At 42.5% G+C, this 72,089-nt stretch overlaps 1 pseudogene; it reads left to right on the top strand.

Annotated features, from left to right (window-relative positions):
- The first annotated feature begins 30,349 nt into the window (after positions 1 to 30,349).
- On the top strand, positions 30,350 to 37,579 carry LOC147662974 (serine/threonine-protein kinase H1 pseudogene; annotated as a pseudogene).
- Positions 37,580 to 72,089: the final 34,510 nt, after the last annotated feature.

Genomic DNA, 72,089 nt, shown 5'->3' with positions numbered 1-72,089 from the left:
TTTGTTTTGGGGGCAGCACATGCAGGCTCAAGCCAGAGGTCAACCAAACATTGCCACTGGACACGTGTATACCCAATCAGGCAATGGCCAGGTCAGTTGGAGTGACAGCCTCTTATGTCCTCAATGAAGTGAACATTTATGAATGTCCATTGTTGTCCTTGTTGAGGTTGAATTGCTGTTGTCGCTGCTCTCACATAGGACTTGATTGCTACAGAGCAAGACGTGCATCGCCTCGTTGGCTCAGATGTGCAAGAAAATTCAGTCTGCACCAGTGACTCCATCAAATACTGTACTTTTTAGGCCCTTATTCCAAAGTAACCAGCCTTGCAGGCATTCATTCACCAACGAGGTGTAATAACTAAACGTTAACAAAGCCCAAAAAGAGACCATGTCAAATCCACACCATTACACAGTTTTTTTACTACAGATAAAAAGGATTAAAGTATTTATATCTATTTTTTGTATTCATTGAAAAAAAGATTGGTTTGCGGATGCATTTCTTACATGATTTGCCTAACATGAACTCTTTATCGAATGTAATCCTGCATAAAATCTTTTGGGGGGTTTAAAATATTTTCATTGCTCTAGTAGAAATATATTTTTGTTTATTCATTCACTTATTTATTTCTAATTGCATAAAATGCAAACATGTCACTCAAACAAGTAACATGACATTTTTGGAATTTACAATAAAACACAACAAGCCTTTGTGGCACTTGAGCTTTAGCTGTACATATCGCAAGCTAAAGTGCAGGTGCCATGATTGCTTAAATAGTAAAGAAATAGAAAAACATATTTTTTTCTAATTCTTTACTTTTCAAGCAATCACGGCACCCGCGCTTTAGCTTGCGATGTTTACAGCAAAAGCGCGAGTGCCGTGATGGTAACAGTAAGCAAATAGCAAATACTTAATTGCTTGCATTCCAACCCAGCCTGGGATCTGCCTTCGGGGAGAATACAAAAGAATGGCAGCCACATTAAAGGAACTGGGAAGGTGAATGCTGCAATAAAAGAAAACATAATAAAATAGTCACCCCACGAGCAGATCAACAGAAAAAAGCATAATGATATTGTACTAAGTCCCTGCTCCTTGGAGGAAAGAGAGGGACAAAAAGGCAATACTGGCCACTAGTAAGCAAGGATTTTTAAAGGACATTGAAACAAACAAATCGGAAGCAAGGAATGTCATTTGACCCACAGAGATAGATGTATACTAAACTATACAAGAAGTTGTATGCCTACGCTCAACCTAAAAAAGAATAACACTGACGTCACTTCGACGAAGGAGTTATTAGCAAATCGTAGACACTGTTTTTGACTGAAAACATCAGACTTTCTGCAAATATTTGTTTTAGTAAACTATAAATATTCATATGATTTCTCATAATCTTGTAATTGAAAGCACTGAGATAGATAAATCAACATGTTGAAACACCACGTCACGTGGTTTCTATCTGCTACAAGTTCAATAACATTTATTTTTGAGGTAAACATCATTTTTCCATAAAATGTATCTGGGTGCTGCCAGCAGTTATAAGTATTAAGTAAATGAAATATTGGCAATATACTAAACAGAGATGTCTCCACCCGAAATACCTTAAAAAAAGTGCTGATAAAGTCACCAAGGATACCGTCTCCCTCCCGAAAAGAACATTCAATAAACAAAATTTTGGAACATATCCGTAAATAAGTTTTAATCAATATTCATGTATATACAATTAATTGGTTTCTATAAATGCAATATCACAAAAGAAACATTTGAAGCGAAGATACACAACCCCACAACACGATTATTCAAACACTCACACCAACTCATATTCCTCATTCACTTAATCCCATTCGTCCTGATCCTAAGAGATCCAGTCATTCAGGTTCAATTAAAACACTTAAATCTACACAAGGCGAAGGATCACAATACTCAATGGTAGGCCTAGAGGACAAATGGCCTTCCTGGAAACACCTTGTTTTGTCTGGAAGTTGATACAAAATCAAAATTCAAAAAAATGTAGCAACATTTATATAATGAAATCAATGCAGTCCAACTGTCAAATAGAGACTTAAAAGGATAAGCGAGCAAAGACAATCAATTGCAAAGAAGGACAAAATGTGGTTAACTTTGCCAAGTTCTTTCTGTAGTGGTGCCAACGTACTTTTCGTTGTGTGACCTATGACAGGTCTCACCTTCCTCAGGGCAGGTGTCTTCGTAGAGACAGTAGTGGGGGGTATCTAGAAATAATAATAATCATGATAATAAATTGTGGGTATTTAGAGCTTCCAAGATTTGAAAAAGGATACTCAAAACAACTAAATACAACAAGTGATCAAAGCGCAGCACATTCGGGTGGGAGGGTATTTCAAGATACAGAATAATTACAATGATATAAATAGGACCAAAGTACAGGACAAGATACGAAGCATTACAAGAAATGAATATTGATAGAACCAAAAGACCCACAGAGGTGCAATGTAATTGAAAGAAACAAAAACAAAAACTATGAAATGTGCTCACAAAGAAAAAGAAAAAGGACATACCTCTAAGAGATAAAAGAATAAAGAGTGGAAAGGGTGCTTCAAAGTGCCTCAGAGTAAGATCAGTATAGGATAAGAGACAACAATAGACAATCACATAGAGTCCACGCGTTACCTGAATAAAAGATACTGGCTAACATAAAATGCGCATGGCCAAACACGGTAGATTTGTAGCACAATATATCTGTGAAGGTATAAATAGGATGTGTTAAACAGGGATATTAGGAAGAATATAAGCCTAATAAGAAGGACCCCGAAGTCATGAGCGACAAGCACGTCTTACCAAAAGAAGGCGTGCAGAAAACTACAAGGCGGGGGGTACACCTCTCTGAAGTAACTAGAACGTCCTGGGTTATCAGGCAAAGAATGTAGAATATCCAGGAAAAATAAACACAGAAAAATAGTCCCGAAGAATGATAATTGGCGTAGACTCGACTGGAGGCGGCTGGTCTCTAAAACGGACAAAAAGCATCAAAAGAATAACAATGACCCCAAAGAGTACATAAGGGGTAAATGTCTAGGTGATAAAACACACAGGGGGCAAAATGAGTATTTACCAGAGGACAGGTGGAAATCAGGTAGTAAGGGAACAATGGGCGAAAGCCGCGATCATGTAGAGTCCCACAGGTGAGGACATTAACATAGCGAGCAGCCGGAGGCTTACAAGGAGTCCTCTGGTTATGGGTGCTCGGAGGCATCCAATCTGAAGATGCAGAGGCAGATACAATATCTGTCAGTATACAGAATAGCAATAAGAAAGTAGGCAAAAACCGAAAAAGGGCGGAACGCTTTGCATCCCATGGGTGCTTACCGATGGCGGCAGCGTGTCCAACGGTTTCCGAACGTGAGGCAGCAAGGAAATCGCTCAGATGGAGGAGGCAATATAAGGGCCACCCTATTAGCGGAAATGAATCAGTGACAACGCCCCGTGCGTAAGCCGAAGGACGCATGGGGGTGTGACGTGGGTGGTGGGAAGGGATCCTCAGAAGTATCGGCGAATAAGAACAAAAGTAAAAGGTTAAGGGGTTCTTTAAAAAAAACAAAAATAGCAAGCAAGGAGGGGTTAGCCGGTAGATACAGGCCAGAGATAAAGATTCAAGAACCACAATCTTAGGAAAGAACCAAAACGATGTGGCTCGATAAGCAAATTCCAGGGAGAACTAACAGATCCCAGACGGGAGCAACAAAGGGCTAAAAAGTCAGGGCACAATAGGAGTCCAATCAAGTTTAAACCCAAAGAGGAGAGTAAGCAAACCTTAAAGGTAATGGCAAAATAAGGGGTTCTAAAATAGTGCTGAAGTAAGGGAAGGCCAGATGGAGCCCCATCAAGGCAAATAAAAGTTAGGGAAAGAGAGAGACAAATGGATCAAATGATGGAATTCTCCCAAGGGAGGTGTTCATTAAGGCCCTCATTCTTGGTGTTCAGAGTACAGATCCAAAAGACCTCTCTTTATCTCTGTATGGCTTGTATTTCAGTCCCCTTATGGCTATGGACTTTCTCAAGGACAATCCAGAGGAGATCAGATGTTATGTGTTATGTTATGAATTTGATTAAGCGCGAACAGCTGCCCCAGCAACGAGGCGTCCCGGCGCTAAAAACCATAAAACACCTGCTGAGGGGAATGGGGAGGGAGAGACGAGATGGCCTAAGACGGTGGGAACAGATGAGTTTTAATTGCCTTCCGGAAGGCGGACAAGTTACTCAGGGAGCGAATGTTCAGTGGCAGGGAGTTCCAAGGTGTGTTTTTTGTCTGACCAATGAGTGACCTGGGGGGCTGTTTGCTTGTCGGTTCTAATATTGGATTTGTGTTCACACATTCGGAACCTGACCTCTGGGCCAGTTTCCCCAATATATGCTAGACCACAGGGGCAGAAAATGGCATAGATGACATTGGCCATTCGACAGTTGGTCATTTGTTTGAGAACAACAGTATGGTTGTTAATGGAGATCAGGTCATTGACGATGGCATTAGGACATGCCTGACATGTCCCGCATCTGTGGTTTCCAGAGATGGGATTGGAGCCTGTGATGGGCTTTTGAGTAAGGCACTTTTCAGTCGGGTCTTAGCTCTGACCAAAACGTTTTTGAGATTTTTGTTCCTTTTAAAGGCAAGAATCAGTCTACCAATATTCTGTGCCTGGATTTCTAGATTGAGTAGGTGCCATTGAGAGTTGAATATTTGTCTGATCTTCTGGTCAAATGTGGAATGTTTGAGCACACAGACTAATTCCTAGGTCGAGGTTGGAACATGCTCTCACGGTTGTAATATTTGTCTCTCTTAAATGATTGTTTGATGATTCTCGGAGGATAACCTCTCAAAGAGAGTTTTTCTTCAGAGTCTCTGAGTGTGTGGTAAAATCTTTGACAGAGGTGCAGTTTCTGCACCATCGTAAAAATTGGCTGAAAGGAATTCCGTCTTTCTGGTGTCTGTTGTGGAAACTACTATAGTGTAGTAACGTGTTCCTTGCCGTGGGTTTAGTAAACAGGGACACTGAGAGTTTATGATCCTGATGTCCGATCCAGACATCTAAGAATTCCAATTTGAGATTACTGATGTGAGCAGTGAACTTTAAGTTGGAGTCTGCCAGATTAATCCACACGATGAATTCATTGAGGTTTTCAAGGTCACCCTTCCAGACTAGAAAAATGTTGTCCATGAAGCGTGACCATAGAGACACATTCTCACTGAATGGTGCCAGTTCATTATAGATGTTTAGAGATTTAAAGAGGCCCATATAAAGTCATGCCACACTTGGGGCGTATGCTGCCCCCATAATGACTCCATTGACTTGATTAAAGATTGTTCACCATATTCCACTCGTCTTGCTTAATGAAACGCATGATGGATATCTTTTTATACTAACTGTTTATGTTTTGGTTATTGATCGTATCACAAATTTCCCAAATAGCATTTTCAATTTAGATAAAACACCATTGCAAAATGAAGGTGCTCACCTATGGGAAGACAACCACACCTATTTAAGAAAATGTTCTGTCTCAGCAAATAACATTATAAGTTTGAGTGTTCATCTCGCAATGGGAACACAGAGAGTAAAGGGCACATGCCAATTCAAAATGATGCAAACATTTATTGCTAACTTTATTAAACAGAGGCGGGTAATTTTTTGTCCTCATTTCAAATGGGGTTTCCAGATAAAACAAGTAAATAAAACATTAAATACAACATACAGGGATCAATTTTCTTATAAAAAATGATTGAACCGGTTCTCAAAACCATTCATCTCAATGACATATGGTGGTGTGCTCCCCATTCTCATGCTAAAAACAGATTTAGGACTCGATTACGATGTCTTCTGGAAAGCATTCCAACCAAATCGGTTTAGGAATGCTTTCTCAATTACTCGGGTTCAGGGAGTCCAACCAGCCGATTACGATGTGTCCGAACACCGTTCGGTCGGACTCCCATTGACTTCAATAGGAGCCTGTGTTCTGAACCAAAGCACAGGCTCCCATTAAGAAAAAGGGGTGGTTGGGTAAACCTTGCACTCTCTGGCAGGCACCCCATGGTGCCTACCACACTGTGCACGCAGGTAAAGGGGGTACCCATGGGTACCCCCATAGGCCCAATTCGGAGTGTCCAGGTTGAATGGGGGCCCTGCTATGGGCCCCCAAAGTCAGAGTCCCGCTGCTGATCCATATTGGACTCGGAAAGGCTGTCCGACACCTACATCCTAATCTCTCATCCGAAAATGCAGCCCATAGACCTGTATGAGTTGGCTCCAAAGGACATCTAGTCGGACAGTTCAGATGCTTTCGGGACATCGTGATCGATTGTCCGGAAATGTGTCCGAGTCAGACAGAAACAAGGCTTCCGAATTGGATTCAACCAAATTGGATGCTGTTTGGAACCTTTCCGGACAGCATTGTATCCGACCCCTATATTGTGCTCCGACAGTAGTAAATTTAGAAATGTTTTCACAATAGTAAAGTTCTTGGAAATGTTGGTGAAAGATTTCAGTTTATTCACCTTGAACCTTTATAGGTGAACCAGTCCTGAACACCCATAAATCCATTCATACTAATATATTTATATACATTGGAATTCCACAATGCTAAGAAATTCTCATATGTGCTGTAGGCTTCCAGCCTGAAAATGCTGGCTGATTTACTCCTGCTAAAGTAAGAGTACCTATGTTTGACAGTGAGCATGGTGAGGAAACATTTCCGTAATTCATGGTCGTATAGAGGAAGTCGTTTATTAACAAGAAACATATACAATGAATAAAATAAGCTATACAATGAATGAAATAAGAACAACAGTTCTCTAGGGCAAGACAGTCATCTTGTACACTGCATAACATATGTGGAAAGGTACACATAAATCCATTCATACTAATATACGGTTCGGTTCAAAAACTTTATTCGATTCAAAAAAGAATCATAAAAGTCAAACATTTACATTTACAGACATGGTTTAGAATTCATTTTTAAAATACAGTTTTACAATTAAAACACTAAACAGACAGATAAAACACATTAATTAATATGATCACAGAAGGAACCCATAACATTTACTTTCAGTCAAATTATGATGGTTCATGAGTCATTCATACTAGGGCCTGCATCAAGGGGGCAAAGGAAGGAAAAAACACGATAGAGCAACATACATGGCAATGAAAAAGGTTCTTGGGGCCAAATTAACCATACCGTTTTCTTAACAAGACTGACACTCATATAAAATTTAACATCGCATAACAGACACCAGATGATGACAAAGATAACAAATAGTCATAACCCTCCTTATAATGACAGGGTTGCTTTTCCTTCAGAACGGGCTTAATAAACCTAGTTCTGGGGTCCTAATATAGGGGACAGAAGAGAACAACATGCATCATGCTTTGGCTATCTTTATTGTTACAGGGACAGGGGGGCAGTCTCTCACACCAACCCCCTTGTTTAGGAAACGCAAACAAAAAATGCAAGATGTTTAACCTAAACCTTGTCAGATAGAATCGCCATTGCACATGGTTTGTGAAGGTTAAATAAAACTGATGCTGTTGAGTAACCATAGGACCGTAAGGCATGGCCAGGGAATGTACAAGTGAGGATTTCCAATAACTTGATTTAATGACAGTCTTAAAGTCTCCCTGTATTTTTTCAGGGTTATTGAAAATGTCACCCAAGCCTATTTTGTGAAGCATTTCATTAACATAAGATAGCCAGGGGATCTGTTTCATATTTTCCAGTTTTAAACAATCCCGGAGGATATCTCTAGAAAGCTGTAAGTCCTCTGATAGCCATATTTTACCCCATAATAATAGGGGTGAAAGGCGAATGGTGTCACTCACGTAGCTCAGACCTATTTCATCGTGGGCGAATTTATTTGAAGAACCTGATGGAATAGCCAATACGCGCTTTATAAATTTATTCTCCATAATTTGTATCATGTCAGGGCTTTCAGTCCCCCAAACCCCTGCCCCATAAGTAGCTACCGACAAACATTTTGATTTGTACAGGGTTTTTAGATGTGTAACAGGTTTTTGACCTAATTTACCACAGAAGCGAAACAGACCTTCTATAGAGCGACTAACACTCTGGACTCGAGTCTTCATTAACGGGGCCCAGCTTAATTTGTTGTTAAAAAGGTTTCCCAGATAGTTAAAATTTTCAACCTTTTCAATGGTGGAATTATTTACTACAAACTTTCTGGATTTGGTCCCCTTTGGGCCACAGACCATAGCATAGGATTTAGTGAAGTTTACCTTCAGGTCTAGGTCCAACATGAAATTGTGAAAGGCATCAAGACAATGCTGCATGCTGTTTCCTGTGAATGTCATAAGTACCGTGTCGTCGGCATAAGAAAGCATTGGAATGCTTCTGCCGTTAACCTTTGGAAAGTCATGGCAATGATTCAACAGGTACTTTTCGAGGCCGTTTGTATACACAAGGAACAAAAAAGGGGCTAATATGCATCCTTGTCGAACGCCCTCAGTTGAGGGGATAGAATTGGTTTTTTCTCCCCCTAATATACACATACTAATATAGTTAAATACACGGGAATTCCACAATTCTAGGAAATTCTGATATGCACTGTAGGCTTCCAGCCTGAAAATGCCATCAGATGTACTCCTACTAAACTAAGGGTACATATGTTTGACAGTGAGCATGGTGAGGAAACGCTTACATAATTCATGATCACATAGAGGAGGTGGTTTATCAACATGAAACATATACAACGAATAAAATAAGAACAACGCTTTTCAAGGGCAAGGCATTCATCTTCTATACTGCATAGCGTAATGTGGAAAGGTGCACATTTGAGTAGTCATATATATTTAAGAAATCAATGAGGCTTTCCAGGTGTCTTTCCTGAATTCCCCAAAATGATTTAATTTATTCCAAACTTTGAAGTAACCCCCAGGAGAAAACTTTTAACTATCTTTGGAGCTTTTATAAAATAGCACCATGGTGCCCCAATCTTCCTGTCTTATTCACAGACTCTAAAATGCCATTAATGTGAATACAAAGACAGAAAATATTATTTTCTATTTCCATTTGCACATTTCTCTTGCTTCCGTTTACTATCCACAATGTGTTAGATGTAATTAGTTTTTAATACTTCATACAAAACTGTTGTTACATTATAAGTGCACCCTAGATATACCTTACATCATTGGCGTGGGTATCCCCTGTATTTTTGCCTTTGGCTCCTGTTACTTTGCTGTGTGTTGGACTTAGTTTTTGCTGTGCTGGTTTCGATGCTTTGGGCACTTTTGCACTGCTGTTCAGTGCCAAAGTGCAAGTGCTCCATGTAAATTGTTGTTATGGATTAGTGATTCCATGATTGGCGTATTTGATTTACTAGTCAGTCCCTAGTACAGTGCACTGTGTGTTCTTATGGCCGGTGTAAATCAAATGCTGCTAGTGGGCCTGCAGTACTGATTGTGCCACCCACATAAGCAAACTGTAAATATAACTCAGACTGGCACTGCAGAGTCTGTGCACAGTTTGGTACTGCCTAGTCGACTTGGCAAGTACAACCACTTGCCAGGCCCTAACCTTCCCTTTTCTTAAAGTGAGTCACCCCTAAGGTAGGCCCAAGGTACCTCTGTGGGCAGGGTCCAGTGTACATGAAAGGTAGGACATTTCCTGATGGGTGTGGCCTGTCTTGATAGTGAAATACTGCCAATTTAATTTTTCACCATTGTAAGGCTATCTGTCCTATAGGATACCATGGGGAGTTTGCTTATACCATCTTATAAGCACAACTGCCCAGGGGAGCAAGATGGGAAAATAAAGTTTAGTTTGGGTGATTTGTACATTCTGGGTTTGATAATACCACTTTTAGAAAGTAGGTGCAAAATGCATTCACTGAATATATCTTAGAGATTGGAAGACATCGTATAAAACAATACTTTGAACAAATTATGATTCCTATAATGTTTTCTTGAATTTTCAAATGACAAAACTCTAATTGCATATGTCTGCCTTGAACAGTTCCCTTAAAATAACATGGCATTTAAGGACCTGAAAGCAAATGTATACTGATCCAGACAGATTTCATGTGGAATTTGCTTAGCTATGTTAGAGAGCTATTAACACCAGCTTTATGACTTATATCAAAATATGAATAGAACACATACTTTTCTAGAAATCATAATTGTTTTATTTCTCAAACAGGACAGATATGTGGCCTTGGCTTCTAGTTATGACCAATATCTCTTAATGACAAATGTAAAACAGGTGAAAATCTTATGGTCATGCTTTGAAACAGCATATTTCTAACGTATCAATATTTAGGTTCATATAACATTTCATTTTGATGGGAAAGCAAGAAAAACAATTGTACCATGACTCTGTTTACCCAGATAAAGCTTTTGATCATCTTAAATTATCTTTTATATTCTAACCATGTGTTTTATATGATCAAAATAATATATTGGTCCCCATCAACATACAAGGTGTTAATGGGCAGAAAACAATAAGGTTACATTTACATTATGACACTCAATAGGCATGTTCTTTAGAAACTATTGTCTTTGCCCCTGTGGGGCATATTGTGTCTACATATACCTTTTATCCAGGTGATTTCCTTCTGGCTATATCAACTCAATTTCCTATAACAACTATTGGCAATATTCAAAATAAAATTCAACTTAGATAAAACAGAAATCCTATTATGTACATGGGTTTTGGCTTTTACAATTAAAATCCAATATATCAGCTATTTAGGTATTTACAGTGGGACATCAGTCAAAGAAACAATGTCCACACATTTTGAAAACAAATTAGGAAAAGTGAATCTATATTACAATGTTGATCTTCGTCACTTCTATCATGGCGGTGGCATCCTAACACAATGAGAATGATGGTCTTTCCATTAGCATTACACTACTTATCCAAGTTGTAAATTATACAATTAATTGAATATGTTTTTATGGACCAATACAAGCGTGGGTTTCTCTACACAGTATACATAACTCAAAGCAGTGTGGAGGCCTTGATTTTGCTGATATTTATTATTAAAATGAAACTTTTGTATTTAAATGTCCACATTTACATCTGTGTCACAAGAAGATTGCGAAGGAGGCATTGGCACAATATATTGACACAGAACCTCCAGTACTATGAGCTACTGGACTCCACATGAATTGGTCAGTGTATAAACATAAAAGCGGTGTCGCTTTTTTCTTTTAAATTAAGTGTTTTGAAAACCTGAACAATGTTGCAAAATCTCCCTTGATAAATGAAAGTACCAATCAACACCCATGTTTTTATTGGTAGCATTGAAGCAATTCAGACAGTTTGTATCTTCACCACATCACAATGTATGTTTTAGAGTAATGTGAATCTTAAAGTGGATATTGAATATATTTTCTCTGTGGAGAAATTGAACACTATGGGCCTGATTTGCAGGTCGGGCCGAAAGCTTAGGACAGTTTGTTGGAGGCTTTCCGCACGACATCGAGGGTTTCTCTCTGACTGCCGTATTAAGATGACAGCGGTTGGAGGGAAATTGGTGGGGGTATTCCGCTCTTCTTCTGACAGGCTCATGAATGACTGTGGACACAGCCTCAGCTCCACCGTTGGGATTACAATGTAGGTTTCCAACAGCCTTTCCAAGTCGAGCTTTTCGCCATGGAATTGTTGTCGGAAACTGCCCTTGGGGGTCCCTAGCAGAGCCCCCTTGTACATTGGCTCTCCGCTATGGGGTCTGTGGGGCACCAATGAGGCCCCCCCTAAACATCCCTCTACCATGTGGAAGGCACCGTGAGGTGCCTGCTACACAGTGCAGGGATATTTCCAAACATCCATTTTACTGTGACAGCTTGTGCTGGGGGCCTTTTCCACCCAACACACAGGCTGCCATAGTAAAAAGGATGTTTTCCCTTGCCCTATGGGCAGCCGCATCCTAATACTGAGGTCAGAACTGTGGACCCAAGGTCGGGAGGTTCTAGACCGCTAGGGTGTTTCCTCCCAACATTGTAATGAACCCTTATATAACCAGAGCTCGCTAGATGGTTCAGTATTGGGTGAAAAAAGATCAGATAACTGAGCCATTTACATAAGGCAATCATAGTTTACCTTTTCACTGCGGCCAAGTAGTGGATCTATCCTGATCATGTAAGTGAAATTTAATGCATTGACCAGATTTGGAAAATTGAAGCAATATAGACCTTGGGCTAAGGTTTTGTTATGGCAGTTTACAGATATAGAATGGCAGAGCATGACTTAGATAATTCATACATCTCCTGATAGTTTGAGCCAAAACTGGAATGATGACATTGCTTTTCAAATACATATTTTAAAAGTAGTATCAGGTGTCCTTTCTATGTCAGCAAATAGACTCCTGTAGCAAGGGAATATGCAGCGTTGAAACATGTTTGAACTGCTCCATTGGTGCAAATTGAAAGAATCTTTCTTGCATGGCTCTTCTGGGCCACTGTTATTATGTCAATAAAGTATGGGGAAAGAGGAGTTCAATCATTTTTGGTTACTACATACCATGGCTTTTAGTAGTACAGATAAGGTGCTAACCCAGGCAACCTTGGTGGAGCAATAGGCTTCTAAAATGAATTCCCTAAAAGCATGAAGCACTCTACTACAGCAGATTTGACTAATCCAGATATTTGAAAGAACCAGGAGTTATTTTGCTGAGTTTGGGTAACTCAGGTTCCTACTTACTTAACTGCACCCTTGTTAGACCTGGCATTATTGGCGTGGGTTTCCCATTATTTTTGCTTTCGCTTCCTGTTACTTTGATGTGTATTGGACTTCGTATTTGCTGGTCTAGATGCTTTGGGCACTTTGCCACTGCTGTTCAGTGCCAAAGTACAAGTGCTCCCTTTAATTGTTGTTATGGATTAGTGATTCCATGATTGGCATATTTGATTTACTAGTCAGTCCCTAGTACAGTGCACTGTGTGTTCCCAGGGCCTGTAAATCAAATGCTGCGAGTGGGCCTGCTGTACTGATTTTGCCACCCACATAAGCAGCCTGTAAATATAACTCAGACTTGCCACTGAAGAGTCTGTGCACAGTTTGGTACTGCCATGTCGACTTGGCAAGTTCAACTACTTGCCAGGCCTTAACCTTCCCTTTTCTTACATATGAGTCACCCCTACAATAGGCTAAAGATACCCCTGTGGGCAGGTTGCAGTGTATGTGAAAGATAGGACATTCGCCGATGTGCGTGGCATGTCTTGATAGTGAAATACCATCAATTTCATTTTTCCCTAGTGTAAGGCTGTCTGTCCCATAGGATAGCATGGGGAGTTTGCTTATAACATCGTAAAAGCACAACTGCCCAGGGGAACAAGATAAAAAAAGAATGTTTAGTACGCCTGAACTCCGAATGTTAAGATACATCCTTTAGTAAGAGTGATTTTTACATTCTGTGTTTGAAAATAGCACTTTTAGACAGTAGGTATTTTCTTGCTTAGCCATCCAGTGTGCCTCTGCTAGGATGTGTATTGACTGTCTGGCTTTGGGGTGACAGGGGCTGGGTATGTGCATTCTGTTAAGATAGACACTTGGGGTGTAGGTGTTTCCTGCCTTTCCAGGTTGAGTCATGGGCTGAATAGACCTGGGCTGCATTTACAGTAGGGAGAGGAGATTTCCTTTCTCCTGAATTGGCCTGATCTCCCTTACACAATGCTGTCTCGACCTCCTGGTAGGAAGCTGCACCAAAGAGAACAGAACTGGGTTTGACTTGAACACTGGGCTTCTCTGCCACCAGAGAACAAAGGATTTTGCTGTAGAAATAATTGGACCCAGACCCCCAAGTATTTTAGATCACTTTTGGACTTCAAGAGGAACCTCTGCCAAGGAGAAGAGCTGGAGAAACTGGTGAAGGAGTACTGCCCCTTTGCTGTGTGCTTTCTGGGGTTTGCCTGCAGTGGTTGGTTCTGCCAAGGAGAGGAACTGTGTGTGCATCCTGCTTGAGAAAATATCTCCAATGGCTTGAAGTGGAGCTTGCCCCCTGTTCAAGAGGTCTCAGGAACAGCAAAGATCCCACCATCCTTCTGGGCACCATCTCTGGTTCCGTTCGTTCCAGTCACTGCAGAAGAAAAGAGCAGCTGAGCCCATCGCAGACTCCGTGTCCTGAATGCACAGCGGAGAGCACGCCTCACTTTGCTATGCAACCATGGTTTCACAGACTCCGTCAATGAAGCACTGCTTGCACTTTGTCCTTTGGGCACCGCACTTTGCACCGCTTTGCTACACACTGCACAGACATCACGACTCCGTCGCTCCCCGACTCAAACATCAACTAGCTCCGTCCCCACATGGTGGCTTGCTAGCACCGCATCAAGCACGTCTCACCCTGCAATGCAAGCCTTGATCTTAACGACTCCATAAATGAGCAGCTGCCTGCACCGAGCAGCAAGGACACCGCACTCTGTAACACTTTCAGCTCACAATGCAACTGCAATGGTTTTCCCGACCCACTCGCATCAGCACATTGGCCGCAACAAGTAAGGTACTGTCTCTGAGTCTTTCAATGCTTTAGCAGACCCTTACCAACGGAGTTAGCTGAAATTGCTAAACTCTGTTTTGTTCATTATTGCGGTAGCCCCGAACAGAGCTACTAAGTCGGAGGAACTGTTTTATTCCTGCAATTTGAGGGCTATTTTGCACAGTAACTATTTTTACAGGATTGTATGTTGGATTCTTGTCATATTTGGTCTTGTTTAGTTTAGATGACGATTACTTATTTTCTAAATGGTGTGGAGCCCCTTTATTGTATTTTCACTGTATTACTGTATGTGTACAATAATGCTCTGTGAGATAAGCCTGCCTGCTCATGCCAAGCTACCAAGGGAGTAGGCAGTTGTTATTTTAGAAGTGTATCCCCTTACCCTGACTAGGAGTATGGTCTCTACATAAACAAAGGTTCAAACCATTGCCAACAAGAGACCCCCTTTTCTAACAACCCTACTGCATGATTCTTTGCAATGATAACTTCAACATGTGATACAATACTAGAACAACAGGGGTATAGGGCAAAGAATGACTGCACTTTGTCCAATATTTTATGGTCTATGCTTCGTATGAAGATTTTGAATAAAAGGAAAAAAAAGAAAACTTTAAGTCCTACTGAACTGATTCTTTTGTATTATCGTTTTGACTATTATTGTCACTGTGTACTGTGTGGGAGTGCTGAACCATTGTGTTTTATTGCAATAACTTCAACATTTGCCTGTAATCTTAATCATAGCCCTTCTATACCTCTTGAGATCATCATATATCTGCTGTGATGATATCACCTTATGCTTGATATCTATTTGGCATGTAATTGTATTTTGTTTTCCAAATTAAAAACAAATAAACACTGGGTTAAGGCTTGGTGCTGCCTGATAAACAGTTTGTGTCAGCAGTATTCAAATGCGTCAGCAGTACTCAGCTTATTATGCAAGTACATTTCTGTTAGTCATATTTTAATTAGTCATTGGCAAATCCTGGCATATATATTTGCTTAACTGTCAGCATTACATTGCAAAATGCAGGATATTAGCATCATATGGCAAGTGATATGTTTGGAATTGCTCCAGTGGCTTTTTTTTATAAATAACATTTCACACATAAAACTGAACTGCTGTTGACAGTTATTGTGGCTAACAAAGTCAAATACAGTTCAAATGATAGTATGATGTGGATTTAGTGTGATTGGGCCCATGTAAAGATGTTAAGCTGTATCAGTATGATTTTACCATCTTTGGTTAAAGTAGTTGTTTATGTGCACTGAACGTTTGTATAGTGTGCTCCTTCAGGCTAGAAATCTAGCAACATTTGTTCCAGTCACTAAAGAAAGCAACGAAGAACACAACAGACTAAAATCCCAACACAACAACACCATAAAAAAGTGTAACAGCACTACAGAGCAAGATAACACAATACAACAGCACAACAGCACAAAACAACCACAACAAAGCCCAACAAACCAAAATATAACCGAACAGCCATATAATGAAACACGGTAACAAAGGAACAACAACACAGTACAGTGACAGAACTAAATCAAACTACATAGCATACTATCAAAATAACACAGCGCAATGAAAAAATACATCTCAATAAACAGCAATAAACCAGACTAAAATCCAACACACTCAAAATAGTATAAAACAATTCCACAAAAGAACTACACAAAAGAACACACTGAAATGCAACACATGCAAACACATCAGAACATAAAACACAACATAATTGTATTATGTTTTTGTTTTTGTGTTCTGGCTGTCTTTTTTGTGTTCTTAAGTTGTGTTGTTATTTTCTTGTTTGTAATGTGCTGGCACTCTTTTGAAAGGTTATTTAGTGTTGGGCTGTTTTTCTTGTTATGAATTGGTGCATTGGGGTTCTTTGTAGTTGTGTGTGTTGGTGTGTTGTTTGTTGGTATGGTGCTGTCATATTTTATACATTTATCTTGTCCATGTGTTTTTGTGTGGTACTGCTCAATTGCATTTTCTGGCTTTGCATTGTTGGTTACATTCTTGTCAATAAATAAATTAATCAATATTTCTTAAGCATTACTACTCAGCTATGAGGGTCTCAAGGTACTGGGGGGGGGGCAACAGTTCCTATTGGGCACTGAGGTTCAGTCGGAGAGTCAGGTGTTGAGATCCTTCCTGAAGTGGGTCAGTGACTGAGGTGGATAGGCAGGGTGTTCCAGGTTTTGGTGAGAGGGTAGGAAAAAGATCTTCCTCCGGTCCTGGTCTTGCAGATCTGAGGGATAGTGGCAAGGGCCATATTGGTGGAGCGGAAGTGTCTCGTATGTATGCAGAATGAGAGGCATTGGTTCAGGTATGCAGGTCTGGCATCGTAGAGGGCTTGGTAGGCATGTGTGAGGAGCTTGATAGTGACTCTTCTGTTGACTAGGAGCCAGTGGAGTTCTCACAGGTGTTTGAAGATGTTCTCTCACTGGTGATGTTGACAACTAGTCTGGTAGTGGTGTTCTGAACATTCTGTAGTTTCCTGACGTGATTCTGGGTGGTGCCTGCTTAGAGTGCATTGCCGTAGTTGAGTCTGCTGCTGATAAGTGTGTGGGTGACCGTCTTTCAGGCCTCAGTGTAGATCCATCTGAAGGTCTTTCAAAGCAGGTGAAGAGTGTGAAAGCATGATGAAGAGACAGCGGTTCATCATTAGTGAGAGGTCCAGTATGATTTTGAGGTTTCGTACGTGGTCCATGGGTGTGGAGAGGGTTCCTAATATGGTGGACTGCCAAGAGTTTTCCCAAGTGGAGGTGTTGGGTCCCAGGGTGAGGACTTTGGTCTTGTCCGAGTAGAGCTTAAGGCACCTGTCTCTAATACGGGTATTGGCAGCCTTCATCCCATCGTGGAAGTTGTTTCTGGCGATTGTGGTTTCATTGGTGAGGGAGAAGATCAGCTGGGTGTCATCAGTGTAGGAGACAATGTTGAGTCTGTGGTTCCTGGCTTTGGCTGCGATCGGGCCATGTAGATGTTTAAGAGGATGGGGCTCAGGGAGAAGCCCTGGGAGACTCCGCAGCCGATCTCCATGGGTTCTGAGAGAAAGGGTGGTAGTTGGACTCGCTGTGTTCTACCGGTGAGGAAGGAATGGATCCAGTCCAGGGCTTTGTCACGGATACCGGAGTCATGTGCTTAGGGTGCAGTGGGAGAAGGTGTCGAAGGCAACCAAGAGGTCCAGGCGGATGAGGGCTGCTGTTTCTCTCCAGTCAAGGAGATAGGAGATGTCATTGGTGTCAGTGAGGAGGGCGTTCTCGGCACTGTGGTTGCTGCAGAAGCCAGATTGAGAGGAGTCCAGGGTGTGTTTGGCTTCAATAAACTTGGAGAGTTGGGCTTTGGCCGTCATAAAGACCTGGGTGGGAAGGCGAGCAGGGAGATTGGTCTGAAATTCTTGAGGTCTGTTGGGTAAGCAGATGGTTGCTTCAGCAGGAGGTTGATCTCTGCATGTTTCCTGTCATGTTTACAGGTGGCAGTCTTGATAGTGCAGTTGATGTTGCTACAGAATTCGGGGGCGATGGAGGTGGCAGCTCTGTTGAAGATGTAGTTCAGGCATGGGTCTGAGGTTGCTCTTCATGATCTTGAGAGTGTCATCCATGGTGAGAAGCTTCCAGTTGAGCAGTATCTTTTGGGGGTGTTGTTTTCACGTGTGGTGATGACGGGAGTGATGGGCGGGTCTTGGGTGTCGAAGCTGTTGTAGATCTGCTTGATCTTGTGGTGGAAGTAAGTGCTGAGTTTGTTGCTGAGTTCTTGGGAGGGTGGGACTTCTGTGGTCCTGCTGTTAGGTTTGTGAACTCCTTGACAATGGTGGAGAGTTCTTTGCGGTTGTGTGCATTGGCACTGATTCTGTTTTGGAGGGCTATTTTCTTTCCAGTTTTGAAAAGGAGGTGGTGTGCGGTGACAGTGGCTTTGAAGGCTGTGTGGGCTTCTGGGATTTTGTTGTTTTTCCATCTCTTCTCAAACCCTCTACAGATGCAACTGGACTCGTGGAGGGTGGCAGTGAAAGAACTGGCTTTCTTGGAGTGTTGCTTGCTGGGTGCTTTCTTGAGGGGCACCAGCGCGTCAGAATAGTTGAAGATCTTTTGGTGGAGGTTGGGTGCTGCAATATTGATATCTGTGGATGTTGTTGGTGTGGTTTTGATAAGGGAGGTGGTGAGATGTTTTTAGGCAACCTGGTTTTAGTTACATCGCTGGGGGCGGTGGGTGTGGTGGTGTATGTTGGGTTTTGGTGATGGTAAAATTAATGCAGTGGTGGTTGGTTCAGAGGAGTTCGGAGGTGTGGCTAAAAGTGATTCTTTGCTGGCAGAGAAGATGGGGTCAATCATGTTCCTGCTGCGTCGGCTGTTGTGCTGATGTGTTGTGATTCTTGTGTTGCTCTCTTAACATTTTCTGTTAGTGTGTTTTGTTGGTTTTTGTGGTATTGTAATTATTTTAATGTGTTGTTGTGTTATTGTTCCTCAACTGCAACCCCACTGCTTAAACATGTCACATAATATTGACAGAAATACACTTTAATGATGCAGTATTTAAAGGTGTTACCTCTAATGCTGTGTTCTTTACTTCTAAAGACATGCAATATCACAAAGCTAAAAACTGTTATCTGGATCATTGCTCCCTCTCCTGCATCAATGCAATTACTGTTCTTACCCCTGACCTTTTCAGTTGACACTCTCTGATGTAATATATTTCTTATCCGTGGTTTCCCTGTCGACCCTTGGGAGACAGTTGAGATTCCAGAGAGCCATACATGTTCTTTGACACCTTCATGTAGGCCTTGTAAAGCCTGTCAATGTGTCCCAGAATGCTCAGAGGGAGTCAGAGCCCAGCAGACCTCTTGTGTCTCTTGCCCCACCTCCATACCATTCCAGCGAGATAAAGTAAAGCAGACTGGTGCTGAAAGCCCCATGATCACCAAGTAGTCACAATGGCATCACTAACTGGGGTCTGCCATCCCCTGAACCATCCAGCAGACGCAGAACTTGTGAACTGATTGCTGGAAATGTCTGAACGTTTGTTAAATGTTAGTGAATTCCCTGCAAGGAAATTGCAGTTTCCCCTCCAAATGTAAGATTCTCCAATGGTAAGCAGCTTGGTTTAAATGTGCTGACTATCGTTTCTTTTTTTAATGACTGTGCTTCATCAATACCTTTGACTGGAATCTAGGACATATATTTAAAGCTGTTCTTTATATATCAGCACTTTTGCTTAATTGAACTCTGAATTAGATGGAAATTGTCAATTATTTTCATCTAGGGCTCAGATATACTAACATATTACGTCTTGGTTGCATCGCATTTTGAGGCATGTAGGAAGCTGGCTCTCTATTTTGTGTACCAAAATAAGGTGCACTGGGCAGAGAGCTCATGTATCCCTCATTAGTGTACACTGGCTTGCTCTAGCAATTCCAAAATCCTCTGTTTGTGGTAGTGTGGTTGAGCAGCCTTAGTCATTTTTTGTACACACAGAGTCAATTAATCAGACACACACTCAAGTAGGAAATTCGACACCAAATTTTGAAAAATAACATTGATTTTTATATTAATTTTAGACACCAAAATCTATGAGTTTAGTTAAGTACTTTGCAGTTTAGTGATTCTCAGGGAGGCAGAAAATACAGGCTTGAGGCAGGAGCCTCGAGGGCTGTAATGTTATCCTATGGGAGAATCATGCATTGCATAAGGGTACTTGCAATCGAGTTAGAGGATAGTTATTCTGGACTTGATAGGGCCAAGGTCCTTAGAACCCCCAGCAGTTTTGATTTACATACCTTGGTGTGTCCGGATGCAGAGGTACTGATCGCAAGGGTAGGCTTGAACGCTACGTCTGAAGTCTAAGGAGAAAACCTTAGCAGAACGATGCAGCAAGTAGGGACTTTGGTACAAGTCTGTTGGAACCTAAAGGGGGGGCTCAGTTCTTGAGGGTCTCTGGGGCAAGTTCCCTGCCTGCAGGCTTGTACTCGGGCTGTGGGGCTCAGGTGCAGAGGTGTTTTGTCCGATGGGTTGCTTGCATTGGAGGATCTCACTTTTGGGGTTCACCTGAAGAGGGCGGAAAAACAGTACAGCAGGGCCACTCTTGATGATGATGGTCTCTCTGGTACTAATGCCCCTCATTGGTAGGTCGGTATTGACAGTGTTGGTACCTGGGCTGGACACTGAATAAGCCTTTGCTGCTGCAAGGGGTCCGATACCATAGGTATTAGGGCAGGGTGGCTCCTGGGAGTCCTGGCATATCAGGCTTGGTGGGGAGATAGGGCTACCCACCTGGAGCATAGTGACCTCCTTCTGTGTGACTGCTGTGTTGGGCGACTCTGTGGGCTACAGTCAATCAATCAATCATCACTGCATTTCTAAAGTGCGCTACATACCTGTGAGGGTCTCAAGGCGCCAGGGGGGAGTTGCTACTGATCGAAGAGCCAGGTCTTGAGAAGTCTTCTAAAGGCCAGCAGGTCCTGGGTCTGTCGTAGGCTGATAGGGAGAGCGTTCCAGGTTTTGGCGGCAAGGTAGGAGAAGGATCTGCCGCCGGCAGTGGTTTTCCGGATACGAGGAACTGAGGCGAGGGCGAGGCTGGCAGAGCGGAGGCAGCGGTTGGGGGTGTGGAAGCTGAATCGGTCGTTGAGGTATGTAGGTCCGGTGTTGTGTAGCGCTTTGTGTGCGTGGATGAGAAGTTTGAAGGTGATCCTCTGGTTGACGGGGAGCCAGTGTAGGCTTCTCAGATGGGGTGTGATGTGGCTGCATCGAGGATGTTGAGAATCAGTCGTGCCGAGGTGTTCTGGATTCGTTGTAGTCGTCTCAGGAGCTTGGTTGTTGTTCCTGAGTAAAGGGCGCTCCCGTAGTTGAGTCTGCTGGTGACGAGGGTCTGGGTGACGGTTTTTCTTGTGTCGGTGGGGATCCATTTGAAGATCCTATAGAGCATTCGGAGGGTGTTGAAGCAGGACACGGAGACGGCGTTGACTTGCTTGGTCATGGAGAGGGCAGAGTTGAGGATGACCCCCAGGTTGCGTGTGTGGTCGCTGGGTTCCGGGGTGGTGCCTAGCAATGTGGGCCACCAGGAGTCATCCCAGGCTGATGGGGTGGGTCCGAGGATGAGGACCTCCGTTTTGTCTGAATTCAGCTTTAGTCTGCTGTCCTTCATCCAGTCGGCAACGGCCTTCATTCCTCTGTGGAGATTGGCTTTGGCGGGGGTCTTCGGTGAGGGAGATGATCAGTTGGGTGTTGTCAGCATAGGAGATTATGTTGAGGCTATGGGCGAGCGGTGCCATGTAGATATTGAACAGCGTCGGGCTGAGGGAGGATCCCTGAGGGACGCCGCAGATGATCTCGGTGGGTTTTGACCAGAAGGATGGGAGGCGGACGCTCTGGGTTCTGCCGGAGAGGAAGGATGTGGTCCAGGCCAGGGCCTTCTCTCGGATTCCGGCGTCATGGAGGCGTGCTGATAAGGTGCGGTGGCAGACCGTGTAGAAGGCTGCTGATAGGTCCAGGAGTATGAGGGCGGCTGTTTCTCCCTTGTTCATCAGGATCCTGATGTCGTCAGTGGCGGCGATGAGGGCGGTCTCGGTGCTGTGGTTGCTGCAAAAACCGGGTTGGGAAGGGTCCAGGATGTTGTTGTCTTCAAGGTAGCGGGTTAGCTGTTTGTTGACAATCTTCTCTGTCACTTTTGCCGGGAACAGAAGCAGGGAGATGGGCCGGAATTTCTGGAGGTCATTGGGGTCCGCCTTGGGTTTTTTCAGTAGGGCGTTGATCTCGGCGTGCTTCCAGCTTCCCGGGAAGGTTGCTGTTTCGAAGGAGATGTTGATTGTTTTCCGGAGGTGGGGCGCAATGGTAGTGCTGGCTTTGTTGAAAACGTGGTGAGGGCAGGGGTTGGAAGGGGATCCGGAGTGGATGGAGTTCATGGTTTTGATGGTGTCTTCGTCGCTGACGGTGGACCAGGCGGTCAGGCGGCTGGTGCGGGTGGAGGTCGCTGGGTTGGTGGTCTCGGTGGTGGGTGCGGGGGCGTCGGAGTTGAAGCTGTCGTGGATGTCGGTGATCTTGTGATGAAAGAAGGTGGCCAGGGAGTCGCATAGGTCCTGTGATGGTGGAATGCAGTTGGTGTTGGAGCTGGGGTTGGAGAGTTCTTTCAAGGGGCTGAAGAGCTCTTTGATGTTGTGTGCATTGTTGTCTAGGTGGTCCTTGAAGGCGGTCCTTTTGGTGGTCCTGATGAGTTGGTGGTGTCAGTGAACCGGATGTTGTGGTCGGTGCCTACAGGCTGCAGGGAAGTGGGTCCTCCACCTCAAAGGAGATGCTGATAGGTTGGCCAAGTTTTGGCAGCCCTCTGAGGCATTTGGAGGATGCACAGCTGCAGGACAATGTGGGTCTTTACAATTGTTGAGACAGGATCAGGCAGGCAGGTTTGGGTGCCAAGTCCACAGCCAGTCCACAGTTCTTGGTTTCTTCAGCTCTTCTTTGTTCTACTTCTTCTTTGGTCAGATGAATCTGTATTTGTGATGTTGGGAGCCACCTAAAGAATGGATTTATGGGTGTTAAGGGGAGTGAAGGTAGCCAATGGGCTACTTACCATTGCGGTCACTACACCCCTATATGACCACTTCCTGTAGGGAGTGGGCACAACCCTGTCCCAGAGTTCCTAATTCTGCCATAAAATAGGATGGCGGAATCCTTCTTTTGCGGAGCACATCAGGCAGCCACTTGCATAGCTAATTTCCCACCTGTCCTGGTGCAAATGGGCCTTTAGGACAGGGGATGGCATCTCCCAGGACCGACAGAAGCCAGGGTTTCATATCAAAGGTGGCAGGAGCATTGAAGTCACTGGCCTTCATTTGCTAAATAATTAGTCATCCTGCTGGAGGAGGTGTGAGCACCTTCCTCCAGAGCAGGCATTGTTTTTTGCCTCAGAGAGCGTGGGTCTTACTTTCAGGGGATCAAAGACATGTCTGTGGTGGCAGACTGGATGAGACCAGTCAGCCAGCATACTAGATAGTGGTAGGTTTTTCAGAGGGTACCTATATGTTGCCTTCTGAGTGCATGTCATAATACATCTTGTACTGGCAACAGTTTAGATTTATTAAGATAAGGTGTTTGATATCAAACACCATAGGTTTCAGTGAAGCCATCATGTAACTGGGGAACGCGTAATGACCATTACGCAGCAAATGCATTTAAAATGGCTTTCCTGTTCACTTGTACCATCTAGTACTTTAACTAGACAGCACATAGGCATATCAGCTCATGTAGATATGCCTTCACGTGTAATATAGTGCACCCTGTCTTAGGGCTACAAGGCCTGCTGTAGGGGTGACTTACATATATTCCATTGCAGGCTGCTTGCAATTTGTAAGGGGTCCCTTAGGGTAGTATAATACATGCTGCAGCCCTTAGGGACCCTCTTTGGTACCCATGCTCTAGGTACCAGGGGTATCACTTACTAGGGATTTACGGGAGTGCCAGTGTGTGTAAATTATGTGCCAATAAGACCATTGTATCAGATTTTTAGGGAAAGAGCACAGCAACAGGGCCTTGGTTAGCAGAGACCCAGTGCACATCAGTGAAAGAATATCAGTACTGGTGCCAAAAAGTGGGGATGACTATGACAAACAGGGGCCCTTTCCTACAATGCAGTCTGATCCAAAAGACACGCAAAGCCACATTTGAGTAGCTTTTGTGTGGTTTAGTAGAAAAAATTAACACTTGTGTTACCTTGGGTCGGAGAGGTGTTCTTTTGGTGGAACATAGCCATTCCCGTAATCCACCAAATTGATCTTGACACAGATTGAGATTTTTAAAAGTTTGTAATCCTAGGTTTGCACCAAAATGGCACGTCTAATCAAATTAATCTCAGCCAGTGGTAATTACTCAGGTTCGCACCTCAGTTCATTGTTTTTTTGCACCCCATTCCACTTCTGTTTGGAACCAGCCATATGCCAATCAACTTTGACCCTGCTGCATTGGGAACATTCAAGACCAATCTGCCACGCCAGGTCCCCCATGAATAGGAACACAAGCGGTCCATTAGTGGGTTTGCCCTAGTTAGGGCTCATCAGCCAGGTGTAGATTGGTTCCAGTGACACAGTGTGCATGGGAGCCATGTCTGGGCATACCTGTCTGACTTAGGGAGACACAAAAAAGTGGTGGATGGAAGGCTTGAATTAATCTCAGCCACTGGTAATTACTTGGGCTATATACAGGTCCATCGTTCTTTTGCCCACCATGCCATCTCAGTTTGGACCTGGTCATATGCAAATCAGTCTTGTCCCTGCTCCATTGGAAATAGTCCAGTCTGAACTGCCAGGCCAGTGTATACTTCAGATCAACGACGATGTGTGCATATGCAGTATTCATTCAATTTATACATCGGACCATTTAGACTTATTGTAAATATCCTTTTCAGGTGTCACCTACAGATTGCTCTGTACTTACATTGGGATTTGGGTCAACTCACTATTTAACATTGTTTGCCTTTCTTGTCAATCTCATTAGTAGGCCTGGGGGGGTGAACTCCGCTCCATTTGCGGTGTTTGCAGGGTTTTCTGAAATCTACAGACCACGCAGAGTTCCAAAAGAACTCTGCTCCACTCCATGTAGCAAAGTTTTGTCCTTGCTCCAATATCAAGCTGTCGAGTGTGAGCAAGGAAAATTCACCTCCTGACGATATTTCTCAATGCAGGCGGTCAGATTTCTCAACGTGGGCGGTCACGGATGGTGGTTACTGCTTGCGTTGAGAAACCTTCCATTTTTGCTGAGAAAACTGTGGCTCGTATACTTCGTGCTATTTGCGCTGTACAACCACCCAGTGCTAAAAATCAACTTGAAAGGCAAGACCAAATGCGCTCTGCCACTTAAGGTACTTTAAATAACGTGGTGGAGATTTTTGGAGGAGGAACTCTGTGTACTCTGTAAAGGCCTACTCATTTGCTTGACTCTTATTCAATGACTTTCTTTCTTTTTTGTGCATGTACCTCCCCTGGACCATAGCTTCCTTGTCATCCTTTTGATTGAAAGGCTTTTAGCTTTCCATTGCTTTGATTCGTGGGACTACTTTATTCTAGTTCCTCTCCCTCGTGATTTACTTCCGCACTCAAACCACTCCTGCCTCCAGCACTCTCTGCAATGCTCACTCTCCCTTTATTTATTTATAAAGCGCTACACTCATTCCGAGGGATATCGAGGCGCTAATAGTGAATATCCTGGTACGGCTGCGAGAGTGGGTATTAGTGCTTGGGGAACAGATGTGTTTTTAGTTTTTTTCTGAACAGTGCGTAGTTGGAAGTGAGCCGTAGGTCCAGGGGTAGCTCATTCAACTTCCTAGCTCCCAGAAAATAGAATGATTGCCCTCCGGTCCTCACTTTCTTAATGCACTTTGTTCTGGCCAAAGCTAGATGAAGTGACTGCAGGCTCCTTGTAGGGACATAAAACTTGATTTTCTCCTGGAGTATTTTAGGGCCAATTCGGTACAGAGCCTTATGTGTGTGACTGAGTAGCTTAAATGCTGCTCTTTGGCGCATGGGTAACCAGTGCAAGTTCTTATTGGACGTTGAGGCTGAACTTAACTTGCCCTTGTTGCAGACAAGTTTGGCGGCGGCTTTCTGAAGCACCTGTAGTCGCGTGAACAGGAGCTCGTTTATGCCTACAAATAGTTTATTCCCATAATCCATTTTACTAATCTGCAAGGCTTGCGTGACAAATCTTCTGCAGTCCAATGGTATCCAGGGGAAGAGCCTGGCCAAGAGTTTCATGGTAGCAAAACCTTTGCCACAAAGGGACCGTACATGGTCCTTCATGGACAGGGTGTCATCAATAATGATGCCCAGGATTTTTGCGCAATGTTTTGGAATTGGGGTGGTGCCAAGTGTGTGTGGCCATCATGTGGCGTCCCAAACTAATTTTGGCACCCCCGAAAAGTAAGATCTCGGATTTCCCTGCGTTCAGCTTTAAACAGTGCTCATGCATCCATTGAGCCATCTCCGTAAGGCAGTTATGTAGCTTTGATTTAGTGACCGCTGGACTTTCATCCAGGGCAACCATCAGCTGCGTGTCATCTGCATAGGAGCATATACCGATGCCCCACTTCCTGCTGATTTTAGCCAGTGAAGAAACATAGGCATTGAATAAAGTGGGGCTTAATGATGCTCCCTGCGGGACACCACAGCTGATGTGGTTAGATTTGGATTGAAATTGACCAAGGCAGACTTATTGTGTTTGGCTACTTTGAAAAAAGCTGAGCCAACTCAACACGTTGGAGTAGATTGATTTTTTTTAGAGGGTTTCCAGCAAACTGTTGTGAGTGACCAGGTCGAATGCCGCCGACAGGTCCAACAATATCAGAGCAACTGCCACTCCTTGGTCAGTACATGATCTAACATTGTCTGACACTGCCAGCAGTGTTGCCTCTGTGCTATTTTTTGTCCTATATACCATCTGTGATGGGTCTAGAAGATTGTAGTTGTCTATTGCTCTGCCACCCCTTCCAGTCCAGCTCAGTTTTCTGTCTTTGGTTTTACACACCCATCCACTTCCACTATTGATTCTCACTGCTGTTCCTGTCACTCGTCGGTGCTTACACCATCCAGCTGACCTGCTTTCTCCACCATTTTTCCTCAGTCTCTGTCTCAATCTTTTAAAAAAAAAATGTTAAGCATATGCAATTTGCTGCCAGGCCACTCCTTTAAAAAAGAAAACCTCTTGGTGCCCTTAACATTGTTTTAATGTAACTATCCAAGATAGGTATCTGCTGTCTTAAAAGGGTAAATTAAAGAAAATTACAAAATGGCTGCCATGTCATTATGCCTGCGTGAAGATGCATGATAATGCATGCATGATAATGCATGCATATGTATGCATGATGATCCTGATTCACCGGTGAGTGATGACACGTGCATGCTTTTGAACCATTGCATTTTTTTTCTCTTTTTGCTGATACAGTGTGGACAAAAGAAGGAGAAAACCTAAGAGGCCTGCGTTGGCAGCTAAAAGGCAAGACCTATTGGGTTTGAAAATGCCTATTATAGCTTCACGAAGGAGTGGCTAACATCTAATAATTCTTTGTTTGGTAATGATGTGATATCTTATTGTGTTACTGTATGAGGACATTTTGTAACCCTCCCATTGCCAGCATCCAAATCGCATGTAGCAGTGCTTAACGACCCTGAATCCAGTGGGCTCGATGGTGGTACAGTATTTACCTCACCTGATGTGGAATTTGGGGCCAGATGTAAAACCCACCAATTTGCGACTCGCAAATTGGGACTCATATGCGACTCACAAAGTGGGATGCATAAGAGTGTCTCAGACACTAGTCGCTTTTACCAATGGGGTTGCAAATTGCATGCCTCATGAATATTAATGAGGCAGGCACAATTTGCAACCCCATTAGGAATGGCTATCACTCCCAGGAATGGTGGCCTGCTGGGGTTAGCATACCACCATGTCTGGGGACTGCTTTTAAATAGAACGGGCTGCTTTTTAATGCAGCTCGTTTTCCTTAACCCCTTCAGCGCGGCTAAAGTTCTTGCGCTGTGCTGAACGTTCCATTGGGTCTATGGAACCATGATGGGATGGAACCGTCATAAGCACAGGCCAACCGATGCTCATGACGGGGAACCGTTCCGTCATGAGCATGGAAGAGGTTAAAGGAAAACAGGATGCATTTTAAAAAAAATTCTTTCCAGTTTCATTTTTTTAAGGGCAGGCAGTGCTCCCTGAGACTACTGCATGCTCTCAAAAATATTTTCTCACATACTCGCAAAGGGGAAGGGGTCCCCTGGGGAACCTCTTCCCGTGTGCAACTGGTTTACCACCTACTTGAAGTAGGTGGTAAGCTGCGAGTGTTCTGCGGCCGCAAATATGGTTGCAAAACAATTGTACATGGCATGGTGCCTCGCTATTAGGAAGGGACACCCCTTCCTAATAGAGGGAGTCGCAAATGCTATTTTGTGAGTTAGTGACTCGCAAAATAGCATTTGTAGATGCCATTACCCTTTTTTGCGATCGCAAACAATAAGATTTCCCTTTTGTGGCAGCAAAAAAAGGGTCATACATCTGGCCCAAATGCTTACCACAGAAAATTGAGCATCTGTAGGAATTTACTGGACATTTTCTCACAGGTAACTTTCAGGTTTTACTTGCAAAAATTAAACTAGAGAATATTGTAGGGGTAAAGTAATGACTGAACACCTTGGAATTCCCATCCCTGCACAAGTAGCTGTTTACAAATAAATTAGAAATCTACGGCCCACACCGAATCAGGACTTTGAAGTGCCGGATCTGTTTGGTAAAAGTAAAACACAATGCCTCACAGTAAAAGGCAGAAAACCACAGCAAATGGTCAACAAATAATTAATATTTTCTTTAATTAATTCAGAATGTTATAGTTAAGTGATAATAGTGCTGTTATTGTAGAGCACAGATAACCTTGTTGTTGTTAGCTTTTTCCTCCCAAGCTTTTTACACATAGTGAGGAAAGAATGGTGGGATGTAGCATAGCAGGAAGTACTGACAGAGAGAAGAAACGGTTCGCTGATGGGAGACCTGTTGTGAAAAGGTAGAGGAGGTGGCAAAGTTGATGGAGGATGAATGTGATTTGTGGTACACAGCAGTTTTTACTTGCCTCCTTCAATTATGTGTAATCCTTAATTGACTAAAGGAGACCACTGGAGATGTAGCAGATTTGGGTAGATGACAACATAATTAAAATGTTGGTTTCAGTCAGGAATGTATTTGAAGGAAATGTTAACTTTGCCATTGTTCCTCCTGTGAACAAGACATTTTTTAAATAATATTTGAGTCAGAAAAAGGAGGCACTGTAGGAAAATGACTAAAAATAATAGAAATTAATTTGCAATAACTTTCGTTTGATAGTGAAGGCACTTATATCTTTGTATGTTAGGATTCCAATTACTTTTTAATCTGTATTTCAATTTTAATTATATGATATGATTGTTTAGTATAAAATACCTGAGAAGTTATTTGAGGACATGCCTTTCTTTAAATTCTAACAGTTCATTTCTATTGTATGAACCATTTGAAATAGGTACATCGTGGGCTGCATCATGACACATAAATCAGGACTAATAGGAAAAGATACAAGGTCCTGAAAGCAAAGTATAATGGGAGTAATACAGAAAGATAATAGAATTTTGATATGTGTGTCAGAATCTTCATCCTGACAATTTGCTGCAAAGAACGCAATGTCAATAGGCTCCACTAGCAGAAGACTTCTATTGTTTCATTATCAGAAACAAGTCTAAAACCGTGTTAAAAAGTGAAGTCTCAGTAGGAATGGCATATAATGAAATGTATTGATGCATTCGGATTCTTGGTTGTCTCAGACTGCACTTGGTACTGAGACTAACTCTTGAAAAATAAATACAAATTAAAACAAAAACATTGGTGCTATTTACAAAAAAGTTAACAATATCTGCGTTTTGTGATGTTTATAGAAACAGTAAATAACAGCCCTATTCGTTAAACCCTTATTGTGATTGGCAACACGATTTCAAGCAAAATGTTCCCATATTAAGTCCTCACTTTTAAATGCTATAATCCCTATGTTAGGTGTTAAATCCACAGGCATAGGTTATCATGAAGGATTTATTTGAAACGGTAAAGGAGCAGACAGGTAAGCGTCCTCACAAGTCAATTGCCTTAGCACTCTCTCCAGGGCTCTACTCCTCCCCAACAATCTAGAATGGCACCACAGCCTGACCTAATATATACCAGCAAGTAAAGAATAGACATCCGTTAAATGATCAACATCGGATGATGGACATTATGCTCGACTCACGGGCTCCCTGTGTTACCAAAAGGGCATCGAAGCAGCTTTCCCAGAACCAGTGTCATGTTGGTGTTGCATGAGAGAAGGCTTTCATGGACAATTAGCATCCACAGCGATGGGCTGTGGGGCGAGCAAAATACTTGCAGAGTCACCAGAAGATGTTCATCTGGATCTCGTCAAAAGGGTTGAGTCCCATGAAAATGACATATACAAACACTTCATCACAGATGAGGGCAGTATCCCCCTCAAAAGCAAGTCACCTCCCCATCACACCAGCCTTACCACAGTGGGCATCCACCAAGCCAAATAGAACATGCTGATCCCCGCAGGAACAAGGTGGCTAAATATTGTGCAAAATTTGATCCTCGCGTGACTGCAAAGTATGACATTAAGGCCCTTATTGGCAGGGGCAGTTTCAGTCGGGTAGTCCATGTGGAACACAAAGCCTCTTAACAGTTTTCAGTTTTTAACGTCTTTATTGCGAATTGTTATTCATAAAAGACACACATACAAAACAAACAGTACAAAATAATTTAACAAAATCTTAAAATATCAAAGCAATACTAACAAGCAAATAAAGAGTAACAATAATTAGTTAGTTAAAAATTCCCAATTAAACATACGTTTATAGACGTCAAAAAGGAAAAATTACTAGAAATATAAAAAGAAAAACTTACAGATATACATTTGTATATGAAAGAAAACTGGACATCAATTCTGGACAGACCATAGTATAATGCAAAAGCATGCTATTCAAAATTATTCAAGACGATAAGTTTCGAACTGACTTGATCCTGATTAGCCAAGCCCATCCAAGAAATTTAGCCATTCCAATGGATAGCCATTCAGCAGTATTTGTTCTCAGAATGTACAAAGCTTCGCTACTCATTCGGGTATTAAGTCTGGAGCATACTGGTTTCAACCATTTACATCGTGGGTCACTGTAAGCAGTACATACAAATAAAAAGTGACCTAATGTTTCTCTGCAAACGGTACAACAGGGGCAAAAGGATGATTCTGTCTTCTGCCAACCATTAGTAAAAGCCCTCAATGGAAGTGTTCCTACACGGAACTGATGGTATAATTTTCTATCTAATGTTTTAGGAATAACATCCCAATAGTTCTCTATGTGAGGGACTATTTTATGAAGCAGAAACTGACCTGTCAAGTTCTGTTTCTCCGTTAGAACAACATGTTCTACTTTTACCGTTGACCAGAAAAGTAGCTTGAAGTCTTTTTTTGTAGGGAAAATATTTGAACCTGGCTCAGACCAGAGCAAAGGAAGACCCATTTTGATCAGAGCGGTCTTAATTTGCTTAAACCACGGTATATCACCGGCCCCCTGCTGCATTCTTACATCCTGTATTTCTCGGGCAAACATGGCAAGTTCTGGAGTAGACCATATGCGCCTCCATAGAGCTACCATCCTGTAGAGGGCTTGAAGTTTGATGGAATACAAGCCCATATCCATTAATAATGGTAGGACTGGTGTTGAAGGGGGCAGGCTGACAAGGTTACGAAGGAATTTGCTCTGAATCCTATCTAAGACAGACAGGTCCACATAGCCCCAAATATCGGCCCCATATAAAATAGCTGAACTAATTTTGGCACTATAGATTTTAAGAGCCGGTAAAACTCTTTTAGTGAGAGAGCATCGCTGCTCCTTCACTAAACAACCGGACAAGCGAGCAAATTTCAAACTGAGCGCAGCCACTTGTTCTTTCCATCTTAATCTATAGTCTATTGAAACACCAAGGTATGTCATAGCTTCAACCTGCTCCAAACTAGACCCATTCATGGTAACATACCCCCTCTTCGGTTTATTTTTTGTCAAGACCATGAACTTAGTTTTATTGATGTTAATTTCCAGGTCATTCTCATTACAGAAGTCCACAAATTTATTTATAGCCACTTGCAGACCCTTCTGTGTTTTAGCCAGTATAAGTGTGTCGTCAGCAAATATTAAAAGAGGGAATTTAGTCCCACCCAAAGAAGGGGCATCAGTCGGAGTGTCTGTGAGAAATTTCACCACCTGGTTAATGAAGAGTATAAACAGGGTAGGAGCCAGGACACAGCCCTGCCTCACTCCACGTGTCACGGGGAAGGTGTCTGTGACCTGACCCTGCCGCCCCCATCTAACTCTGGCAAAATTTCCCTCATGCATCCTGATTGTGAGATCAAGGAGTGCAGCAGGCACACCCATCCTTCTCAGGGCTGACCACATCTTTGCTCTTGGGACCAAATCAAATGCTGATTTGAGGTCCACAAATGCAGCATATATCGTGCCACCTCTCAGGAATACGGTTTTCCAGAAAATCATGACAAATCTTAATATCTGGTCAACTGTGCTAGTGTATTCCCTAAAACCCGCCTGCATAGGAGACAGAATGTCAACTTCAGACATCCATGAGTGAATTTTTCCTAACAACATTCGAGCTACAACCTTTTGAAGGGCATCAATAAGACTGATGGGTCTATAGTTCCCTGCATCAGTTCTGTCCCCTTTTTTATACACGGGCAGAATCTCTGCCCCTTTCCATGAGATGGGAATCTCAGTCCCTCTAGCTATTGCATTTGCCAAAAGTGTTATATACGGGACCCAATGCAATTGATCATACTTAAAAAGGTCCGCAGGGATACAGTCCATACCTGGGGCTTTACCGTTCTGCACTTGATTTAGGGCGGTGATCGCTTCTGATTTAGTAAAGACAATGTGATCATGAGATGGCACAGGAGACTGTACGCTGGCATCTTCCCTATTGTTAAGGGAGATCCGTTCCGCGACACTAAACTGTGCCTCAAAATGCTTGACCCATTGCTCAACTGGAACATAATTAACAGGAACATGCATATTACCCGTCCCACCCCATTTAACAACCTCCCAGAATTTTTGTTGGTTGGATGAGGTGCTTGCCTGGTATAAATCCAACCAACGCTGGTCATCCCATCTGGTTTTTGCCTCTTTAAGTACTTTCCTGTAGTTTGCCCTGGCCAACCTTATATCCCTGGCTATTTTTGATTTAATAGCAGATAACAAAGAGCTATGGGCGGCACGACAAGACTTGTCGTACCACTTAGACTTAGATTGCACTATTATCCTTCCTTTAACTGGTTCAATAAAAAAAGATTTAATTTTATTAAAAAGAGACTCGTGAATCATCCCAATTTGATCAGGTGAGATTCCTTCATCAAATAAGGGTACTATCAGGTTTGTTGCAGTTATGACCTCATCGGCAACTTTATTGATAATAGAGGGGTTATCTAGTAGCCTGGCCCATCTTACCCTTCTGCAATCATTCGTAAGACCAGCATCTGCAGTATAGATGCTGGTTGCAGGATCCAAAAACAAACCCTCCTGCAATAATAGCTTTACGGCCAGGGGATTGTGATCGCTTTCAGATCTCGTGACCACCGCCATATCCTCCAATAATTTCCAGTATTCTAATCTTAACAAGAAATAGTCAATGCGACTCGAGTGCAGGGAATTATCAAATGTAACCATTCCCATTGTATCTGATTTGGTCCTGCCATTTGCTGCACGCAAATTCCAATCAAGGCACAGACCTAACCACTGCATAGCAGCCTCAGTAACTTTTTTAACTGGTGGAATAGTTAAATGAGGGATATTCCATAACTGGTCAATCTCCCCATAACCCCCATCAACAAGGCTAGGAAAAGGTTCAAAAGAACAATTAAAATCACCGGCCACCATAACACATTTATCTCTACTAATACTATTCAATACAGAATCCAGTTCAGCTATCACACTCGCGGGCTTTCCTCCTGGTAGCCCTCTTGCATAAATATTAATAAGGAAAAAAACCTGTTTATTTACACCACATAATTTCAGGGCTAGAACATCATTACTCACAGTGGGGAGGTCTGTAATCGTAAAGGCTAAAGATTGTTTTATCCAGATGACCAGGCCACCCGACGGACGTCCCTTCAGTCCTTTGCAGGCTGGTTTATAATAGTTAAGATAGCCAGCTCGATAGATAGGCTCTGTTGACCAACTTTCCTGCAGAACAATTATATCGTGTAAATCTATAAAGGAACACCACTCAGCCTCTGACATTTTCCCCCTCAATCCCGCTACATTCCATGATAAAACTGTCAGAATGTGAGGTGGTTTCTCTCCCATAGATACCATTGGACTCATAGTTTCTACTATATTCAAAGGGCTAGGTGTACAGTTAGGGTGTGTATCCCTTTCTACCTCCCTCTGTATTACATTGATGGACCCTAAAGCAATCTCCAATTCAGGGGTTTTCAAATTAATTAGGGGCTGGGTTACTACAACTTCAGGTACCCCAATATCTAAAGATTCAGCATCTTGTCAATCTACACCTTCTAGCCCTGACAATGGTGCAAACCGATTTGCAAGGCGAGGATAAAACATTGGGTAGATCGGAGTTTCAGGTTGAAATCTGCCTCTAAACCTATCCCTTCTTTTGTGGTGGATTGGAGATTGGGGTCTAGTAGCGTATAAGGTAGGATAAAAATAATGCAGTGATAGTGTTTGCACATCTCCAACCCTTCCAAATCTTGCTTCCCTACTGATAAATTCAGTTACCCATGGTTCTCTAAAACTAATAACCACACAGTCACCCTCAAGGTCTTTCTTCTCAAAGCCTACCCAGTCCACCCTCCTTACATTAAGGATTTCAGGTTTTAAATCGGGGGGAAGCGGACGGTTTTTATTAAGCCAAAATATGACCTTATTGTAAAGATCCTTGTGTGTTTCTCTCGTGCCACTACTAAGGGGAGCCACACCAGTTAAAATAATAGTATACGGCACTGATTCCGGGGGGAGATTCACACACTGCTTCCTTGGGATAAATTTGGGGTGATGACTTAAAGCCTTATTCTGTGTAGAAGTTGGGTTTCTCTGATTCTGCGGGTTTACAGCAGACTTTAGCCCAGTTGAGTTCTCCATGGTTACTTTTTTGGGAACTGGTACTGTTTTATTTTGTGCTGATTTGGAAATAGATAACCCCGCTTTGGAGGTATTTTTGCTGTTATTACCATGATTATTATTGGCCCCTATATTATTATTGGCCATAGTAGTAGGCAAATTAGTGGGAGGGGCGAGGGGATTCAATCCTTTTGGTACTAAGCCAGCAAGGATTTTATTCGATGACACTATATTATCTTTAACCAATTTGTCTAAGGCATCCATTTTATCGTTTAACAATCTAGTCCTTTCGAAAAGTGGTAAAAGAAGTGATTTGAGTAGTAACTCAGTCCTGGCCAGGAAAATTTCTTCTGAGATACTAATTGTAGGATTACATTCCTCAGGATGGACAGTCAGATTAGTATTAGGTGGCTGTGAGGGAGATGAAATAAAGTTTCCCGCACCCTCAGTTTGTACATCTATGTCAGGTGAATCTACCCTTTTACGCTTCCCACGGTTATGGGAAGATGTATGTTGTGAACTAAAAGTGGAATCCATATGTTCAGTACTGACATTAAGATTAGGCGAATCTGAAAGGCCAGATTTCTCACTAACCAGGTCTAAAACAGTAGTCCCACCATTCGATAGGTTGCCTTGTGCAGTGTTAAATACACTTTCTTGGTTTGTCCCCACTACCTCCACAGAATAGTTATCGGGAGCAGTTAACAATAACGACTCCGCATTAATATCGTTACTATTTGTAGTTAACAATGTAAGTGGGACAGGGGGGACGTCCGCGCTAATTTTACCAAGAGAGGAACGTTTGCCCGTAATAATATCAAGCGAAAGACGCTTTTCAACCAAGGCTATCTCCTTTTCCAAAACGGCAGTAGAACGTGTGAAAAATTGATCAATAGTCCCTGTAAAAGTGCCATTTGAAGTGGAAACCTGAACCTGTCTTTCTTTACCCGACCTTAGGGGCATGTTTGTAAAGAGATTTACAAGAGTCTCAGATTTCACGGGTCTCAGTAAACAATTAATGAATATACATGATATATACCTCAAGATAAAAAAAAAAAAAAAAAAAAAAAAAAAAATACCAAATATTAAAACCAAATAGAAACCACAGTTTAGGAAAGAATAAATGTTAGATGGGTGGCCCTGCCCGGCCTCCTGCGGCCCCGGACGGCCACAGACGGTCCCGCCCTTGTCCCGGGCTTCTCCCGCGCGCTCTCGCGCGCTGCGGGAGTAGTATTGGATTAATGTAGAAAGAGGTGGAAGGGGTGGGAGGGGTCGGGGAGAGCGGCCCAGGTGTTGGTCCTCCGGGCTGGCAGGCGCTCCTGGGGGTTGAAGTCCCTCCTGAGCGCACGCCGCTCGCAGCCCCGTCAGTAAACTCCCCCAGCTGACCCTCCAATCTCCAAGCTGCAGAAGTTCACACAGCGCGATGCGGGGCCCGCGGAGCGGGTTCCGCGAGCTGTGGGATAACAGGCAAGACAAGTAAGTCCCCGGCAGAGTGCTCTCTAATCAGCAAAGCGTCCCACTCGCTCACAGGGAAATGCTGCTTAAAAACGGTCGGTGGAAGGGTGGGAGGGGTCGGGGAGAGCGGCCCAGGTGTTGGTCCTCCGGGCTGGCAGGCGCTCCTGGGAGTTGAAGTCCCTCCTGAGCGCACGCCGCTCGCAGCCCCGTCAGTAAACTCCCCCAGCTGACCCTCCAATCTCCAAGCTGCAGAAGTTCACACAGCGCGATGCGGGGCCCGCGGAGCGGGTTCCGCGAGCTGTGGGATAACAGGCAAGACAAGTAAGTCCCCGGCAGAGTGCTCTCTAATCAGCAAAGCCTCTTAACAGCCATATGCCATTAAAATGATTGAGACTAAGTACAGTGAAGGACGAGAAGAGTGTGAATCTGAGCTTAACGTCCTACGTCCGGTCCGTCACACCAACATTATCCAGCTCATTGAAGTGTTTGAAACGCAGGAGAGAGTGTACATGGTGATGGAACTGGCCACTGGCGGAATGTTGATTGATCAGATTACTGCCAGATTATTGCCAAAGGATCATTCACAGAGAGAGATGCTACACGGGTGCTCCAGATGGTCTTGGTGGGTGTGGAGTATTGCACAACTAGGAATCACGCACTGAGACTTAAAACCTGAGAACATCTTGTCTTATCATCTTGGGACAGATTAAAAAACTTATGATCACAGATTTTGGCCTGGCGAGCGCTCAGAAGAAGGGGGATGTCTGTTTGATGAAAACCACCTGTGGGACCCCTGAGGTCATTGCCCCTGAGATCTTAGTCCGCAAACCTCACACAAACTCTGTGAGCATGTGGGCTCTGGGAGTTATCTCTTATATTCTCCTCAGTGGAACTATGCCATTTGAGGATGATAATCGGACCAGGCTACAGCGACAAATCCTAAAAGGGATGTACAGCTGCTCTGGGGAGCTATAACACAGCAATACTCTACTCCTCGGGAGGCAAACGGACTCTGGCTCTGAACTCAAGCTGCTCCATTGTACAACAAACACCCTCCTATGAGCGCGGGGGTCACACAGCGTTCACCCAGTGAGAGCCTGCTTCTGCACCACCTCTGGCAATCTCTTCCTGCACCCTGGACCCTAAACGGAGGCTGAACAGGCATCAAAGAGGAGTCTCCTGCTGGGACAGCCCAGGAGACACTTGAAGAAGTGGCGCAAATACATTAGGGGCCCCTGAGAATATATAGGGGAATGAAAAAATGGGGACCGGCTGAATGGAACACCAAGGGCAGACTCCCTTTCCTAAACCCAAGATGGCTGCCACAGTGGTCCTTTATCACAATGTGCTACTACTCTGTTGTATGGCGTTTTGTGATCCGAGCGAATTTGCCTCAATTTATGCACTTAAATAGGTACAATTCACATTGCCCTAATATAGGCATAGAAATCTTACCCATATTTAGACATAGCCCATGCAGTCCAAATACAGGCATGGCTACTTCCACCCGTACCAAAACGTCACAACGATTTCTTGGAAAATCAGCTTAAGCAGTCAGGGACCTCCCCTCGCTTGAATATTGATTTGTCCAGAAACTCATGAACCTTGGGATTCTTTACTAAAATTATTATGCCCGACTAGGCACCTTCAAGGTATAAATATGCTTTCACTTGCTCTAGCAAGACACGGTGGTTCGAAGCAGTTTGACTATTTACTTGCCCGACGCAGCTCGCTACAGCAAGTGCCGAAGGAAGCCTACCCTCCAGCTGACACACTGATCGAGAAGCTGTCCTTTCTCTCTGCGAGAATCCAGCTCCAGTGTTTCCCAACTCCCCTTGCGGGGTGTTGGGAAATGGAGTCCCGAAACAGAGATACCAGACCTCCTTCATTTTAAACTAAGGTATGGAGCTGATAAGAACCTAAGAGAAATCTTGGATAGATTCTTGGCAAAGAAAACAAAACCTATGCTACACACAAACTTACTCCCTCCCACGTACATGACTTAGGTTAGGTACATTGGGGTAGGTGTATTTTAGAGAGCACTAGTTGAGTATTTTATCCTGTGTATTTATGTATGTGTTTGTATATGATTTAGAAACCATACAATGCTTCTACAGTATTATTTTACAATACTATTCTCACTGTACGCATTATACTTTGCAGCCTGCATTACGATTGCAGCAGTTCACTTTACTTGCATGAGAAAGAAGACTGTTCAATAAAAACCTTTTATTGAAAACGCCCGTCTCTCTAGATCTCTGCACCTCTGTTGAAATGAAGCATGCATGATTGACTGAATCAAATATTCATCTATTGTTTCCCCTACTCTAGAGATACAACTTTTATTCTTGGGAAACAAAGTTGTAATGTTTATGCGGTTGTCAGAAATGAATCCCTTCTTGTGTATTCGATAGAGACCTAGTTGACCTCAGTCCTACATCTAAATTATAGGATCTAATATTCCAATGTGCAGAGCCTATTGGGAATATAGGAACTACACTACATGGTGCCCAACGTTTGGTAAGGCACTAATTTAACGCTAGATACTAGAGTAACTCAGTCGTGCTTTTCACAGAGACCCCTTTTTGCCGTAAAATACTCCAAAAGACGTATGGAGTGGGTAAAAGGATAAAATATTGGCCATAACTGAGTAGGACGAAACTCCTATGTATTAGTTTTTGGTTTGTTCAACGTTGAAGGATACACTGTTCCAAAATATTGTGCACCTTATCTTTGTTTCCTTGAAACTTGCTCTGCAAACTTTCAGCCAACAAAATGACTGAAAACGGGACTGGTGGTGCTGCAGCTACTGCAACCCAACCGGGCCTAGACGTTACAGGTTTCCAACAAGACGACTCGGATGCTATAATCATCCCAGAAGACTTAGGGAAAACCATCACTATAAAGCTCATAACAAATGGCCTATCATCAAGAGGTGGTAGGGTAATTTTTGTCATAGAGGCACATGAATATCGTCAGACAGAGGTATTCTATTCATGGATTGTCTTCCCTAAAGCAAATTCAGTATCACATGTGTTTCACTTCTACAAAGTAGATGAACATCCAACGGAATACGTTCCTTTCGAGGACATTGAAATTCCACCAACTTACCAAGAGCATGCGCTCTGGTTTAAAGGCACCCTATAACATCAAAATCACATTACCAGCGCTTGGCTTTGCAGGCAAAGATGGCGGTCGTGGCTTAATCGCACTCCGACCAGCCTGGTAATATCCTGAACATTTATCCTGCCTCTGGACACTAGTTTTGTTGAGCCCAGTGCCGGGGAACCCTAGAGCATCTCGGCGGCTCTCCAATGAGTGCGGGGGCGCTGAAGGAGGCGCGGAGGCGGCGACTGTGGGGCTGCGGGCGGCAGCGGCCTAGCGGAGTGACGATCCAGGTGGAGCCGGGGGTTCCTGTGATTAGCTCGCCCAGATACGAGGCCTGGAGGATGGTGCAGCAGGAGGGAGAGCCGCAGGAGGATCGGAGCCCGGATTCCTGCTTTGGCAATTGCCCCACCCCCTCCCCCCCCTCCCCGGGACTGCAGCTCTGAGAGTGGCTGGGACAGGATGGCCGGCGGGGCACAGAGGTGAGCACTGGACAGAGGCTGCGGGGTCCCTGAGTGCTGGAGGTGAAGGAGTGACGGCGGCCATGTTGTGGAGCTGCTGGGCAGCTGCAGACAGCCTGGCAGACCCTGGGGTTTTGGCGCCTGCACCGGAGGCACCTGCATAACCCTGCTTGTGGCATTCTTGCCTGCCCCAGTGGATCTCCTGTATTCGGTGGCCGTGCCGGGCCCCGGCGGTGGTAGTGGGGGAGGGGCAGCACCCGAGGCCCTTGAATGCTCTGACTCCTTCCCTGGGATACCGGGAGTCCAGGGATCACCTGGTGACAGTGGTGCATGCTGCCCTCGAGTGAGCTGCCCAGTGGAGACTTTGAGGCAGTTGAGGATGATGCAGGGTGGGAATACACTTGGGCATAGCCTAGACAGTGGCTTTGGTGGCCCCCAGGGCATTGCTGCAGTCAGTGGGGCCGGTCGGTGGTCGGATCGGGCCATAGCTGCAAAACCCTTGGTGGTGGGGCGAGGGTGAACCGGCGGCCATCGAGTGCGGCCTAGTGGTGGTCACAACCTACCTAGGGGCCTAGAGAAAGCGACGATTGTCCAGTGGTCAAGATTCCTGGACATCAGGCTGGTATCACGATTTGCCCCCAGAGTGGCTGCTCTTGATTCCGTAGGAGAAGCACCGGATCTGTCATCATGACCCGCGATAAGGGCGGAGGGGGTCACACCAAGCAGGGCACCATCGACAAATTCACCGGGGCAGGTGCTGCGGCTTGGACTGCGGGTACTCAGGGCCAGATACCGGACAATGCAGCACTCCTGGCGGCCATTACCCAGTCCAGAGATATGCTTGGCGCTAAGATCGGGGCTGTGGGCTCGGATGTAATGCTTCTGAGGCAGGACCTGTGGAACGCAGTAGAGCGTATTATGGAGACCCAGACCCGCATATCGGAGGTGGAGGACGACGTCACGACCCTAAAGAAAAAAGTGACGGCTATGGAGAAGGTCCAGAAAGGTCTGGCGATGCGGGCTGAGGATGCTGTAGGACGGGCCTAGCGAAACAACCTTCGCTTCGTGGGATTTCCGGAGGGCTGCAAGGGAGATAGCGTGGAGCAATTTCTGACACGGTGGCTGGAGGGCTGGCTCCCCCCTGATGTCCTCTCACGCTGCTTCGTGGTGGAATGGGGTCATAGGGCCCTAATGCAGAAACCTCCACAGGGGGCTCATCTGCGGCCAATTATTGCCAAGCTCCTAAATTATGTGGACCTCAACACTATCCTGAAGCAAGCCAGGATTAAGGACTCCCTTACCTGTGATAACACACGCATCCTCATATTCCCAGACTACACGCGTCTGGTGCAGCAGCAGCGACAATCCTTCCTGATGGCCAAAGCTTGCCTCCGGAACCTTAAGCTCCAATACGCACTGCTGTTTCCGGCCCGCCTGAGAGTAATCTACCAATCCCGCATGCATTTCTTTGACTCTCCAGGGGAAGTCTTTAAATGGAACAATGAGACTGTGCGGGTGCGAGTCCACATGCCACCGTGCAGGGAATTGGACTCCTCGTGGAGCGAAGTGTCCCGGGTGGGGCCTCCGAGGTCAGTGGAGCGGCAATAGGAGATTGAGGTCCAGGCGTTGTTCGCTGTCCAGCACCGCCCTCAGGCAGAGGGATTTAACACCTGAGGGACAGGCCTTGGCAGACTGATCCGGAGATCTGGTGGGGGCTGAGGATCTGGAGAATGTGGTTGGATGTCCAGATAGGCACAAGGTTTTGGTCTGGGTGTCTGGTCACGCAGTGGTGGGCGGGACGGGGTGAGGCCCGAGGGCTATGGGTGGCCAGTTGGGGATCCATTGGGAAGTATGGCTTATGTCCCGCGGTTGGGGACTTGATTCCTTTCTGACTGCGACAGATACTTCCATGTTCGTGATGTATGGGGTGGGGATTGTTGGGGGGAGGGTTGTTTTACCTGTTTGATTGCGCGTCCAAATTGGTAGCTTGCAGCTCATCGCACGCACCAGGATACGCTTACACAGGCCACAAGAGTATGAGTCAATTGGAATGTCTGGCACACAGAAAGGAAGGCAGATAGTCCCTGCTTCTCTGCGTATAGTTAGCTGGAATGTTCGAGGGGCACTGGAGAAGGTAAAGCGGGGGGCTTTTCTTCATTATGCCAAACGAGCTAGGGCCTTTGTGCTCCTGTTACAGGAAACACACTTGTTGGGTACTAAAGCTCTATGTCTACAGCGGTACGGATACCACCATGTATTTCATTCAGGATTCACACAGGGCTAATAGGGAGTGGCGTTATTAATCCATCGTAGGGTCCCATATGCCCATGAGAGAAGTTGGTCGGACACAAAGGGAAGTTATGTCTTCATACAGGGTAGGATTGGAGATGATATTTGACGCTGGGCAGCGTGTATGTTCCACCTCCACCACAGTGGTCCTTAGTAGAACGAATTTGTATCTGGCATATCCCCCCTCTGTGGGGGATATGCCAGATACAAACCATAGAGACCATAGAGAAGGGGTTGGTCATTTCCATGGCACAAGTTTAGGGTGGGCACAGGAGCTCAGCACAGAGGAAGAAAGGTTCTGCCATATTGGTTTTGGGTAGAGAGGTGCACTGAGGGGTTGTTTGCAGTATGGCACACAGGTACAGCTGCAAAAGTGGTTATGGTTACCCCGGGAACATTTTCCCTATTCATAAAGAAGGGGACAGGAGTCACCCCACCCACATGCTAGTGACAAGCATAAACTTGACAGCCCTGTGTATCCTCTTTAGAACACTACTGGACAGAAGAAGACACCTACTGTTGAGACCTGTGATGAGGCCTGAAAGGCTGATATGTTCTCACATGTACCCAGGACAAAGAAGTGGACTCCAAGGGTCAGCTGGCTACAGGGACACTACAAGCTGTTAGAAGCCCTTTTCCTGAAGAATTAAGCTAACCAATTCCAACTTGACCTGTCCTTGGTCCTTGGTCCTTGGTGTCATCTGCTGGAATGAGCTATGACCCCAAAGCATTGTTCCTGAGGGTCTGGAACCCTTGCTTGTGTCAAAGTGTCCTCCTCCTAACTTCACCTGCTGGAAAACCTGGGACTTAGAAACCTGTCAAGTCAATCTGGCGCATGTGCATTGCCATTGGGCCTAAGACTCAGGTTGTAGCAGCATGTAGCTTTTCCCCAGCAGCAAATTAATTTTAGCAGGATGTTGCAAAGAAGGTATTCAGCCTCTTGGAGGCCTATTTGGCTACAAATTGTAGCCTTGCCCTGCTGAAGGAATCTTAGCTACAAAATAGTAACTGAATCTGAATGTAGAAATCTTCACAGGGAAAAGGTGCCAAAATATCTGGCCAGTGAGGCACCTTTCTTGGGTGCGAACTTCGAACTTCTCCTGCACTGAGACTTCCTGCCGAAAGTCAACAGCTTCACCTTGCTTCGTCCAGCATCTATCTGGCCTTGTGAAACCCTTCTGCTGCCTTGCCCTACTGAAGATTGTTGACTTCCATTTCAGAGACTTTCAGCCTGATTCATCAACGGGCCGTTTTGCGAGCCCCTAATAGCGAATCATAGCGATTCGCTATTAAGGACTCGCAAAACGGTAATCATGTAGGAATCGCATAATAAAATGCGATTCCTACTGATTCCTTATTTGCGATTAGCAAATTGCTAATCGCAAATAAGGAATAACTCGCCATTCATTCCTATGGGCCAAAGGGCCCATAGGAATGAATGGGGAGTATTCCTTATTTGCGATTAGCAATTAGCTAATCGCAAATAAGATTGCGATTTGAAGGGTGCCAGGGGTGTCCACAGGACACCCTGTAGCACCCCTCAAATGAAATTTCACACAGGTGTTGCACACACACATGTCCAAAGGACATGTGTGTATAACATGCAACTCAGAAAAATGCATTTAAATGCATTTTCTGAGTTTTCGCAATTTACCCCGAGGTCTGACCTCGCGGTAAATTGCGGCAAGAAATTGCGAATTCGCACATTTAAATTGGATGTTGAATTGCATTTAAGGAGTCTCTAATAGAGATTCCTTAAATGTAATTCCTCGCACATTTGCGACATCGCAATTAGCGATTTTTGCATTTGGGATGCTGAATCCCAAATGCAAAAATCGCTCTCGCAAAGGGCCGGATTCTCAGAATCCGGCCCCTTGCGAGCGCAATTTAGGTTAATGAATCGGGCGGTAAGTCAGAAGGTAAATGTTCAACAAGATCAGACCTGATTTCTATATCTGACCATTGTGGTCAGCCTTAAAAAGCGCATCAAGATGATCGTGTTTTGCTATTAGAGCTTTTTAGCGCTATTTTAATTTATAACTTTATTCAAAATCGTATTCATATCTCCAGTATTCCTTTTCAGATTTTTGTAATTTTGGAATCTTTTTTTTCATTATAAAAATTCTTTAGTTTTAGAAATTGGAATGGGATTTTATTGTATTGTGTTTTTTACTTTTTTAACTGTTTTGGTACTTCTAAATGCTTTACATATTTTCGTACGCTAAGCCTGTCTGCTGTGTGCCATAGAATATGGGGTTGAGCTCAGGTTTAAACTACTGAAACCTTTACTGGACCTATCAACAATATTGACAATATTACTTGTGATAGACTACCATCTACCCCCAAAAATAATCCACTTTCTCCCAGGTCTGATCTCACAAAAGATTCACACAAACTCACTCCACTGCCACCACAGGCTTGGACACTAGTCTTGTGTCCATTATGAGGTCACGATGTGTGTGCCTCTCCAAGTCACACAACAGGTTATGGATCTCACATTACCAGAGGCAGAGCTAGGCATCTGCACACACACTCTATTAGCATGATACCAGGGCCAAGAAAAAGACAGAATCACTTTTAAAGGCAGACGAGCATTCAGGGCAGAATTACACATCCTTTTTACAATTCTGCAGAAATTCCTTTCCAACAGTGGGATTTCCAATGTATATCTAACTTCGGCCGTCAGAGAGAAAGGTTTAAAAACTTTGCACATGACTTTCTGCACTATTCGCCGAAAAGGCTATAAACACCATTTCCTGCTAAATAAAGAGATAGTTCACATTGGGTAATGGGAATGCGTGAGCTCTTGGGAACACCCTAACATGATTGCATTGATTCATCATACTTGCCTCTGAAGTCATTTAGTCAGCTATGTCTGAATGTCAGCATACAATAAGTCACATGCGTCACAGAAATATGTTTTCAATAGGCCTAATGTATGAAGACAAGGGTCATGCCATTCTTTAAAACTTTTTAAAGGGGAAGGAAGGTTTTATTACAATGTGCAGATTGGTCAAACTGTGAAGGCACGGCACGACGGTGTTTTACAATTGCAAGGCATAGTCTCAACCTCACTGTCTAAAAAAAAAAAAAAAAAAACATTTTTTCAGATCTGGAAGCTGCGTTCCCTTTTCTCTGTACATTCTGTGCCTGCATCTTTGAGAACCATTTTGTAATACTTTCCTTTTGAGAATTCGCAATAAAGGTAGAGCTGCAATGAACAACCTTTGGAAATTCAAACACCGCTGAACTCTGATCTGGGGACTCCTATAAGCAAAGCTTTCATGTTTCCTCTGTTTGCTGCTGAAGCCTGCATGAATTCAAAGCAGCGGCTTGACATTTTAGTATTTACCTGGCGAGCGCAGTGGTAGCTCAAAGAACTTTTGTTATTTTGAATGTTGGATATGTGTACTGTACCCTGACTATTCTTCGACAGAGTGCGGGAGAGAAACGGCGCTCTGATATGAACTGTGAAGCGAAAGGAAAGCAGAGAGAACAATTATGAAGAGAGGAAACTAGGCCACTTTGAAAACGATACTTACGGTAAAGCTGGCAGAGAATAAGATTGGGAGCAGCACCGCGAAAGAGAAAATATATTTAACAGGAATTGAGCGCAACAGAGAGCCAGAGGAAAGAACTTGACATTTGTAGTTAGCAAGGCCATTTCTGACAGTGATAACGGGCTCGTTATGTGCTACTCCCACATCCTTTAAAATAGTCTTCCTTCTACTGGCCTCTATATCTTATTTGTACCAGTAGTTAGTTTACCGTATACCTAGTAATAGCTGGGTCCCAGGAGTTCTGGCTCTATCGAAATTAATCTGCATTATTCACTGCAACATTAGAGGTGTTCACGGGTAAGCTTTTATCCATGCTTTACTTTTTCCACTGAAAGTGACCACTAGAAATAGTTCCCCAAGCTCCCTGTATTCGACATTGCAGCTGTTTTCTGTGTGAGATTACCAACCACTAATTATTCTGTGACGCACACACAATTCATCACTACTATCACAGCACAAATATATTTAAGGGAGCTGCGACAGATATTCAGGAAAATTATATTTACATGCGCTTAATTTAATTAGGAGTGCAAATAATTCAAGTTAGAGCGTGGTGTAGCACGTGGTGCAATGCAGGATAATTTGGATTCAACTCGCCAAGTTTACCAGTGACTGGAACTGCGCAGAAAATGATGACGTTATTGTCCAGATTAAAAACCCTGCTACTGAGCGGACTGTAAATCTGAATTACTTCTATAGGTTATTATCCGTGAACGATTTGGGCACACTGTGGATTAAATTAAAAAATGACAAGATCTGAACTGAAAACGGCTACAATGCAACATCTGTCAGGTATGTACTCCTGTTTTTCAAGAAGCCGGCAACAATAAGCACGGCTGCTCGTGGTAATTCGGTGTGATTGCTTACTGCTTTGCCTCACTGAGTTCAGGGAATTATTTCTCCATCTTAAATCTTTCTTTCCAGATGTTACCAATTTCCAAACAGATCCATCACATGAATGGCTGTATCTCGGACTGAGGCCAAAACTGACTATTCGGAATTTCATTTAGTAGCCCAACAACATTTACTGTTCCTTGTTAGCTGTCCTGTTCACGGGCTCTAGTTTTAGTGATGGCCACCAATAACAAATAGTAGTGTGGTGGGTGAAGAGGGGGTGGTAGGGACCAGGGTGCGAGGGAAGGGGAGTGTGCGGCAGGAGGGTAGTTTTAATAATTAAAAAGTAAATAAAAGGAGACTTACATGGAGCTGCTGGCCTCCGCCAGTGTCACGCCTCGGTCTTCCTTGTCTCAGCAGGCACCGGGATAGCATCAGACACCCTGTGCAATCCCCGTGCTGGTCTCATACTATGAGAGCAGCGCAGGGATTGGCTTGAGCGGGCTGCTTTGGCGCTCTGCTCAGGACAGTGCTCTTTCACCTGTACGGCTGTGCACTGCAGCCGGGCTGGCGAAACCTAAGTGCGCAAGTGTGTTTGGCTGGCCTAAGACGGTCAGCCAAACACACATGCACACTTATAAGAGCGCAACCAGTCCTCGTATTTAATAGTATTCCTTCCTCTTTTAGTCTGTATTCGTCCTCTAGAGCAGAGATTCTTTATCATCCTGTCGACTGGATGGCGTGTCTCTTTCCACTGCTCACATTCATGGACCTACTTTTTACTTTTGCTTTCAGCATTCTTTGGGAATACTTGCGTTTTCTGGCTCTTGGCCACCACAACATGGCAGGCTGCTTTCCCTGCCTCCCGTGCGCTCTCTGTTTTGGTCTCCTACTCCCCATCTCTTCAGTTGCTTCTCCCACCCCTCCCTTTCCAGCTCATCATTTTTGGTTACCCTGGCCCCCTGGGCTCTTCTGCTGCTCCTTCACGCTAAACACCATCATCCGTAGCATGAACTTCTTAAAAACCACATCATAATAATGGAAACCCAGATCCTGGAATGGAGACAGGCAGCATTAGCATTTAGCAGGATGGTGCATAGGTTGCCACAGGAGCTGATATAAAATCCACTGAGGTCCTGCCAAGATGGGGAGCAGCACCACACTTTTGGATACAGAAGCCGAGCCCAAGCCAGACAGCTCAAATTGGAAGGAAATAGTAATGGTGTAGGCCATTTTGCTTCTCCCATCTGGGTCAGTTATTGAAAAATGATGCAAGAAATTCTTCTTCCTAGATTAAAGTGAAAGCTGAACTCTGACAATCTTGCAGAAGGACCCATGCCATACAATACATAATTTAATTTTTAATTTGGAACTTAAGATTGCTGGTAGTAATCGTTACCACATTTATATCCATATGTTAGTTAGTCTGTTAGATTAAATTTGCAATCAGATTTGGATTACTTACTTTAGTATTGCTACTTAATGAAATATGAAAAATGTAGAGCTGGAACTGGTTTAAATTAATTATTAAGGCATTCTCATTTGTTAACCGAGGACCTGACGCCTCTTAAATACCCTACCAAACCCATCTAACAACTCAGAGCTTCAAATGATAGCAAGGGCCACCCTGGGCTGAGGTTGCTCTTAAATTTGCATGTAAATAGCTCTGACTTCACCTGCCTATTTTTTGGATAGGAATCTTTTGTGTTCCAAGCTCAGTGGACATCTTGGAAAAGTTCTACCAGAAGTTGCTCAATGCATTAAAAAGGAACTGGGCTTATTTGGTTTGTGATAGATGTAGTTAGAGGGTAGATAAAGGGAGCCCTTTAGCCTCTAGAAATATAAGAAGCAACCGATAAACATTTCTGAAAAAGAGTGCTCAGCCCACAAGTCTCACTACAGACAGAACAATTGGTAGCAAATAACATAATACAATGTTTTTTATCAATTGTGCTTACCGACTCGCAAAATACGGTTTGCGAGTCGCTATTAGGAAGTAGCGTCTAAAGGGTGTCCCTTGATAACAGTGAGTCGCACTGGTATGTATACATTTTTTGCAACCGGAAATGCGATCGCAAAACATTTGCCGATTACCACCAATTTCTAATTAGTGGTAAGCCATTTGCAAACAGGAAGGGGTCCCTAAGGGGTACTTTCCCCTTCACGAATGAGGGTCCCAATAGTTTTCAGAGCATGCACCACTGCCCACTGTAAAAAAATTAAAAGAAAACTTTTCATGTTTATTTTTTAAATGCATACCATTTTCCTTTACAGAAAACGGGCTGCCTTTAAAAAAAAAATCTTTATTTACAAAGCAGTCACAGACATGGATGAGTGCCGGCCATTGCCAGTTGATCCCAAATTGTGACCTGTCTCATGAATAATAATGAGGCAGGTCTCTTGTGACACATTTGGGAATTGCAAACAGTGTCTGAGTCACTGTTGTACATCAGGTTTTGCGACTTGCAAATTGCAAGTCACTAACGGCCACATGCATCATTGCCCCCGTTTCAGATTCCTAAATTGCGAAAATTAAGGAATCGCAATTTAGAAATTGCAAATGGCAAAGCATGAACAAATCTCATTATTTTTTGCGATTCGGTATTTTTCCTTAATTGCGATTCACAATTTGCGAATCGCAAATAAGGAAAACCCTTCCCATTGATTCCTATGGGCCAAAAGGACCATAGGAATGAATGGGAAGGTATTCACATTTAGCGAATTTCAAATTGCGATTCGCAAAATGTGAATGCATTTTCAAGTGTGCAGGGGGGGTCCAAAGAACCCCTCCCTGCACCCCTGAAATGTAACTTTAAATACAATTTACACACATACATGCCCCAAGGGCATGTGTGTGTGTAAATTTAAACTTTCGAAAATGCAATTTGTGCATATTTGAAAGTTTTCAGTAAATTAGCATGAAGTTCAACTTCATGCTAATTTACCACTTCCAAATTGCGAATTCGCAATTACAAAATGATCATGCATTGCATTTAAGAAATCTGAAATTGCGATTTCTTAAATGCAATCGCAATTTTAGAAATCGCAACATGGTTGCGATTCCTAAAATTGCGAAATGCATGATGCATTCCAAATTAGTAAATTGCATTCGCAAACGGCCGAAAAATGCGATTCGCACCGTTTGCGAATGCAATTGACTTTGATGCATGTGGGCATAAAAATCGAAATTTGGAAGTCGCAAAACCTGCTGGTTGTAAATGTGTCCCTGTGCCTTTTGTTTTTATATTTAAAAATGAGTTATAGTTTTTTTACTTAAGTGCAGTGTTCTTTTCTTGCTCTACAAATATGTTAGATTCTAAGAATTTCCATTATATTCTTCACACAGTGTGCCAGACAGCACAAGGACACCGTCTTGTGGTTCTTCTGCCAAAACAATACAAATAGAATGCCATGAGCTCTCTGAGATAGAGTGGACCTCATTCCTTCACCAAGGATGTTTGTCTCTTAAACGACACTCTGACAGAGCCCAGTTTGGTTTCCATTGGGAGGCTCACTCCCAGCAAACAGGGGCATGACATTTTATTACACCTTTCCTTATGGCATAGGTTTTAAATGCAAATTTGTATCATTCACACTCATAACCCAAAAGCTTCAAATGCCTCAATACATGAGGCTTGAGTCTGGTTACATGAAATGGGAAGTAAAATTAATGCTATGAAAACCCGTTTCTTGAAGAAAATGTTTGTGGTATCACTGCATTTTAAATAGTTTACTTGATTGTGAGTTACTCCTAAAGTGTGTCTTGTAAGACCACAGGACTTGGTGGAAATAAATAAAAATAGGAGAGCACATGTTGGGGTGAGTGTTCTTCCACAGTGAAATGAAACTCCAAAACGATTTCAATGGATCCATGTGATGGTGTGATCCAGAGTGAACCCTTACAAGCGTTAGTAAATGAATCAACTCGGCTCCAGTATCCATTTCTAAACAAATAAAAATTACAGAGACTCACAGAACAACATGGGCAATCCAGAAAAGCCTGTCCTGCTCCTTTGATTTGGTGAATGAGTAAAAATTCCTAATAAGCCCGACAACTGATTAGTCGGAATCAAAACATTTTGTCATGCCCCCTAAGAATTCACCGAACCTCTGTCCTGAAGACAACCCCCAAAGAAAGTGAGGGTTTGAAACGCGTAGACCGGGATTAATAGGGGATTCTAGTTCAACCAATATAAATATGGACTTATAAATTAATTTGTCTAAAGAAAATATTGGAAGCCCATATTAGATACCTCTGGACCCTTTATACATTCCAGTACTAAGAGCACTTAATGTGAATGCAATGCTCTGGTCTTGTAAAATCTTGGATTGGTGAAGATGCAATTTTAACCTAGATTTGTGTTATTACAATGTATTTTTGATTTATCTTTTCATATTTCACACATGTTTTTTAAATATTTTCACTGTATATCCATTGAGTGAAATGTGGATTGTCCTTTCTTTTATGGCACCGAATGTGAAAGTTAAAAAAAGTTTATGTTCGATCATTACTCTAAAACACATTTGAGGTCATAATTATTGAGTAAAATGTACCTCATGCATAAGTAAAGATGTGATTAAATCTCACAACCACCTGATTTTGTTTTGTGTATACAACTATCCAAGTCCAAGGTGGTTGTAGGTAAGGGCCAAAGCCCCCAATTCACATAGCATAACTACATTAAAGCACAATAAAATAGGGCAACCCAATATTCCAAATTTAGACTGGGTATAAATATTAACAGCACAAAGAGCCTAATTACGATGTTGGTCGGAAAGCCTCCAACCTCTGGTCAGAGGCTTTCTGACCAACATGGTAGGTTTAAACTGTGACCGCCGCACTAGGATGACGTCGGTTGGAGTTTAAACTGGCGAGGGAATCCGACTCGGTTCCAACAGGCTCAAGGACCCACACAATATGAGTTCTCTGGATAAATAAAATTCATGTTGAGATAGAAGGAAATACGCCTGTCCATAGTAGTTGTACTATGTTGTGTAAATCATTGTTATTTTAAAACTCTATGTGCATTGGATCTAAAGGAGTGGATACGCGGCTACAATATTTCCTGAACAAATAACTGAGTTTAAAAATGTATCTCCTATGGGAGAGACTTTGTGGCATAAATACATTACACATAAATACATTACAGATTGCCTCCAAGTTAAGCTTGACTTCTCTTTGCCAAGCTACCAGAGGGTTAAGCACAGGTTAATTCAGCTTAGTCCAGTTCACCCTGACATGAATTATGATTGTTGCCTGAGGAGGGCTTCCACCACCCTTAACCAGTAGCCCAATTTCTTACAAATACATAAAAATAGGCTTTTCTTACATGGCAAAGGCTGCAATTTTTCACAACAGCAGATTTAAACTACAGTCTATCCAGAAAATAGTGGTGCTTCTATTACACATATTCTTTTGTCATATATGTGGGTGGTATAAATGCACACCGCAGGCTACATATGACATTTCTCTTCCATGCCACAGGTGCATTTTCTTTGTCATTAACAATGGTTTTATGGACAGTCAAATATACCAATTAGGTGAAACCAATTTTATCACTCCCACTTTAGGGCCAGTGTCCAATTAGTGCGGCAGAGATTAGCAGTCCTAATATTATCAAAAATAGTGTCCATGAAAAAGTGAAAAACATGAGGTGAAGATGCAGAAAAGGCAAATTTGCTTAAAATGACATGTATTTTCTAATTAATGGCACAAGGACAAATATTTTTGTTCTCTGGTGCAAGAACTTTTTGTGTGAAAAGTAGCTGAAGAGATAATTATGAAGGAGCTGGTCTTGTGCATTTTGTCCTGAAGGAAGAAGGAAGGAAAATAGCAGTAAGCTTTCACATACGCTTTTGAGCAAAATCAATTTTTAAAAAACAACATTTTATTGGGTTTTCAAGGAAAAGAACAAGAACATAACTGAAAAAAACAAGAAAATCACAAATTGCCATGAGTTGAAGTACAGTTACAAGAGTGATTAAAAATGATAATAACAGTAATATTAACAATTAATAACAATTATATTGATAATAGAAAGAAAGAATTACAAAAGAAGAAGGAAATGCCAAGAGTTTTCAATTTAAGTGGCAGTTGGGAGTTGGAATAGAGGTTAGGTTAGCGATACAGATGGACTTTGTATATGACATTCTTCTGTCGGTCTATCATAGAGTTATATTGTAAGCATATAGTTGAGGACATAACAGTTTTTATACAATGCACTATAAGGATATCATGTTAGAACATCAGTTACAGTAATATAGAATCATAGTCACATATCCTAAGGACAAACCTAATATCAAAACAGCAATTAACAAGAAACTGTCACATATCCACCCACATCGTGTTCAACGTTATAATATAAAGACATAATGGGGTAGCGTGAGGCTGATCCTGTGTGGAACGTTCCTTAGATGGAGGGACAGGCAAGAGGGCTCATGTTCGTGATAAAGACCCATAGGTAGGGTGGTTGTCCAGTGGTAGTCTTCAAGAGGCTCAGTAAAATGTATGTATTAGTTTATTGGAAGTTATGTGATTCAAGGAGGATCATATTTAAAGGAAAATGCATCAAGGGACCTCCATATCTTTCTATGTGGGGGATGCCAGGGTGAAGAGTGTAGAGAGTTATTATCAGCCCCTCTGAGAAAGGACAACCATTCTGGCTACTTTCTTTGTAGTTCTTCAATTTATTAAGCACTATTTTGCATGCAAGTGTAAGCACAAGGTCCAACAGAAAGCAGTCATCCTCATCCGCTTGCGTTGGATCTAGAAATCCCAGAAGGATGTAGGAGAATTTCCAGGGGTCGATAATGAATGTTTTTTGTTTATACACTTGTATATTTTATCCCAGTATGTTTGTAGGATGGGGCAGTGGAAGAGCATGTGTGCTAGATCACCAACATATTAATTGCAATTACAGCATGTAGGGCTCTGGCTGAGGTTAAGCTTAAAGATCCTTTCAGGGGTCCAATTTGTTCTGTTTGTTAGCATGAGTTTTGTTTGGGATAGTACTGGAGAGATGAATAAAATAACATTTTTGAGGGTCTGGCATAATGATACAAGAGGTGAGCTACAGTAACCACTAGGCCTAGAAAAGGTATCTAACTAACTGGAATAGGGGTAAAGTAACCCTGACAGACTAGTTGCTGAAAGGGATGCTGAACCATGGAGTTCCGACTTCAATTCTAAAGTCATCATACAATACGGAGGGAAGCACTGGATGCCTTGGGCCTTGTTTAGATATCAGCGGGCAGGTTACTCCATCACAATGGTGCCAGAGATCCTGTCTGTTTAAATATAAATCTCATATCAAAATATAAATCCCATAGGATATAATGGGATTAACATTTAGGCGGATGGGTTATCAGTTACTGTTGTGACAGAGTAACCTGTCTGCTGAGATCTAAATCAGGCCCATAGCATGTTAGCATGTTAATGACTAACTAAATACATACCCACCTAGGCTGTTAGAAATCTAGCTACAGTAAATTTAGGTACAATTAACAGGGAAAGAATGTCTCATCTACTATGATTGGAGCATTGTGGGGAGATGTACAGAAATAAGGCTTCAGAGGCTTTTCAGATCTGCAAATGATGTCTTGCTTTAATGGCAGGGATAAAAAAATCACAAAGTGTAATAGAAACATTTCATAAGGGAAACTTCCCCAGTGTGCAAAATGTAATGTCTCTTCTCTCAATCCACCCACTGGGTAGGATGGTGTCTACACCGGAGTTTTCTTATTCCTTTGTAGTCTAACGGGACGATAACACCAGGGCCCTCAGGAAAATAAACCATGAAGAAATCCCAGGTTTGTAAATCCACATATAATAACTCCTGTATCTCTCTCTGGAAAAGAGGATTCTGTTTCTGGCTATCATTATAGTTTGTCACCACTTTGTGAGCATTTTGTGATATAGGGTTAGTATGCCTGTACCCATTCCACCGTTTTAACATCCTGCAAATCAGGGGCAACTAAGTGGAAAAGGCAGATTTCCTACATTCACCATGTCTCTATAGTTACAAGACCCCCATACCTATTTTCACTGTAGAAGGCTCTTGCTGTCAAAGGAGGAAAACTAGCATACTGAATAAAATATGAAATCTGCTATCTTGGGTTTGGGTCAAGCTAGAGAAACGTTTCACCCACTATTTTTAATATTTCTAAAAACTCCAATCTACTGGTAAAGTTAGATTTGTAATCAATATTTAGGAAAAGTAACTTTTCCCTGTCTGGAGCACATGAAGGCTAATTTGCATTAGACACAACTAACATCATTGGGGTATATTGAAGCACATAAGTGTCCAATCAGTAAATCATCCAAATGAAAACTATCCTGTTAAAATCAAGAATCGTGAAGTAAGTTTGGAGACCCACTGGTTTCTTATGGGACTCAGGAGATTCCCTTTAAAGGACGAAAGCCCTGATTCATAGGGAGCTCTTGGAGGGTTAACTTTGCAGTCATATGGTGAAAGTAAAGCGTTGTGGTGGCTAAATAGCTAAGTGGTCCCTCATTAGTAAAAACAGAGTTACAAGGAAAGAAATGGTAAAAATACCTCTCAGGTGGACTCCTTCAACTTTATTCCTATCCCATGATTGAAATAGTAAAAGAAAAGAGGGGTAATTCAACCCCACGATTGGTCAACATTTTTCAGTCCAAATATGGCCCCTTTTATTGGGTGCAAGATGTTTTTTTCACCACTATTAAATGTGTGCTAAGGGCCCTTGCTGGGATATATTATTTGTTAAATACTTAATCCATATTTATTCAGAAAACACATGTGTTGTTTTTAGCACTCCTCTTGACAGGTCCTGTCGCATAAAGAAATGTTAGTTTCAATATGAAACTTCATATTAGTATACTTTAATTCTAAAGATGCACATGTAAGAGTGATATAACATAGCACAAAACCGTGATTCTTCGTGGGGATACCAATTTATTAGTTTGTGTATGCAAGACACAACGAGGAATTGTTTCACAGAAGTCATTTCCCTGATACCCTAAGCCACGTCTGGTCCTACGTGGTGCCTCTGCTCAAGGGCCTATTGTTTTACTTGTCACTTTTTAACTTTGTTGTCTACATTTCACGGAGCAAATTATAAGTTTGATAAACAACTTCATTTCATGTAGATCATATGAGATTAACATTGATCCTACTATATGGCATGCTGCCATTATTAGTTTAGTAGGCCATGCAGCCAATGCCATACTGCACATGCCCTTGGTCGTGTGCAGTGGGGGTAACTACCTGTCTAGAGCCACTGTCTAGACCCTGTGGGCAACCCCATGGCATGCACGGCCAAAAGCCATGCATGGCGGTGGTTGGCATAGTTACGTATTTTGATCAAATATTACTTTATGTAAAAAAAAAATCCCAGAAATTCACTGAAAAAAACTAAGGGTTTAAGAGACTTTAAAGTTAAGTATGGTAATATATTGCTTTGCATTAAAAATAAACCTCTGTGATTCACTGAAAAAAAATAAAGGTTAAAGTGAAGTTATAGTTATGTAAAAATGTCAATTTAAATATAACATCTGAAACTAAAAGAAAATAAAGAAATTCACCAGTTATAGTTATTTCATGTAACACTAACTCGCACCCTCACCATGCACTTCTTATGACTTCTTGTATTACATCTCTCTTGGCATGTTCTATGACACCATTGATAACATAACTTACGACATCTGAAATAACATCATTTATCACATCACTACTCATGATCGTAGAGTGAGTTGTTTAGTGTGCTTTGTTTAAAATAAGGTATCTTGCTTTTGAGTCTAGCTATAGTAGGTCGGGGTTGTTAGCAAAGAGTTTTACTTTGAATGCTAGGAGTTTATGCATTGGTTTAGTTTGTTTGCAGAGTTTTGGTTTGGCTTTGTTTAGAGATATTATCTTTATTAGCTCCTGACAGCACTGTTCTTTTTAATTAATTCAAGGATTTCTAAGAATTGGTAGACAGTTGTGTGACTTCTTCCAGGTGTTTCTTTGTGGGGATTGTGCTATACCTCCACTGCATTATTAGTCTTTGGTTCTTGGGTCATGGTGCTGTCATAAACATTCCACAATGGAATCTGATACTTGAGTGGGTATCAGTGGCCTGATCGATGCAGATGACCAACCCAAGTATCCTCGAAATAATCCATTAGTAGAGCTTGTTTTGTTTCATGTTGTTAGTAAAAGCAGGATTCAATTTTCATGTCATAATGTTGAGTGACTTCTGTTACAGTGTCCTATGCTAAAGTGATTAACTTTATTATTTCATTTGCAAATTCTAGGCTAATTACATATTCTATGCTAATGATGGATTTTTGTAGGTGCCTTCTTATGTTTTGGGTAAGGTAAAAAGGAGTACCCCTGAATTGTGAAGGTAGATTTTAAGTGATAATGAAATCATTGACTGTTCACAATCTATGATACACTTTGTTAGATAAAGTTGCCTATAGTAAGGGACGTTTGTGTTATGATATTGATCATGTATTGTGTAAATGTAATTGTGGAGGACACAATTTAAAAGTGCCAATCGCGGTATATGTGTTAGATGGATTAAGATTAGTAAATTGTTATTGGCGGCTTAAATGATCTTCTCCATTATTATCATGGTTTTCATAAAGTAGAACAGTGTTTTTTATGTACAATAAGAGTTGTGGTATGCTTCATGTTATGTCTATGTCTCCATATTTTTTTAGTGGCTTCTCGGGTATTCTTTGCTGTTCTACAGGTTCTGGCAATTAGGACCTTATTACAAGATTGGCCGTTCGGTGGACCTCCATATTGGCAGGGCAGTCCGAGTGCAGTGAACTCAGCGGTTTGTCGGATCGGCTTTGCGAAGTCCGCTGCTGGACTATCAGACTGCCGGATTTGTGGTCAGGGAAAATCAGCCGCCATATGGTGGGGCAGAGGAGCTGCACCGCTGTACGTATAACTAGCAGCCTGTTCCACGAGCTGACTGTAGTGGGTAGACCGCCTGCTAGAAGGAGGCGGTGACAAAGGAATTGGGGTGCGTACTCACCCCTTTCTTGTTCCTACGTGGATGCCTTTCTCCAGGTCCCCCCTTCACAGCAGGATCTTCATGCCGAGGATCACGACCCTGTTTGCAATGATCTTGTGGTGAGTCCTTTTCGAACCATAAACCCATTGCCAGGACTGCCCACATTTGGGCTGAACCCCTGTAATAGGTATATGGTATTTTTCTACATATATCATTCACATGTGTGGATCAAACACATCTGCAGTCTAATTGCACACGCAAGCATTGATATATGTGTGAAAAATACTCACCATCACTGCAAAATGCCTGCCTCCCACCGTCAGCCCTGTGGTCAACTCGTAATACAGTGGTTTTTAGACCCCCACCCTGTGCCGTGGGCTGCTGGTGGACGTGGTCCTTTGGTGGTCAAACCACCAAACTCATAATAAGGCCCTAATTTTTTTAGGGTTGGTATGCCAGAGAGTTGCCCTGTTGCTTATTTAAAATTGTTTGGTATAATGCTTTTAAGCATCACTCCTGTTGGCTCTTATGAGCTGGAACTGGCCTCTTTCAGGCTTCTGACTTTTATTACACTAAGATTAGGGGTATAGTTATGTTACCTAGTGCTTTTGACTATTTCATTTTTAGTTGCAGCCCTACTATAGCATGCATATGAATACTATTTGATGAATTTCTAGTGTGTTTTCAATGGTGGTGTTCTCCCTACTCTATGTATATCCTCTATTACTCAATAACAGCTTTCTTTTTTCAATTTGATGTATTTTACTGTTTCTGAAATATTTTCTATGTATTTTAGAGCATAGAAAATATTTAATGGTTTATTAATTTTAATATATTTATATTTTGCGGTGCACATTGTAATTTAGATTCTCGATGATGCTCTCACTTCACTTTAATTGCTGAATTTTGTTTAGCATTTCTGTTTGTTCCTATTTTTGGCACCGATTTCCAATAAAAAGACTGCGGCCCATATATATCAAAATGTTGTTTTGTGATTTTCAAAGTGCGATTTCAGCGAATCGAAATTTGAGAATCGCAAAATGCTATGTATGTGGGATTTGCTAATAATTTTCAGAATCCCACATATTCCTTATTTGCGAGCCGCAAATTGAGATTTGCAAATAAGGAATACCTTCCTATTCATTTTATGGGCAAGGAGGCTCATAGGAATGAATGGGAAGGCATTCTCAATTTGCGATTAGCAATTAGAGAATCGCAAATTGAGAATGCAATTTCAAGAGTGCTAGGGGGTCAAAAGGACACCCTGTTGCACCCCTGAAATAGGTATGTGTGCACATGTGGTACACTTATATACTCTAAGGGCATGTATGTGCGCCACATGACACTTTGAAAAATGCAAAAAAAGTGAATTTTTCACAAATTACCACCAACTTGAAGTTGGTGGTAATTTGCGATTACTTACGGCTAAATCACACTTTTTCTGTGCTTCCTACATTGCATTTAAAGCAATCAAAAAATAGGGAATCGCAAATTTTGCGATTCCTTATTTTGCATGGCAGTTTTTCATTAATACATACCACTAAGCCCAAATGCAAACTCAAAGTTTGCGATCGCAAATTGGAATGATACATATGGCCCAAAGAGCTTCTTGTATATATTGGCAGATGGGGGCCACAAATATGATGGATATTTCGTCCACCGTGTTACAATTACATTATATCCTGAGGCATTTGTAAAAGGTGGACAGGATATCCGTCACATCTGCAAAGGAGTACCCCAACCAACAAAGTCTAAATCAGGCCCTAAGTCCTAATGAAAAAAAGTTGGTCCAGAGGAGGTGTTAAAAGAGCAGACTTTTGTGGTCACAAAATATCAACTTTTCCCTCTGTGAATTTTTCCTGTCAAAATCAGCAGATGTAGTCTAATTTCTATTTGGCTTCAAGAGGACAGCCTCAGATGTGGTCTAAAACTTTTCTCCACTGACGTATTTTGACTTTCATTTCAGAGACTAATTCCTAAGTGAAAAACTTTAACCAGGATGACCCTCGTTGGCATATCTGACCCGTTTTCAATTGTGGTTGGCCTAAAATTTTGCCTAGGTTTCGGTCACTTGTGAAAGTGACTACTGCTTGGCGCTTTCCTTTTGGGGTGCTTTTTCTCCTAAATATTTAAAATCCATATATCTGGTACACCTTATTTGATTTTTGCCATTTTGTTGTATTTTTGCCTATTACATTTTCCTCTTGTTCTAGAAATTGGAGTATTGCGTTTCTGTTTTTTTAACAGTTTTGTTACTTTTAAATGTTTTGCACATTTTTTCTACCTTATGCATGGCTGCTCTTTGCCATAGCTACCAGGGGGTGAACTCAGGTTTACCTGGACTTAACAGTTCAGTGACTTTATAACTGGTGTGTGGAATTTCATCCACCCCAAATGATAATTAGCTTTTTTAGAATAGTATGATGTGGGATTCTAGACTCTCACCTGTGAGGTTCTCTGACAGTTTATCTAACTGTGGACATACCTTCCTACTCAACCTTAACTCAGTGAGGGCAAATTAAGAAGCATCTGCTACTTTTCCTTTTCTCTGAAAATTCTGTAATTACATCTTGTGGATCACAGGATCTAAAGGGTGTGACCCCTATGAAATGAGGGTAACATAACACATGTTAGCCCCGCCCCTGTAATAAATCACGTTAACGCTCAGGGCCTGATTTAGACTTTGGCGGTGTAGCACCGGGTCCACCTTCCTGTCACACCGCCAAAACCATGGCCAGGCCCCCGCCAGATCAGGAATTTCCTCCTGTCTGGTGGGCTATTTTTGGCGTTTCCATGGCGGTGCCTCTAAAAATGGGCAACGCATTGGGGACCCTAAAAACAGTTCCTGCATGGTACGGAGTTAAAAGTCCATGCCTTGCAAGAACTGGGGTGCATGCACACAAGGGGCACATGTTGTGCCCCCTGGCATGAACCCAGGACGCAGAGGCACTAAGGGGCCCGTTTCCTCTCCCCCAGGGTACTAATGGAGGAGGAACCACCTCCTGACTGCCACAACACTGGCAGGTAGGCTGCGGCAGGCAATGGCAGTCCAACTGCCCTAATAGTAATAGGGTGGTTGGGAGAACACCACACCCTATGAGTCTGGCGGTCCACGAAATCAGCCTCTCAATGATCACTAGAATCATCATTGGAATGTTGGCTGTATTGTGTGTTAGTGCCTGTTTTTTCTAGGAAGCCAACCATAAAGAAATGCTTTTGCAAAATCAAGTACAAATATACAAATGTTCATTTTTACCTCGTAAGTTTTCAGCACCATGTTAATGCACATGATCTCTGCTATTTTTTAGACTATAGTAAAGATGGTGCATGTTTATTGCTTGCTTTTGGTAGTTGATATTTTTACATGCAATAATATTTCAGAGTTATTTCCAATTATGGTATATTTCCAAATTGCCAAATAGGCCAAATGAATCAATTACAGTGTGGACAGACACTAAGACATTCACCTAATTAATTTCTTATATCATTGAATCTCTTAAAAATGTGTTAATCATAACATACAAAAAATAGCATGATCAATTACGTTTCCTTTAAATCCCAAAACTACTGCAGCCATTTATTTCTGTTTACCAAATTATGCCATGTATCACCCTCATCAACATGTTACATACCATTAAGGGCATAGCTCAACTAAGGCACATAAAGAAAATTGCACATTTATTTCATAGGATCATTTGTACATTTCAAGTCTTTTTTTTTACCTTTGTGGAACTCAGAAAGAACCCAGATTACTCCTGGAACAAGCAGAATTTTCTGCAGGTGTAACTTTCTGCTTACACAAATGTGATGTTAATATTAATTAGAGCATCCATTTTTTAAAATTTCTCATTGGGGAAATATTTAATTTTCTGTGGTGATACCCTTAAACTATATCCCTCACAGCGCAGTTTGTGGGCTGTTTCCACTCAATTCATTCCGAAGGCATGTATCTAAAACTGTTGTTGATGAAAATAACATTTGGCGAATTGCCTGCCAGTTATTGGCCAATACCTTCAAACCCTACAGGTTTATGAATGTCAAACAACTTTTTCAGGTATAAAAACCAAGGTACATCCACAAGCTAATATCTGCTACTAAATTTACTTTTCTAGAAATTACATTGAGGCATTTGCAAATAGACATTGTGTGCAGAAGGACTGCAAATCCTAACAGTTTCTGTTATAAATAGGAATTTCGATGTGTTAAACAAAAATGTGCACAACAAAGTCATCGCAAAGAAAGTGTTTTCTCCACCACTGCATGAGGTAGAGGAACTGATAACTGGGTGGATGGGGCATTTTAAAATTTCGTACAGATATCTCATTTTCACCGAGGTTATTGGGGTATTGGGACTAACTTTCCCTAATGAGAGCATTAGTCTGTGTCCAAGAGAAGCTTGTGAATTAGATTTATTGCAATGTTCATGTATCAACGAGCAAACAGTGGCAGAACGGGGGTAATGAAAAGTTTTGAAGTGTTTTTAATTACTTGATGCCTCTAACAAGTAAGACTTTGGAACTCTTTGTATATCATAAATAAAAATAAGACCGTATATATGTCTTCACATTAGCAGAAGAATGGCCCAAATAACATTAAACATTAAACTAAAACAATTTTGACTAAAAACTACTATATCCTTATAGCTAATAGAGACAACATGGTCTGCAAATGAAGTGTGTTTCTAATAGCAAAGAAAAACATAAATGCAAAACCTTTCAATCATCCAGAAATCACACCTTTGAAGTAATTATCTGTGAATATCATGTTCCTTTGTGGTTTGCTATCTGATTTGACTCCCTCTATTGACTTTTGGGTAATGATAAAGGTTTTGAAGACAAGTGCTGGAACTCTTTAATTAATTTTTATTTTTTTATTTAGAGTTCCTGGTACAAAAATATACAATTAATTACTCCGTAAAACATTATCATTAAAGAATAATAAAAACATGATATATAAAACCCGGATCAAGTGATAAACAAGTACATAGCATAAAACCAGTTCTTTACATGGGGATTAAAAAAAACCTGACATATATACAAAATGTAATTACATTTTTAGCACAGCCGCAGATATAAATGCCACTCCAAGTCTTAGATCAATACACGAGCAACAGCACAGTTCACATTTTATAATCTGTAATCCCTCCAGCTTTTTAGTGGTGCCCAGATACTCATACCCATTTCCCGAGTTTTTTTGCCCTTATAATTATATAAACAGGATTCTATATTATGCATTCCCAACAATCTGGAAAGCCACATTTGAAGGGAAGGAGCTGTAGTGTCCTTCCAGCCAGCGGAGATAAGAATCTGGAGCACCGCTACCAAGATAAAAACCAGAGCTTCCTCTTCTTTTGCCAGCCCCAGCTCGCAATCAATGCCTAATAACATCAGGATAGGGGATAGATTGAGCTTAACATCTAGCAGCCCCTCCCAAGATTGCATAATTTCCCAGCGGATTGAGTTTAGTTTCTCACAATGATAAAACATGTGCAGTAAATCCGCGGGACCACCGTTACACCTAGGGCATCTATCATCTTCTCTTACGTCCCACTCAAAAAACTATAATATAGATGAAACAGTGTTTTATAATGCTGTGCCCGCAGGTTAGAGGAGAAAAATATTTTCTTATTTAAAAGTAGGGCTTTGTCAAGGTCGACATCTGGATCCCCTAATTTCGCTTGCCAGGAAGTCTCTGTTTTCTCCAGATCATCCTGGGTGCCTAACAGCAAACAGTTATATACTAATTTGATCATTTTACCCCCCTCTTAGTAGGTATTCCATCATAGTATTGCCAGTTCCCAGGGAGATACGGGGTCTAATGGCCAACAGCGTTTGAGAAATCTGACCATATTTAAACCATTGATTAGAGGGAATACCATACTTCAGCTGGATAGCTTCAAACCCCAAGATGGAATCCCCTTCCATAACGTCCCCTAAAGTCATAACTCCCAGCTCCTCCCAAATCCGACTATTCCTATCAATACTAAGCTGAGGAAAACGGCTAGAATTCCATAAAGGGAGGTAGGGGTTAATTTTTGGGATATCCAGAATATTTTTCACCAATTTCCAAACCCCCCAAGCCCCTTCCAGAACCTTATACCGCATCATCCTGTAGTACCAGCGCTCAGCTTCCTGCAACAGAAGTCCCACAGCCTTACTCCCCAATAACAGCTCATATATGGAGGGTGGACACAGGTTACCACCAGATAAATTAACCGTGTTAGTAACAGGTTGAAAGAGTATGGCCCTTTGAGTCAGCAGGCATGTCCAATGATAGATCCTAAGATTCGGCATTGCCAGCCCTCCCCTTTCCCAGGGAAGTGAATTATACTTTATTGAGCGCCTGACTTTACCATACTGCCAAATAAACCTGATGAATATTGATTCTAAATTTGTAATCACCCCCTCATCTAAAAGAAGTGGTATTGCACGAAATACGTACAAAACCTTGGGGAACATCGTAATTTTTAAAACATTCACCATGCCTATCATGGACAGATGCAGCACATCAATTCTTTTCAATTCTGCCTCTATGCTCTTCACAAGTGGGATATAATTATCTGCGATGATCCTATCTACTGAAGCATTCACTCTCACCCCAAGATATACTGCCAAATCCACGTATCTTATATCTGCCTTAATGATGTCTTTAGTACAAATAATCAGGGTTTTACCCTCATTAATAGATACCCGGAGCGGCTGCCGTACTCTTTCGCTATTTGGGCCAGAATTGGCATCATCTGCTCAGGGTCAGGTGTTATTACCGCCAGATCATCCGCGTATGCCAACAGTTTATTTTCAAAGCCATTGAGCACAACTGGTCTAATCTGTGCACATCCGAGAATCCTCTGAATCAGGGGATCGATATACAATGAAAAAAGAATCGACGAGCAGGGGCACCCTTGACAAGTCCCCCTCTTAATTAGGTTCTTATCGGAGCATTCCCCCATTACTTGGACTCGAGCAACGGGATCCTGATACATTGCCATAAGAGCTCTCATAACTTTGGGGCCAAAGCCTCTGCCTGCCAGTATACCCCATATATATTTCCATGCCACGCGGTCAAAGGCTTTTTGCGCATTGAGGAGGATCATGGCCATCCCTCCCGGGGCAGCCTGGGCGTCAAACAGCGAAATAGCACGCCTAATGTGGTCAGTCGTGCCGTGCCCGGAACAAATCCATGCTGCACGGAAAGACCAGACCGCCAATGACCCCCCCAATCTCTTAGCCGAGATCTTTGAGTACAACTTTGTATCCGTGTTGATAAGTGATATCCGGCGGTATGACCCGGGGCTCTCCTTTGCTTTCCACTTTTTATGAAGCACAATTATGCTGGTTTCTTTCCAGGAATCTGGTATTATACCTGGACACAATATCCAGTTGAAGAGCTCCAACAACAGTGGGGCAATCTCTTTTTCAATACTTTTGCAGACCTCCAGAGGAATTCCGTCAGGACCTCCGGCTTTACCCTTGGCTAGCTCCTGTAATGCAGCACTGATCTCACTAACTGTCAGGCCTTTATCTAACTCTTCTCTACCTAGCTCATCTAACATAGGGCCTCCGTCACCGAAGTCACCACTGAATATACTAGTGTCGCCCTCCTCGTTATATAAACTCTGATAGAAATTTTTGAACACCGGACAAATATCTTTAGGTTCAGATATACATTTTTGAACACCCGACAAATATTTTTAGGTTCAGTATAATCCTTACCACCCCCTGTATACTGGCAATTGCATTCTTAACCTTATCTTGCCTTATCTGTAATGCCAACGCTCTGCCTGCCTGCTCCCCCGTTTCATAGAGCTTTGCCCTAGAAGCTTGATAATCACTGATTGCTTTCTGGGTTACCAATTTCTGAATTTCTGCTTTTATAGTCATCAGCTTTTGCTGGCTCTCCACACCTTCCTTTCCTCATCCAATATCTCTAGCATGCTGTTCTTCTGCTTCAGCTCTCTGCCCTGTAAGTCTCTCACCCTCTGCTCTATCCTCTTTCCTGATCCTTGTGGAAAAGCTAATTGTCTCCCCTCTCAGGGCGGTTTTGAATGCATCCCATAGGCCGTTCCTGGATGCACTATAATGGTTTGCATTAAAATACTCCCCAGTCCATTTCCTAAAATGTTCTACATATCTGTTATCGGCTAACAACTTTCTTTCAAATGTCAATCTAGACTTTTTCCTAACTGCCGTATCCAGCTCAGAGCACAATGGATTATGATCCGATATTACATTCGGGAGTTTCCTAATGCTGGTCTTTTTAAGTTCTGATGAGGAAATTAAAAAGTAGTCTAATATTTCTGAAAGGGATTTGAAAAATAAGTAAAACCTGGGTTATTGAGCTCCTTTTCCCCCCAGACATCAACCAGCCCATGTGATCTCATAAGAGAACTAAGTGCCCGAAATACTCCATGCTTTCGCCCTACATATGGAGACTTGCAGATCGGCAGATACATTTAAGTCACCGCACACTATAATTGGGGTGGGCCAGCTGGCTAGATCTCCTTCCAAGACATCGAACACCTCAGGGTCATCCTGGTTAGACCCTTAGATCACACACAATGTGCATCCCATAGATAGCTCAGCTACCGCCCTTCTCCCCAAGCAATCGGCTTTAAACCGCTTGGCTTCCCCCAAAGATGATCCTGCTAAAATTGCAACACCCCTAACTGAGGAGGTTTGCGAGGAGCAAGCCAGCCTCTTGAAGCCTCTTATATTCATCAAATGCCTCTTTGCCCAGAGTAGATGGGTCTCCTGGAGACATAGTACATCAATACCATTTAAGTTAGCAAAATAGGCTAACCTTTGCCTCCTCCTCAAGTCATTCAACCCCCCAATATTAATTGTACAGATTTTATTGTTAACCATACTGTTGTTTTAAATTACCATAATCCATCCTTTGAATCAATTGAATCAATTAAATCCGATACTCGGCTGAACCTTGACCGGGCCTTACCAACAAACATTCCTAGACTATAGAGCACCAGGATATCTCCTTTTTCATGTTTCCCCCTTCTCTCTTCTACCCCCTGCCTCCAACCCACACCCAACCCCTCACCCCCACCCAACCGCCCCTTCCCCCCACCCTACACCCAGAACCCTTGTGAAGCACTCAGACCTAAGTCTGTGCATGTGATGAATACAGCATGATGGTCTGAACACTCTCATAAGCCTAAAAGAATACAAACTATAAAGAATTCAGAATGCGACGGACCCCACACCTTACTAACTAATACATTAATCAAAAACAGTACACCCATACAATAATCTGCTGGCAGCTAAATTTCCCCAGGCATTAAACGGGTATAAAATCAATTGAATTTAGAGGGGATGCCTACAAGATGATTGGAGCTTAGCAATAACCATTACAAATCCAACATAATTACTCTTTATGAATTCCCACAATGTCCAGATGTTCTTTAGCTTTAATTTTGGAGGAGAAATACTTTGTCTGGCGGCCATTGTGAATAACTTTAAGCTGTGCTGGATTAATCGGATATGCCTGGGCATTTTTCTCCTGAAATGGTTTAATTAAGAGTCTCAACCTCCATCGCAGCTCGACTGTTGCATGACAATAATCAGGTCGGACAAAAAAGAGACCTCCCCTCTTGCTCTCCTTGCCTCCGGTCTCGCTTTTTCTGCAATTGCCTGATATAAAAGAAAGTTCAATATATAACAACAACAAGAGAGTAAGGGCTCAAAGGACACTCCTATACCCCATTCTAAATATAACTAACAACAGAGGAGTGACTAAATAAATTGAAAAAAGGATTTAAAGTGAAGTGAATTGTGGAAGAAATAATAATTTTTTATATATTACCCTCACTCACCCAACTATTGGGTGACATGCTTCATCATTGGCTAGTTTTCACCGGACAGGTAAAAGACCTGTCTGGTGTGCTGCGACACCTGCAGTGCAGTGGAGCTGGATTGAATAAAAACCAGTGAAAAAAGGTGAACGTGATAAAGTTAAAAAGGTGCGGACACTGATCCAAACCAAACCTTAATGAAGATCAGTGTGAGCATCTAAATGTAAAAGATAAGATGAGAAGGACAATGTGGACCTTAAATTTGAGTCGAATTGTCCAAATCAATAGGTCGACATGTTTCTGCTCTTGAAGGCCAAGTCGGCCGAGCTTTCATCAGGACCAAAAAACAAACTAGACACTGGGCGGTATGCACTCTCTAAGGCGCACCCTGACCTCAGCGTTGTCTTAAGTGTTACTTAACTCACGGTTCTTAATACCGGTTAGACCTGGAATTCCCAGGTGATAGGGATCTGTGGAAAAAAGAAAGAGAGAAGAACACATATACACACTTCCATTAACGTCATGTGTAAACATCATCCCTTCTCCTATCAATAAAACCACATGCACTCCACTTTGCCAAGCCCCTATACAGAATATAACTCTTTTATTGGGTATTTCTGAGCAGGCAGACATATTCTGACCCCAGAGGGTGCAAATCAGAATAAATCAGTTTATTTGGAGGTATTTTGAGCCCATTAAGCTATCGTTTACCACCCCAAGTAAGTCCAGGAAACCTTAGACAAAGCGGCGTATTTATGAGCTAAATTGCCAAAACAAGTTTTATTAGAAAATGAACAAACACAACTTTTATAGCCCAGTGCAAAAGGATAACTATGCAGCTGTACACTCACTGTACTGAATGGAGTCAAAACACCCAACAATGTGGACACATTAGCGCTAGCAAAACAAAGGAAAGGAGTATTTGTAATTACGTGAAACTACAATCCGCCTCACGTCATGGGCACAAGTGGTGGGGGTTACTTCACATCGGAGGGAACTGAAAGAAAACAGACATGCCGTCTCAAAATACGATCGCCAACAGTTCCCTTACTAAGTGTATTAAGACAGGCAAACTCAATTGTCGGCGTTTATCTATAACGGCGGCATCCCGTACTTACCAGCGCTCCGATGGCTCCCCGCGTGTGACCTAAAGGGTTCACAACCACTGCCCGAATGTTAGCCAATGCCGAAAGTTGAAACGGCAATATGCGATCGCTCCGGTCACATGGTGTTAGGTGGCGAATCACCATGCTTCGCTCTTAGTAGAGCACTTGTGGCCGGGGTTGGAGATTTAAAGGGACAGTCTTTATCTGGTTTCAAAAATAACTTTATCGAGTCCCTCAGTAGGCACAAAAAACCCAGTCAAAGTGCACGCAGGAATGATAAAACAAAGCGTGTGTTGTATGGGAATCAGAACTTAATAGACCCATCCAAAATTATTTTAGAAATTACGCCGAACCAGCTGTTATCATTTCGATTGTGCCCCCATGGAAACACATTGTGCAACAATGTGATGCTCTCGATATTTAAGTAGAGGGCTCTAAATGACGTTTCAGCAGTGTATTGTTATACCCCCTATTCAGAGCTCATTTACTCAAAAGGCATTGCCACCAGCTGTGGACTTTTTTCTTATTCTCTTTTCTGGATTGAGGCATACCCATTAGTAACAGAGTTGTGATACAGGACAGAGTTGAAATAGCAGATCAGCGATGCATCACTGTGCCCCATGGGATGTTATCATTAAGGCCTCTTAGGTGGGTTGCCAAACGGTATACCCACCGCTGTTCCTTTTCAAACAAAATTCCCCAGGCATTAAACGGGTATAAAACCAATTGCATTTAGAAGGGATGCCTACAAAGATGATTGGAGCTTAGCAATAACCATTAAAAATCCAACATAATTACTCTTTATGAATTCCCACAATGTCCAGATGTTCTTTGGCTTTAATTTCAGAGGAGAAATACTTTGTCTGGCCATTGTGAATCACTTTAAACTGTGCTGGATTAATCAGATATGCCTGGGCATTTTTCTCCTGAAATGGTTTAATTAAGAGTCTCAACCTCCATCGCAGCTCGATTGTTGCATGACAATAATCAGGTCGGACAAAAAAGAGACCTCCCCTCTTGCTCTCCTTGCCTCCGGTCTCGCTTTCTCTGCAATTGCCTGACATAAAAGAAAGTTCCCCAGAAATATCAAAGCTTCCAGTGGTTTATACCCTGCCTTTGAAGCACTGATTTTAAATGGGGTACAATGTGCCCTTTGAATTTCAGAGGACCAATTCCACTCTGACAGCTCAGGAAAGGCAGTCTTGAATAGATCAATAATATAGCGCCTGATATCGGACCCTTCTACCCCCTCTGAAATCTCCAGGACCCTTATTGTTTTTCCTCTGCCTGTTTTCAAAGTCTTCCAGTTTCCACTGGATGTCCTTGATTTGTGCATATTGGGATTCTACCTAGGCAGATTCAGCGGTTGCTTCTGATTCAGTTGCGATCTCTTTAGTTCTTTTATTGTACACAGCCATGAAATTACATGGCAACTTAAATATCTGGACCAAAGGAAAGGAAGACCATAAAGAGAACTTTGTTTGGTCAACTGGTGGCACTGTCTCATAAGCAATGAGAAATCTTACAAAGCATAAGCAAAGCACTCCTTATATTAGATCTTGTACTCTACATGGCTACAGTTGAGGTCAGTCACATCACAGTACTAGAGGTAAGTTGGTCTCCTCACACACTTATGTTTTATATCATTGATCTAGAAAGTCAGTATCTGAGACATTAATTATCTGACCACTCTTTTTTTTACAAAAGAGATAACAGTAAATTTAGGGGGCACAGCACTAAAAAACTATTACAGCAGCTGATTCATGCACCATACCCATGCACAATGGAAGAATTTGCATGGCATTTTAAGTCCTTCTTTTTTCTATCAAGGGAAAGGTGACTTCGCTCATATCCATTTCAGCTAAGGTCAAGCCTAGACCATCACAGAAATGGGCTGCAAATGTATGAAGGCACTTTCAAAACAGTAATGACTATCTTTTGCACTTTGGTCTCCATGTGAGCCTAATGTATTTGTGATAGCTCTCAAATCTGTTTCTATTGATGTTTAATTTTTAATTTTTTGGAAGGATTTAACTTGACTTTGTGAAAGTCTTTTTTAGCACAATGATGCTCTCCTTTTAAGAACATTTACTATATTATGGTTCTGGAAATATGATGAGATTTGGATTTGTGGACTGCAATCGCTAAACCTGCTTTTTATGAACAATGTTATTCCTTGAAAATTAATTTGCATTTTTTTATTGTATCTTTTATTAACTGTTTTACTTTGTACCATTTATGGTTCCATGAAACCAAAATAAAGGACATATGATGATGATGGGTTGCAAATGTACTCTGCCACATTTAAATCAAACTCAGGGCAGCTACAAGAAAATAGGACAAGAGTGGGACTGTGAGTTCCAAAGGTATAATTAAGGAGATCAAGAATCAAAACAGGGAGGCCACTGTTTTGACAAAAATATCATTATGCCAAATGTATCGCCAAAACTGGTAACTGCATGAAGAAGCTATTTACAGTTCTAAAAATGTAAGCCCAAAAAACAGCTCCACTGTAGTCAGGTGTTGCAGCACACCCGGGTGGCACTCGGCTATCTGGGTGGACCCCGATGATGACGCATATCACCAACCAGGTTGGTGAGGGAGGGGTTTCTAAACAAAAGATCAATACCCTTTTGCTTCCTTTTTTGACATCCCATTCAGAACCTCCCTAGGTTCTTTTTTGGTGATACTCCTCTTGTTTATACCATAACTCAGTCCTGGGGACAAGGAGTACCTTCCGCTCACTACGGTGAAGAATCCCTCACTCTCTCTTTTGTTGCTACGCAAAATTGTTATCAACATTAAAATCTACATTAGAATGAATAGGATTTTAGTTTCAAAACCTGAATCAGAGTAATTGTTTTACTGCACAATTTCCAGCAGCTGCATCATTTCAATTGGTGTGGATTCTGTTACTGTTTCATAGCAAACTCCAGTCGCAGAAGTTGAAATTGTTGCTATTGTAACTTCAGGTTTGCTTGTTGAAGATGGCACTAGTATTGTATCATTTGGTTAATCTTTTGATGTATTTGGAACTTGATGTAAAACTGGAGATAAAACAGGCTTATCAATCTCAGAAGTTTATAATTATGATTTCAATGTGGCTGTAGTCATTGAGTACTTCCTCCAGAGTAGGGAGAGGGTGCATTGATCTTCTCAAGAGGCAGTTTGGTGTTGATGTAGTTCTGCTGAGTAGAATCAGCCACACAATGCTTTTTGATGTGATAAATTGACCATTTCCTGTTTTTCTTTGCATCAGGAAGGGATGGCTAGATTACTTTTTGAGTGCCTTCTACCCCAAGAACTGTAACAGGTGGCTGTACACTGTCCAAAGAC

The sequence above is a fragment of the Lissotriton vulgaris genome, unplaced genomic scaffold, assembly GCF_964263255.1.
Source record: "Lissotriton vulgaris unplaced genomic scaffold, aLisVul1.2 SCAFFOLD_747, whole genome shotgun sequence".
Lineage (NCBI taxonomy): Eukaryota > Metazoa > Chordata > Amphibia > Caudata > Salamandridae > Lissotriton > Lissotriton vulgaris.
This window is presented reverse-complemented; position numbering and strand designations above follow the sequence as displayed.